Source organism: Beta vulgaris, chromosome 4, assembly GCF_026745355.1.
Source record: "Beta vulgaris subsp. vulgaris cultivar EL10 chromosome 4, EL10.2, whole genome shotgun sequence".
NCBI classification, from domain to species: Eukaryota; Viridiplantae; Streptophyta; class Magnoliopsida; order Caryophyllales; family Amaranthaceae; genus Beta; species Beta vulgaris.
In genome coordinates this window covers 25,472,410-25,544,498 of record NC_079205.1, presented here as the reverse complement: position 1 = coordinate 25,544,498, position 72,089 = coordinate 25,472,410, and the positions used below count along the sequence as shown (strand labels likewise).

Below are 72,089 nucleotides of genomic sequence, written 5' to 3'. Positions count from 1 at the left end.
CTGATGAACCGAGTATTTAAATCATACCTCGATAAGTTTGTGGTTGTATTCATCGATGATATCTTGGTGTTTTCAAGAAACTTGATTGAGCATGAAGAACATTTGAGGAAGGTGTTAGAAGTTTGAGAGAAAGGAAGTTGTATGCAAAGTTGAAGAAATGTGAGTTCTGGTTGAAAGAAGTTGCCTTTCTAGGGCACATCATTTCAGATACTGGAGTCTCGGTTGATCCACAAAAGATAAGAGCTATCATGGAATGGCCTAGACCCACTAATGTTCCTGAAGTTCGGAGTTTTATGGGTTTAGCTGGATATTATAGAAGATTTGTCCAAGATTTCTCCAAGATAGCCATGCCTATAACTCGATTGGTAAGAAGACGGTTAAGTTTGTATGGAGTGATGAATGTGAGGAAGCTTTTCAAGAGTTGAAGAAGCGTCTCACTACTGCTCCTGTTCTTACTCTCCCTTCTGGAACTGATGGATTTGTTGTGTATAGCGATGCCTCTAAGCATGGATTAGGTGTGTGTTGATGCAGAATGATAAAGTTATAGCATATGCTTCCCGTCAACTCAAGCCTCATGAACAAAACTACCCAACTCATGACCTTGAACTAGCCGCAGTTGTGTTTGCTCTCAAAATATGGAGACACTATCTCTATGGTGTTCCGTGTAAGATCTTCACCGACCACAAAAGCCTTAAATACATTTTCACCCAAAAGGAATTGAACTTGAGGCAACGTAGATGGCTTGAACTCCTAAAGGATTATGATGTCGAGATCCTATATCACCCAGGCAAAGCTAATGTTGTAGCTGATGCTCTAAGCCGCAAATCCTACCTAAACACAACCTTAACCTTGCCGAAAGAAATCAATGATGATTTGATGAAGATGAAAGTGGAGATCATGCAACCAAAAATAGAAGCACAGTTGTACGCATTGGAGTTGAGGCCGACTTTGTTGGAAGAAATAAAGAGGCGCAAGATGGAGATTTGGAGTTGCAAAAGATAAAGAGTGATGTGAAGAAGGGAAAATCACCGGATTTGTGATCCAAGATGATGGCACGTTGAGATTTCAGGGTAGAACATGTGTTCCAGATAAGGAGGCATTGAAAAAGAGAATTCTGGAAGAAGCTCATAACAGTCCTTTTTCTGTTCACCCTGGAGGAAACAAGTTGTACAAGGATTTAAAACAGACCTTCTGGTGGAGCAATATGAAGCAAGAAGTTGCAGAATTTGTGTCAAGATGTCTGACTTGTCAAAGGATAAAGATCGAACATCAGAGACCTGCAGGATTGTTGCAACCATTAGATGTTCCTGCATGGAAATGGGATTCAATTTCCATGGATTTTATCATGGGGTTGCCACCATCATTCGAGGAATGAACTCTATATGGGTCATTGTGGATAGACTGACAAAATCCGCACATTTCTTAGCCATTAGAAATAATTGGAGTTTGGATAAGCTAGCTGAGTTATATATGAGCACAATTGTCAGATTGCATGGAGTACCAAGTTCTATTGTGTCAGATCGTGATTCGAGATTCCAAGCAAAGTTTTGGAAGGAATTACAAAAGGCACTTGGTACGAGACTGGATTTTAGTACCGCTTTCCATCCAGCAACAGATGGTCAAACAGAAAGGACCATTCAGACTCTTGAAGATATGCTGAGAGCATGTATTCTGGATTTTCAAGGAAATTGGGAGAAATACTTGCCATTGGTTGAGTTTTCTTACAACAACAGCTACCAAGCTAGCATCCAAATGGCACCATATGAAGCACTGTATGGAAGAAGATGTAGAACACCCCTGTGTTGGAGTGACATCGATGAAGCTCGAATGATTGGACCTGACTTGATACAAGAAACAACGGAAAAAGTACGATTAATTCAAGCCAGGATGAAGGCTGCACAAAACCGACAAAAGAGTTATGCGGACCGTCGAAGGAGGCCATTGGAGTTCGAAGTGGGTGATCATGTTTTCTTGAAAATTTCGCCTACTAAGGGTATTATGAGATTTGGTCAAACTGGTAAGCTAAGTCCGAGGTACATTGGTCCATATGAGATTTTGGATCGAGTCAACGAAGTAGCTTATCGCTTGGCGTTGCCGACTGACTTGGATAAAGTTCATAATGTTTTCCACGTGTCGATATTGCAAAAGTATATACCAGACCCTAGTCATGTGATCAGACACGAGCCCTTGCAGTTAAGGAATGATTTGACTTATGAAGAGAAACCGATTGAAATTCTTGATCGTAGGGAAAAGCGACTTAGAAGCAAAGTAATTCCTATGGTTAAGATTTTATGGGCTAATCACACGTCATCCGAAGCCACTTGGGAAGTAGAAGATAAGATGAGAACAAAATACCCCCACTTGTTTGAATAGATGACTTTGATGTGTTTGATTATGTGCTTCTGAAATCTTATGTATGAATGTTCGAGTTTATGAATGCATGATTTTATCCTTTTGACAATGCTATGTAAGTTTCGAGGACGAAACTTTTTCTAAGGGGGTAAGGATGTAATATCCTTAAAATCTTAAACATATTTAAGTGAGTAATTAACGTAATAATGTAGTTAGAATATATTTTATTTTATTCGTTTCACTAATTAAGCAATATATAATAAAATGGTTATAGAATTTTAACATAAAAATTTACTAACTTAAATTATGACGATAATATATAATTTACGATTTTATGAGTTAAACAAGAAGGCTAATAAAGTTGATAATTCACTTAAAGTACAAAATGTTAACATTTCACCCAAAATGTCATCAAGCCACGTTTGAAGGTGTTAGTGTGGAAAACTTTCTGATTTTTGGTTGAAAACAAAAAGGGCAAAAGGAAAAGAGAAGCTATGGTCAATTCCCCCATTAATTTGCCTTCTTCCTCACCTTTTCATGGCCATTTGGCACCCATGCAATCATCACTCTCTTCTTCTTCTTCAGTCAAACCTATTACCAATCCTCACAATTGCTTCTTCAAGTAAACAAAATCAGATTACTTACTTCACCATCCTCTCCCAACCACTGATTTTAACTCCCAAATTTCCACTATAAATAGCCATGGAAGTTCAACATCAAGAACACAACAACAACCTTCATCATCTCTTCTCCCTCTAATCTGAAATTCAGTCAACAATCGCCGGAAAATTGTAACTAAAAGAAATCAAAGAAATCAAAAAAAAAAAAAAAAAGAGAAAACCCCCCAAATTCATTCTCTCACTCCTCTGTTTCGCCCCCCCCCCCCGACCACCGTCGGCCACCGCGCGCGCCAACTTCTCCGCGCCCAGTCCCGCCTCCACGCTGTCGTCACTCGTCGGTCACCAGCCCGCCGCCGGAGCTCCGCCCAAACCGCCAGCAGCTTCTTTCTCTCTCTCCTCCTCGCGCACTCTCTCCTCCTCGCGCTCCCCTCGTCGCGCCAGCTGCACGCGCACAGCACCATCCTCGCCGTCGCACTGCCGCCGTTCGCCGGAGACCGTCGCTGCTGCTCGCCGGCGTCCATCCTCAGGCGTGATTTCTTTCTTCCCTGCTCTTAGAAGCAGAGGTGATGTCTTATTCTCTTAAAATTCTGATTTCTTATAATCAAGCCCAAGTCAAAATTCTTTAGTATATTAGTTTTGGGCCAAGAATAGTTGCATTAGAACTTAAACTAAGTAACTTAAAACTGATTTTTCTAAGTACTTTAATGATAGTTCACTTGTACCCTTTGCTAGTTAGTTGGGCCTAAAAAAACTGATTTGCCTTAGTAAACCAACTCAATGCATGTGTTGCATGTTCTTTAGTTGGGTTCAAATCTGACTTTTATTATTTTGGCTAAACTACTTATTTTAGATGGGCCAAATTGAGTTAAACTAAAACTGATTTAGTATTTCATTAAGCTATGTTAGTTTAATTAATCAAGTTAAGTATAATGTTGGGCTTATAATCTGATTTACTTAGTTAAATCATTTAAGTTAATCTTGTTGCTTTAATATATTGAGCTTTAGTGGGCTGATTTAGTTAGTTTTACTAAACCACCTAACTTATTTACTAAAATCTATTATTGGGTTATAATTCATGATTCTAAACTAGTTGAGTTGTTTAAAACTAATTAAAAACTAATTCACTAAGCATGTTGTTTATAATTAAGCTTAAGTAGGAGTACTTCATTAATCCTTAAAGTTCATTTATAAAAAAACTAGTTACTTGACTTGTTAGTTTTAAATGACTAAATAATATTAAAATAATGTTAATCGATCTATTATAACTTTAAACTTGATTAATTTATTAATGGATAACTAATTAGTTATTAACTATGAACTAGAATAATGTTATGTTTTTGAAAGGTTATATAATATGTAACAATATAACTTTAATGTTTCGATAATTCTAAAAATATAGCTAAATGAGTTATTTTATTAATTAGTTGTTAAAGAGTCACCTTAGTTAAAAAGTTATTAACGATTAAGAAATAATGACCTTTAAGGAGACCTTTACGACGTTATAATAACCGTTATGACCTTAATAAGCGCTGACTAATATTTAGGCTTAAAAGCTAAATAACGAAACATTCATTAATAAAAACTATTCTTGAATAGATTAAGGAAGATAAAGGATATTACAAGCCTCCCCCGGCTATCAAGGTTATTAAGCAGGAATCCAGGTAACGTCTACTGCTAACACCCGCATTCCCCTTCAAAGTATGTTTTATGACCATGATTAATATTATGTTTTATATGGATTGCGGGAAATGAAATGTTTTATGATGGTTATTATAATATGATGCTATAATGATGATGATGATGTTATGATGAAATGAAAGAATATAATTATTCACGATGATGATGTTACTTAAAACCAATGAAACATGATAAATTCAAGTGAAAGACGGTTCTTGGCAGTATGATACGGGCACCGCAAGTGTCACCTATGTTGTGACCGCCTGATGGTTTAAATGATACGGGCACCGCAAGTGTCACCTATGATGTGACCGCCTGACTGTTTTATGATACGGGCACCGCAAGTGTCACCTATGTTGTGACCGCCTGATGGTTTAAATGATACGGGCACCGCAAGTGTCACCTATGATGTGACCGCCTGATGGTTATGTAGTGGGAACGTCCCCTATGTTATGATGTACTAGCCAAGTTACCAAAGTAAAAGATATATGATGATGAACATGATAAAGAAGATAATGTAACCTACTATGATATGTTTATGAAATGTTTTACTTATTCTCTCCTTCCTGTTTTTAACTAAAGATGTGAAATGAATTTACGATGTTAGAGTAGTATGTTACTGAGCCTCGGCTCACGACGTTTTGTTTTATGTTTTAGGTACCGATGGTGATAACGGGATGGCGTAGCAGTGAGGATTTAATTAATATCTAGATTATCTAGACTCTCATGGTTTTAATTTAAGTTTATGTCAAAACTCTGATTAGTAACTAAGTTTCTATTAATCAAGACTAATGTTGGATCTATATTATGCTTCATGTTATAAATGTTTAAGTTTATGATTTTATGTTGCCTTGTATTTTCCTTATGGAAAGTACGGCGGTAACGCGCCGACTATCTAGGTTCCGCTGCTAATAATCGATTACTTAACTTAACCACGATGATTAGAGGTCGGGGCGTTACAAAATGGCTATTATGAGAGAATGCAGGCACTGATACTTAATTAGTTAAACTCACTTAATTACTTAGTCAGACACACTTTGGAACTTATTTAGACTTCAATATTTATAGTGACAAACATATAGAACGTGGGAGTTAAAATCGAGTTCATATTAAATCCATTAACCCATGATGTTCCTTCCCTTAAGGAACACGTTCCTTATCATGTCCCATGATCCCATGATCTCTTTTTGGACGTGGATATGTTCTAGCCACTGCTCCTAAAGATTAGGAGTTTCTTGAGCTTTATCCGAAAATCAGTTAATTTTAAAACAGATTTAATATTAAAACTGAATTTTAATCTTTAAGAAAATATTATCTTTTAAATAAAATCTTATTAAAAACCGGATAAATATTTTCTTATCTTTTTCGAAAAACAAAATATTTTCCTTAAAAGATTTTCTATTACAACTGATTTTCACTTAGATAAAACTGGTTTCCTATTTATTAGGCATGACTTACTCAACTTCATAATTGTACCGTTATACTACTTCACGCCTAAGTCTAGTTCCTTTTATATATCATGTTGCTTTAACAGATTCGTTTAGTGCCATTTAGTTTGTTCCTTAGAAAGGAACAAACTCTCATTCTCAAATAAGATTACCAATATTCCTTACCATCCTTACTTGTTCCTTTTACAATGGAACTAGAAAATAAAACACCTTGCTTTTATTCTTCTTGATCCAATGCTGCTCCAGTATCAACTTCTAGAAACATCTTTACTTAGTCTTTGAAATCCTCTTTTGACTTCTTCCTTGACTTCGTATTCTCCTAGTTCCTTTCACTGATACCTTAAAAATCATACACTTAAATAACTCATTAGTTCACTACTTAGTTTGCATCTTTGTTTCTTTGTCATCATCAAAACTAGGGTTCAACAATAATTAAGGTAAAAGGTGGGATTTTATTGAGTTAATCGGAAGTTGAGATTGTTTTAAGCAGACCGTTCAAAGGTTGGATTATGCCCATCAATTTTTCCTCCTTCTTACTAAAATTGTTCACCGGTACAAGATCGGACCCGACTGTACCGGTGGATCGGATTTGTGCAATTTTGCAGACTAGGGATCAGACATGATGTTACACCCTAAAATCCATACACGTTTAAATTACGTCGCATCAACTTTGGGAGTGTTATCGTCGTGGTGAAACACAAGACTTATCAAAATGAAGACATTAACTTACTCCTTATCATGAAAATTAAATTGCAACGAAAATAATATGTTAACTGCAACTCGAGAATCACCATTGATCCATTTTCTTAAATCTATTAACTATGTATTATTATTTATAATAATTCTATAATTTCAACTAAAACATTTAAAAGTTTATAAACTAAAGAATATCCCTCGTATGCCCGAACTCGTGCAGCAACATCAGCATACCTAATCTGCTCTCGATACTTAACAAACCATCTATGCTGAGTACATACTTAAATAGTGAAATAATATACTAAGCATAATCAGAATAGTAATAACAATTCCTAAACATGATTATACAAAAACATCAAATTCTATTTTTACAATTTATTTGGCATCGAACGAGCACCATCATCTTTCGAGAATCATATGAGCTACTTAATCCTTAATAGACACTTGGTCTACTAGATGGAATCTAAATACGGTTTCGTTCCATCCCACATCTATCACCTTAGTATGCATACCCCCAAGATCGTACGGAACCTTCCGCCTACTTGAGTTATCAAAATTTATAAGGACACTACTATCGTCACAGTAAGCCTGCGTAGGAGCGTTGAACAACTCCCACACTCCCCCCATTGTTCATTACTTGTAGGGACTCCAACTACAAGTTTATCGCCAAATATCCTTCTTAGTGATATTCATTCATACAACATTAGCATATAAACATTTAATTTTCCTTCTTAGGTAAATTGCTCAATTCTTTAGTTTAAGCAACTTCTTGTAACATACTTGCCACAACAATAAATCATAGTATTCCAATCCAGTTTGTTTCATGTTTGTAATACGATATGATTACGCATTTCAATAATAATGCAATCAATTCACAAGTCATACAACGAGGAAATACATACAGATTTCTAATCGATTTCATGTTACCAAACAATCTCATCAATCGTAATATACAATTGTTCCATATCATGATTCTAGGTTCCAATGAAAGAATTCATAAAACATGATACTAACATGTCCAATTGAACTAGTACGCTTGCGTACCTTGTAACGAAGAATCTTTGCTGACTATTTAAACGTGCTTATGAAATTAGGACCTAATCGAAATGATAAAAGTATTTCAGTGTTAAGTCCTTGATATTATTAAAATAAAATCAGCTTGGCTAATTATGTAAATTTGGGTGTTCTGAAATATAATAAATAACCAATCTTCTTGTTTAAACTTTCCCTTTGTAAATTTCATTGAGCTAGCATCTTTAAGAACTAATAATAATATGCAATTCTGATTTTAGTTAGCTTATATTATACTTATTTATAATAACAAAACTTAACCCAATATACATAGGTATAACTATATCAGAATGGAGAAATAAAAATCATCATAAGAGTTATTAGTATAATTATAAATCTGATTTCTTTTATCTCTTACTATACTTTATTTATAATTACAACTTAATCCAAGATACATAAGAATAACAAACATCAAATTATATAAATTAATTTAAAGAATAAAAAGGAGAGAGAGTGACCACCGAAAAAACACCGGCGACCACTACACGCCTGAACCACACCACCAACGAGTCACGCTTCGCTTGACCCACACTCGCACAGCAGCACGTAAGCCCTCGCACACACACAACTAGGTTCGACAGCGACGACAAACCCACACTCGCACAGCATTGCGCAAGCCTTCGTGAAGCCTCGCGCACCCTCTCCTCGAGTCTCGCACTCACTTCACACACACACACACACACACAAACAACACCTTCGTCGACTACTCGCATGACCCAACGACAGCAGCGACAACTCGTCACACGACACACCCACGACAACAACGACTACACTCGACTTTCGCTCGACCGCACACACATGCAGCCTCGCTCGACCCGACAACAATCGAACATGCTTCGCACTCACACACCGCAACACCCTCGACTCGCTTCGACACACCCTCGCAAAACAACACACTCCTTGCACACTCTCGAAGATCTCGAACGCCACACACACAGCCCAACCCTCACTCAACATAGAGGGGATAAAGCGTAGGAGGATGAAGAAAAAGTGTAGGGGAGAAGAAGGAAAAGTGACGCGGGAGAAGAAAAGAGCAGAGAGAAAATTCTTTGGGCTAAAAATGACTAATAGGAAAAGTTAGGGTTTTGTAATTTTTTTTTTCTTTTTATTTATAGCATGAGTGTCCTAGGTTTAATAGGATTTGTTTCCAAATTAAATTTCGATTTATTATTTTATTTATTTGGATTATAAAATAAATCAAACTATAATATAATTAGATGCAAAAGTAGGTTGTATAGTGAAATTATAACTGTAGACTTACCCAAACTATATTTTTTCTGTAAATAATATGAAAGTACTTTCGCTTTATTCTTTATATTTTCTTATCTATACAAGAATAACTCTCAATAATACGGAGTATTACACATAATTTTTCTTGTCCGGTGACCTGGATCAAAAATCAGGCTTGGTCTCCGGTCTGGACTTGTGTTGGACCTGAATTTCGGAAAAGAAAGTTGGGCTTTCTAAATATTTTATTTAGACCTATTTCAGCAAATATTGGATCTATTTTGAACCTGTCCCATAAATATATCTCAAGCCATAAAACAAAGAAATAAATTTTTCATGCTACTGTAGACAACATAACAACTAATATATCTCATGCCATGCGTGAAACAATAGGATATTGATGTCCATCTCTACTCCACCAAGACAATGCATCAATTTCTTCTTCCTCTAACCCTAGTTGTTCATTTAAGTACCTCTCAAACTCACTCCTTACATTTCCAGTTGACCCCTTCAACCTTTTAGCTCGATCTCTAAGGTTTTTTCATGTAATCATGTCCATCTTGCTTTTAATCATCATCATTCGAGTCAAGTGACATATTGTCACAACTTTGTGCACTTTGAGGAGCAAAAGAAGCATACAATCTCCTACATTCATCAAATAAGAGTAAGCAAACTCTTTCACATCATTAGCAAGTATGGAGCCTCATTCTTTACCATAGATGTCACTAAGTGTCAATTCAACTACCGTGATCTTAGCATGCGGATCAAGTATTGCAGCAACATAATTAGCTTATTCATCTTCTCAACACCCCCAATACTTATCATACTTCTTTTTCATTGAAGAGGTCATATCTCTAAAATTTTCATCATCACTTTTCTCCCATTTGTTAAGCATATCATATAAAAGAGCAATCTCAAATAAGCCTTTATTACTAGTCACATAATGAGAACCACAAATATGACGAGTTAATAGGTAAAATTATTTCAAAAACACTACAAAACTCTCTACTTTTTTCCAATCATCAAGTTCGGGGGCTTTTCATTATCTTTCAAATTCACTCTATCAGGTAGAGATAACCCATTAAAGATGTTGAATTTCACAGCATTGTCCAACATTGTAATCCAACGGATGGTGACATCAAAAGACAAAGAAGATTTGCATTTTATGTTAGCTTTTAAAATAAGTTCCTTCAATCTTTGTATTCTTGTACGACAATTTTCCACATACTTAACGACATTTATAACTCTATAAATGCATACACAATGTACACTAATACTATCCCACACAATAAGATTGATTATATGAGCCATACATCTAATGTGCAAATATTTTCCAACACCAACACATCAAGTTCGTTCAACCATTCTCCTAAGGTGTGCACAAGCAAGATCATTAGAACTAACATTATAAACCATTACAGTGAAAAGTTTATCTTCAATACCCCAAGTTTCCAAACAAAGTTCAACCACTTTTTCAATAGCCTCACCTTTGTGACTAGAAATTGGACAAAAGTTAATGATCTTTTTATGCAATTTCCAATCATTATTAATGAAATGGGTAGTGAAACACATGTAATTAATTCGTTGTATTGATGTCCAAGTGTTAGTTGTCACACAATTTTCTTAAGACTTCTTAAGCATGTGTTTCAACTTCATTTTTTCACAATGATAAAGTTGTAGACAATCACGAGCAATGGTGATACGTGATGGAATGTGAAATCCAGGACAATCAACACCCATGAAACTCTTAAAGCCTAGTTTCTCAACATATTTAAAAGGAAGTTCATCACTAATAATCATAAAAACTAATGCTTCCCTAACTTCTTTAAAATTCATAGTTCCATACTTTAACTTTCTTTCATCATTCTCATTTTCCACATCTCTATCTACAGGTTGAAAGACCAACTCACTTTGTTTTCTTTTACCCTTCTCTTTGTTAGTCGGATTAGCAAGACGCTTATCAGCATGATTCTTAATATTTTTAGAACCATTTAAATTACCATCAGCAGTAAAAGTCTTATCACAAAACTTACATTTTGTGCGTAACTTTCCATGCATCTTCTAAGTACTCAATGTAGAAATTTCAATATAGTGCTTTTCTCTTACTTTTCCAAACGAGATATTTGCGTCCCTTCACTAGCTTCTTCTCTGGAGACAAGCACATGCATAACTCATCCAAATCTGTCCTACTAGCTGCATCCGAGAGTGTTTGAGAAGATTTAGATTGGGAGCTTTCCATCTACATGAAATTACATGATTAATATAAGTGTTATATTAACTAATTCATAAGTATGTGATATGAAAATTATAATGCACATAGTAATCAATTATTATACAACATATCTTACGTTGCAAGAAAAAGAATCCGTGGTGCCAAATCTTGTCTCAATTAAAAAATTGTTCCACAACTTCGCTCATTTGACGAGAATGTCAATCTAAGTTAAGAAAACGATTAAGGCTAAGTCTCATTAACAACTCACACTATAACTATACATTAAACACAAAACTTAAGGTCTAAATTATAAGTGTAAACAAAATCATCAACACTAACTTTGCTTCGAAACCTCCAAAAATAAAATCCCATGTGGTAAATTGAATTCCCAATAAAACCCATATCATAAAACAACCAATTGAGAAAAACCCAGAACTCTTCAGCACTTAGAAACTCACCAACTTTGAGATTAAACCCTCAAAATTGACAACCCACCAACTTTACAAGCATGCTCTAGTGCAAAGATGTAATGGAGACCATAATCAAATCTATTTATGGTGTGTATTCAACTATTCATCAAATTTTCATTAATTTTGAAATAGGTGATAATGGGTAATTGAGTCTCTTTTTATCTACTAACCACCTAATGAAAAGCTAATTTCAATACTAATAGGTTTTGGCTAACAAAGATGGTATTTCATAAAAATTCACATTCCCGCAGGTTGCTCGATGTGGAACACGTCAATCATTTTCTAAAACCCAACTTGATGCTAAAATAATCCTCGGCCTTTGAAGCTCAAAAATGTGCAGGTATTTCGTATTTATTTTAGAACTTGAATAAAAAAAACTGAAAACAGTAAGATAAACTAAAAACAAAAGGATAAACAAATGGAGAATCTCGGATTCACAAAACCAAAAACATAAATTATACAATTAAATAGAAAAACAAAAAAACAAATGAAAATGGAAGATAAAAGGGTGAAAATTCAATTCACAGACAAGAAAAAATCAAAAACCAAAAACAAAAAAAATCTAACTTACTGGTCTGCCAGTGGCTGCAAACCTGAGGTTGCTTGGTCCGCGTCAGCGTGAGTGGTGACTTGCGTGAGTCGTGACGGCCTGAGATGGTGATAGAGAAACAATAAGTATTTGAGTGATTTAGGGTTTCTTTAGAAATGAGAATTGAGAGATGGGAAATGAAAAATGTTTAGTCATTTAGTACGGGACAAAGGGCTGACAGTTTTTTTAAAAAAAAATATAAGATTCAGGGTTTTGGGTTTCGAACCAAAAACCCGAAATCACCATTTTCACGGACCGGGGATTGGACGGGGATCTCCGGACCGGTCTAGTCCAAATTCCGGTCCGACCCACTTCTATGAATAACCCTTCTTCTTAGTACGAGCGTAAATCAATGCACCAATAAACAAACAATGAAAGGTGGACATGTAAAATATGATTATTCAGTGATCATAGTAATACTATGATCAAGAAAGTTAACAAAAGTCAAGTGACCTTAAAATTACAAGTTCTGCTAACTAAGTCACCTTTTTTCTTTTTCATTCTTTTTGCTAAGATCAGAAATATTTTTGGTAAACACTTAAAATAAATTTGTAAATTCCAAAAAATTAATAAGAAAATCCTAAAAAATTAATACTTCATTTGTTTGGAAATTAATTATTTTGACCAAAAATAATTTACCGATCTTTTTTTCCCCTAAACCCTAATTTCATCCTTTTTCCTTCCCCACATTCTATCTCTACTCATCTCATCTTCTTCCTCGATCATTTTCGATCAATTAAATGCTCTTTTGTTACTGTACTCTTCACGCATAAGTGAATTTTCTTTACACAAACACCAATGGTGAAAGTGTGATTTTCGTGAAAGCTCGATTTCAGTCTTCTTTACTTATCTAGAATTTATTTTGGGGGAAAGTTCGATTTCAATTGTCTTCATTCGTTTGATTTAGGTCTATACTCCATTTCGCATGAAGAATACCATCATGTTCTTCAATCTCGATTTGCATTTAATCGATTTCGAAACTTTTTCAGTGCCTTTTTAAATTCAACAGGGCCTGACTGTTGGGGTTTTTCAATTTTTTTTTTTTGGGGGGGGGGGGGGTTTCTTGGATGATGACCCAACTATGTAGCTTTGGGCGATAACCTAACTATGGGACTTTGGGTGATGACCCAACTATGGAGATGATATGATTACTAAACCAAGAAAGCTTAATAGCCAATTACGAATGTGAATCTTGAATTTTATGAATCCAAGAATCGAAACACAATGAATCAATTACGAAACCAAGAAAGCTTAATTATCAATTATGAATGTAAATTTTGAATTTTATGAATCCAAGAATCGAAACACAATGAATAAATTTGAACAAGGGAATATTTCTTGAATCAAGATTACTCCTGAAACTTGAGAACAAGAATCTAAACACTCTTAATAACACTCCTGAAATTAAGATGTTTAACAATAGACACTTAACACTCCTGAAATGTCTTTAATGGTTTGATTAGTTTAGCTCATAAGCAAAACAATAATCAAGAAGTATTTGTTTAAACAAAACATAAATTTGATTTTTATTCAATTTAATAATATGCCTATATATAGGCTATAAGCTATACTAATGCACCTAGGAAAACAAAACCAAACAAGATAAGAATTAGGAAAAAATTAACATAAATCCTAACCACATCACACACCTACATCAATCCTACTTAAACTATAAAACCTAATAAGATAAGTAATCATAAATAACATAGCAAATCCTAACAGAACTAGGATTCTATGTAACAAGTAAGAACAAATCTTAACAGAATTAGGATTCCTTCTTTACTCCACGCCTTCCATGAGCCAAGTTACTACACATGCCAAAGCTTGGTTTCTTCCCTTTAAATAGAATCCTAGGTGCTCCATAACCAAGTCAATAGGCTCATGTAGAACAAGTGCCTTTGCATCCCCATCATTCCCCCCCCCCCTCTACAAAAGAATTTGTCCTCAAGTTCTCATCATCATAATAAGGAGACAAATCACCTATATTGAAGGTAGCACTTACATTCCCAATATCATCTGGTAAATCAATCTTGTAAGCACTATCCCCGATGACTCCAACCACTTCAAAAGGACCATCTGCTCGAGGCATGAGCTTATTCTTCCTTTTGCTAGGGAATCTTTCCTTCCTTAAATGTATCCACACAAGATCACCAACTTTGAACCTATATTGCTTGCGCCCTTTGTTAGCCCTTGTCTTGTATTTGAGGTTCATCTTTTCAATTTTGGCCTTCACTTGCTCACAAGTCTTAGTGAATGCTTTTAATCTTTTCTTTGCATCTGTATGAATATCATGTTTACGCATAGCAACAAAATCAATTGGAAGCAAAGGATTAATACCATATACTACCTCAAATGGAGAATGAGATGTGGTAGATGAGTGTGCCCTATTATAAGCAAACTCTGCATGAGCTGAATTGATGTCCCAATCCTTTTGTGTTTTACTCACCAAACCTCTCAACAAAGATCCTAAAATGCAATTTGTTACCTTTGTTTGGCCATCTGTTTGAGGGTAATGACCTTTACAAAAGAGTAATTTAGTGCCAACCATGCGCCAAAGACACCTCCAAAAATGACTTAGGAACTTAGAATCCCTATCAAAGACAATGCTCCTTGGAGTGCCATGTAACCTAATGATCTCCCGAAAGTATAAATCATCCACATGTGTTGCATCATCCATTTTGTGCATAGGAACAAAGTGAGCCATTTCAGAGAAACGATCCACAACCACCATTATGGCATCTTTTCCTCTTTGAGTACGAGGCCATCCTACAATAGAATCCATGCTCACACTGTCCCAAGGTTGATTAGGTACTAGTAAAGGTGTGTAAAGACCCTTATGGAACGTACTCTTAGCCTTTTGATAAGTTGCACAATGAGTAACCACTAAGTGAACATCTTTTACCATATGTGGCCAATAAATGTTCTCTTAAAGAGTATCAAAAGTCTTTTGCACTTCAAAATGTCCAGCCACGCCCACCTCCCTAACATGTAATCCCCTTACTCCACAGTTAGGCACAAACAATTTGTTTCCTTCAAACAAGAAACCCTCATGAACCACATAAATGCCCTCCAGATGAGCTAGCTTCTCCCCAAAATCAGCATCCTCCTTATATGACTCCTTCAAGTTCTCAAACCCTAACACTTGTGCATCTACTATTGTCAACAAGTAGGAACGCCTAAACAAAGCATCTATCACCACATTAGACTTACCTTCCTTGTAACTTGATGAAAATGTGAAAGACTGAAGGAACTCCACTCATTTAACATGTATGTGATTGAGTTTTTGTTGTCCATGGATGTACTTCAAGGCTTCATGATCAAAATGAAGGATGAAAGGTTTTGGTCTCAAGTGGTGTGACCAATGATTCAAGGCACGAACCATAGCATAGAATTCTCTATCATTGTTAGAGTAGTTGAGCTTAGCATCACTCAATTTCTCACTAAAGTAAGAAATGGAACGTGTTTCTTGCAAGAGAACCGCACCAATGCCTACAACACTTGCATCACATTCCACCTCAATCAACTTGTGGAAATATGGAAGTGCTAAAACAAGAGCACAACAAAGCTTACTTTTGACATCTTCAAATGCTTATTGTGCTAAGGATGTCCAGCTACACTATCCTTTCTTCAACAACTCTGTAGTGCCATGGTAGAGGAGAAGTTTCGAATAAACCTCCTATAGAACGAGGCTAATCCATGAAAACTACGACATTTTGAGACATTCTTGGGTGATATCCAAGAATAAATAGCCTTTACCTTATTAGGATCAACATGAACTCCTTCTCTGGAAACAATGTATCCCACAAACGTCACTCTTGTTACTAGAAACTCATATTTCTCTAACTTTCCATATAATTGTTTCTCTCTAAGCTTAGAAAACAAGCTATGCAAATGCAACAAATTATCTTCAAATTTTGACTGTAGGTAAGGATGTCATCTAAATAAACAACCACAAAAATTTATTGAGAAAAGGACGAAGTACCTCATTCATCAACTGCATGAACGAGGTTGGTGCATTACATAGTCCAAAGGGCATAAACATCCACTCATACAATCCTTGCTTGGTTTTGAATGTTGTCTTCCACTCATGACCTTCTCTAATCCTCATTTGATGATAGCCACTTCGAAGATCAATCTTAGAAAAGACTGAGGCGCCATGTAATCGTCCAACATGTCCTCCAACCTAAGCATATGGAACCTATATTTGACTGTTATGTTGTTCACTGCCCTACTATCGATGCACATCCTCCATGTACCATCTTTCTTAGGAACTAACAAAGCTGACACATCACATGGAATCATGCTTCATTTTACATGTCCCTCGTCGATCAAGTCTTCTATTTGGCATTGCAACTCCCTTGATGCCACTGGATCACACCTATGAGAAGGTTTTTTTGGCAATGGGGCGCCAGGTACAAGATCTATGACATGCTATATGCCTCTCAAGTGTGGTGATCCTTATGGTAGTTCCTCTAGAAAAACATCCCCAAACTCCTTCATCAAGGTTTCTAACTTCTCATTTCTAGCAGTCTTGACATTTGTAGCCACCTGTTTTATAATCAAAGCATAAGCACAACTTTCTTCTTCTACTTCTTTCTCGAACTCTCTTGATGAAAGGAAGAAACTTGATGCCTTAGGCCCTTATTTTGGTGCCACTGAGTGAGGAGATAGAGGGTGCATACGTACTCTTTTGGAACCAACCAACACATAATACACATTAGAGTCCCCTTCATGGATGACCTTTCTATCAAACTACCATAGTCGTCCAAGCAAGAGATGACATGCACTCATATGCAACACATCACACCACAATTCATCCTTTTAACCCCCTATGGAAAATGCAATCAAGGCTTGTTTCTTGACTCATGCCAATGCTATCATGCAACCAACTAAGCTTGTATGGTCCAGGGTGTGTTCTTGTGGCTAAATTAAGCTTTGATACTACTTTAGCAGCAATACATTAGTGCAAGAGACACTATCTATAATTACATTGCACGTATGTTCACCTACCTTGCATCTAATGTGGAAGATATTCTCTCTTTGCTCCATGCTATGTGTGTGGCCTACATGTAATGTGCGCCTTATGACACCAACTAGCTTCGAATCATCCTCTGCAAAGGCATCTTCTTCCTCCTCCTCTCCTAGGCTATGCTCTTCATCTGGAATGAACTCATACGTGTCCTCCTCATCTTACAATGCTAGGTATTATCTCATGGTAAGTGCTTTTTTGTTAGGACAATTGCTTGCTATGTGCCCCCTTTCTTTGACACTTAAAACATTTCCTCATTTCTTCAAACTTCTCCTTTGGAATGAGGACTTTGGTCTTTTCGGCCTTAGTGTCTTCTTTAGGCGGGGTGGTGTTCTTGGGCCCTTAATACCACTTTGAGTAGGAAGCTAGAACTTTAGCCTTTACACTACTATCAACCTTAGAATTATATGAATCTCTTAGGCTTCTCTTCCTTCTCATGCTCTTCAAACCTCCTAGCCAACTTTGTCACATTATTAAATGTGTGATATGTGGACACTTCTACTTTCTTGGCAATATGGCGGTTTAACCCTTGAATGTATCTTGCAATCTTCATAGGTTCTTTTTCTTCTAAGTCACACATACGGCATAGTTTGTCGAACTCCATGGTGTATTCATGGACACTAAGCGTATATTGGCTCAAAGTAGTGAACTTTAGATATTGCTTTTGTTCATAATCACTAGGCATGAACTTTTCTTTAAGCTTTTCTATAAATTTTTCCCAACTACAAAGCTTTTCTTGTCCTTCTTGGCTCATTTTGCCTTAAAGTTTTCAAGCCAAATACCAGCATATTTGGTTAACCTTATGGAGGCTATCTTAAATCTTTTCTTGTCATCAAAGCCTCTATAATCACATACCTTTTCAAGTTGGTGAATCTTCTCCAACAAATCTTCAAGGCTGTTATCTCCAGTATAATCATCCAACTTCAATCCACGATCACCATTGTAAGTGGTTTTGGATGGCCTTTCTTCACGTTCCTCACCTTCTTCATCCGAATTTGTGCCTATGAAGGTTGCACTATTTGGATCAAGCTTCTTTTGTAGGATTGTGGGAATAACATTCATTCTTGTTTCCAATCTATTCATGTTACTACTAATCCCATTGATGGTAGTAGTGTTTTCATTAAGTCGAATTTGTGAATCATATTGAAATTTGGAAAGGTCATTCATGGCCTTGGTGATCTTGTCTATTTCGGACTCCATTGCTATGTGAACTCCTTACACTTGCTTCTTCTTTCTTGCAGCTTTAAGATTCAAGCATGGTTATAAAAGATTGAGTCTTGGACGTAAAAGATTGAATCTTGGACGTAAAAGATTGAATCTTGGACGTGGAAACACTCCTAACCCTTGTTACTTCTTGCTTGCAATGTAAAGATTGGATCTTTGTAGTAAAAGATCAAGTCTTGGACGTGCAACAATGTTCGAATTATGCTAAACCTCGGATCTTTAACAAAGCGAAGAGAATCCTTTCTATTCTCTCTTCCCATGAAAACTTATATCACTTGATATGATTACTAAGCCAAGAAAGCTTAATAATCAATTATGAATGTGGATCTTGAATTTTATGAATCCAAGAATCGAAATACAATGAATCATTTCGAACAAGGGGATATTTCTTGAATCAAGATCACTCCTGAAACTTAAGAACACGAATGTAAACACTCTTAATAACCGTCCTGAAATTAAGATGTTTAACTCTAAACACTTAACCATCCTAAAAAGTCTTTAATGGTTTGATTAGTTTAGATCACAAGCAAAACAATAATCAAGAAGTATATGTTTAAACAAAACATAAATCTGATTTTTGTTCAATGTAATAATACGCCTATATATAGGCTACAAGCTATACTAATGCAACTAGGAAAACAAAACCTAACAAGATAAGAATTAGGACAACACAATATAAATCCTAACTACTTCAGACGCATACATCAATCCTAGTTAAACTATTAAACCTAATAAGATAAGTAATCATAACTAACACAACAAATCCTAACAGAACTAGGATTCTATGTAACAAGTATTAATAAATCCTAACAGAACTAGGATTCCTTCTTTACCCCACCCCTTCCATGCCCACTCCTTCTATAAGCCAAGTTACTACACATGCCAAAGCTTGGTTTCTTCCCTTTAGACCGAACCCTAGGTGCTCCATAACCAAGTCAATAGGCTCATGTAGAACAAGTGCCTTTGTATTCGCATCAGGAGATTCGGGTGATGATCCAACTATGGGAATTTGGGTGATGACCCAACTATATGGCTTTGGGTGATGACCCAAATATGGAGATTTGGTTGATGACCCAACTATTATGTTCCAATAACAAAAAAAACTTCAATCATCATGTTCATCCAGCCAACTTATTCTAGTAGATTGTAGTTTGTTATCTGGATTCAAATGAACAATGTATAGACCTAACTGTATAATCATATTTTAGAAAGTTAATTTAATTATCTGAATTAAAAATCAAGACAAAAATTAGATAAATATGCTAGTATTAATTTTGAAAAATTGTCATGTTTGGAATCAAAATATCATTAGTAATAATATATGTGATTAATAATGTTACATAGTACTTGACTCGTAAAATACTGCTATTCCCACAACAGGTTCTTCAATAGGAGACTTGTGCAACAATGCCCTGACCAAAATAACCCGAACCCGAGCTCCGTTTTCAGACCTGCAAAAAGGGACCCACCCTGGAGATTTGGGTGGTGTTATGGCTGAGTTTTTGCAGGATGACGTTGACATAATGACATGATGACACGACGACTGTGACGTGAAGACGCGGCAAAAAGACACGAGGGTACGGACAATCGAAGTACAAGTAACGGATTATCTGAAAATGGAAGGAGTTCAATAAGGCATCAAATCAGCCATCAGAGCCATTGATGAAAGTAAACTGCACAAAGGAGGGAAGGGGATCATGACGTTGGAGTTTAATTAGGAAAGATCTCCTATAATCAAGCTACCGTTACCATTGTAATAGATTTAGAATTTATTATTGTATTCGTTGGAAAAAAAACCAAAGGAAAAAAAGACATACAAGAGAAGAATAAGCATCATTAGAGAGGACTACGAAACTTTCTTGGTACTAGGCGAAAAGAAAAACACACTCTGTAACAATTGTCACTAGCTCATAGCGACAGTGAACCATAGTAGATTGGTGGATCTCCATCCACCTGCGGTTTGTACCCATCTTCATTGGGGTTTTCCGCGTCACCATCTTTGTGTGTTCATCCCCTTTGATCCCCATTGCATTCATTCATTGCATTGTCTTACACATAATCTGGTTGAATCGTCCCAAGCTTTAATTTCGTCGTAAGAGATAAATTTTAGCATAAATAATTTGGCGCCCACCGTGGGGCATAACCAGACCAACTACTGTTCAAAATCCATCAAATGGGAGAAACACCAAATCGCGATGAAATGCAGAGGCAATATGAAAAAATGAGAGCAAAAATTCTCGAAATGAAGCAAGCTAATGAGCGGCTAGCTACCGACTTCACGACATTGCAAGAAAGGATCCAGAAATTGCAAGAGGTGTTAGCATCGTCCAAAGATTTGAAGGTCCGACGTCGCACTAACTTGAACGACATCCCCTATATGAGGGACTTCTCTGAGTCAGACGAAGAAGAGACTGAAAATGACGAAGAGCCTGAGGGCGAAGAGCCCTTGAATAATGAAGAGAACGATCAAGGCGAAGGAGAAGCGAATCTTATGGCAAAGCGCATGGTCCAGATCGAAAAACAGAATAGGCGCTTAATGAAGCTCATGTCCCAGATCCCTGGGTCCCGACGCCAAGCATCGTGGAGCATCCAGACAGTTATGCAGAATCACCGTTCGTAGAGAAGATCGCGAGGGCTGTGCTCCCCAAAAAGCTCAACCTGCCAACCCTCGCTGCTAATAACGACGGTTCGACTGATCGAGGCGAGCATGTCGCCCAGTAAAAGCAGCGGATGTGGCAAGCGTCAATTCCTTGGCATCTGGTAGAAGCTTGTATGTGCAAGTCTTTTGGAGCCACGCTCACCGGCCCCGCTCTCAAATGGCTCGGATCCCTCAAGCCAGGAAGCATCGGCAATTTTTCCACCCTAGTCAACAGGTTCTTTGAGAAGTTTGAAGGCAGTCGTAGCCTGGAAAAGCAAACGAGCGACCTATATGGCGTCGTCTAAGGACCTAAAGAATCTGAAAGGACTAATTCTGCGATCGAAACTATACAACCGTCTTATGATCATGGCCATAAGACGGAGGAGTGCATTGCATTGCGACGTGAGGTCGCGTTCATGCTTAATAAAGGGCATCTCAAGGATCTCTTAAACGACAAAGCGAAAGCATCCTTCGAGAAGAATCCTGCGCAGTCCATCCCTCCTGCATCACCCACGCACGTAAAGGTAATTAACATTATTTCTGGTGGGTCTGATGTATGTGGACTAACGTACTCTGCAGCCAAAAGGCTAGCAAGAGAGGGCACCCCCCTGTCCGCCGTTTTTAAATCTTGCAGGTCAGCGGAAGAACGTAAGCTGGAAGCGATGGCAATTACCTTTGACGACGACGACGTCTGCGACGTAGAACATCATGATGGACTAGTCATATCTTTGATAGTAGTAATTGCTTGTTGAAGCGAGTGTTAGTCGATGGGAGCAGCTCAACCAATATCATATTCAAAAGTGCCATCGAAGGTATGGGATTGTGTGATAAAGATATTACTAAAAAATCTACTGTTTTGGTTGGATTCAGTGGAGAGGCCCAACACACTGTCGGAGAGATCACGTTGCCAACATTAGCCAAAAGTGTCAACTTGCCAACCAGATTCAACGTCGTGGATTCCCCGTCAGCATACAACATCATCCTTGGCACCCCGTGGATACATAAGATGAAGGTCGTCCCGTCGACTTATCATCAGACGCTGAAATTCCCAACCAAGTGGGGGGTTCAATGAAACCAAATGAAGAATCTTTAATGCAATCAAGGCACTTCACCAAAAATAAGCATAGAAGAAATCTCATGCGATAGATATGGAAAATATCCTTCGAAAAAAACATAAGGGAGGAAACAAAATCCTCTTGGGCAGTTATACCGGGCAACCCAAAGGTCTCAAAACGAAAAAGGTAGTTTTTTGTTTTTTAAATAGCCGTTTAATTCTAACCGTTAGCCCAATGTCATGATTGCCTTTGAAGGCATAAATATCGTGGGCGGTTAAGGATTTTATTTTCACCAAATCTTTCTCTCTCCTTAAGTAAGATAGTTTCCATAACTCCCATTATTCTCTCCGCCGGAAAATCGACCACTGATACCAGGTAATTTCATACTTTCCGTTCGTCAATTCCTTTAATTTGCACTGTTTTCTTCTCTTCCTCATTTGCACTTATGGCACCTAGTAGACGTAGCATTAGGACATTCGTGAAAAACCAAGAAAAATCGAGAGGTAAAGAAAAAGTCGTGGAACAGAGGAATGAAAATGAGGATGAACTGTCAACGATGTCAAAGGAAGACATGCTAAGGTTTTTAGACTTAGGGAATTTGCCCGAAAGTACTGTTATTAGGAATGCCGAATTTGATGAACCACCAGAAACATGTCCCCCCAAATGGGTGGTGCTTTATGAGTACCCCTTCAAAATAGGCCTGAGACTTCCCTTCATCCCCTAGCAAGAGACCTGAAGCAAATTTACCAGATCAAACTTGGGCAGATTATGCCTTAAGTCTGGCGGATTCTGAGCGATATCGACAGGGTGACAGCGTCATGGGAAGAAACCTTCATCCTTCACGACCTACTGTTGTATTATGAAATTAGGGTCAAAGCAAAAAATAGAATAGCCCTGCATGCAAAGGCGAGGTTAGAACCTCTGGTTGGGGGAGTTCAGTCGAATGACAGAGGTTGGAAAAACAGATTTGTGTTTGTGAAGAGGTCTTCGCTAGGGGAAGTTGGGAAGTCCCTGATTAGCGGCTGGAATACTGAAGGTGTATTTATTTTTAGTCTTTTTACATTCGCACCGCATCGTTAACACTACTCTTACATCGTTTCTACTGCAGGTCTTAACCCCAAGTTACTGTCGCATCGCGATGAGTCTCAGAGTCTCTGCGATAAATTTTTAAAAGTACCAGAAGAAGACAGGCAATTCAGAAGAATTCTATTCGCTTCTCAAGACAGTTGTTCATCTATGGCATCTGGTATGTTTACTTATTCTTCTTGTCTTAGGGTAAAACTTTTACCAGAAAAATTCACATTACTGACCAGACGCTATTGGACAGGTTCATCACAATCGCGCCCTAGGGGGAGTCTGGACAGCCAAGCACTGGCTGAGATGCTGCGCAAACGCAAGAGGGAATCCTCTGCTGACACTGTATCCTTGTCGACGTCGTCGACAAAGAAGGACACAATAATCGTCGTCCACTTGGACGACGAACAAGATGTCGCGTCTAAGACGCGTAAAACCGACTTTCTGGCCCCTCCAGACAAGAGTGGGCCTTCGTACACTGTGACTGTTCCCAACGACTTTATGTCGTTGGAGAGGTCCATATGGCCTGAGGCTGACAGGTTCGTTTTTCCTAGTGCTATGGAACGGATTAAGGAGCATACTCTTCCTCGCATGATGTCGGATGGGTTGGAGCTCCTATTCCAGGTATAGACGCTTAACTTACTTTGGGACGTTATGCTATTACGACAATAACTATAGCTGCTATATGACATACATTCTCCTCTCTTTATGCAGTCCTCTCAACATCTCCTTATGGCGAAGAGGGAGATCTCATCCCTGCTGAAGGGTCACTTGACCATGAAACAGAGGATGGAGAAGGCTGAATCGGACGCGAAGTCCAAAGGCATTGAAGTGGAGTCTTACAAGAAATCTATGGAGGACATGGAGGTAACTCTAAAGAAAAATGGAGAAGAGCTGGAGGAAATTAAGAAGAAGGCGACCAAGTTGGAAGAATCCTCGCGTCGGGAGATCGAGGCTCTCCAAGCGAGCATTGACGCACAGAAGAATGAACTGGACCTTCTTGAGCCTAAAGTGACGACCAGGGTCAGGGCTAATTAAACTAATGTACCAGTTCCTGATGAAGAAGACGGCGTTGTGGACGCCACAGAAGGATATTGACTTGTACCTTAAGTACATGGGGTCGATGAAGGATCTGATGGACGAAGAAGACTTGGCCGCGACGGCGGATTTTTCATCAAAAGTGGATGAGAATGCTCCGTCTTGCGCCGAGTTTATTGCGTCGGATGTGCCGCCTGCCCCGGAGACTGAGAAAGAAGTCGCAGCCGCTCTTCCGACAACTGCTGTGTCGCCAGAAAAAGAAGCAAACAAAGCCTCTGACGCTTAGTTTTTTTTTAAACCGTTCTATATTATGCACTCTTTCTCTGAAATTTTATCAAACTTTGTTCTGGGTCACTCAAGGGAGTGACTCTTTGTTCTGTACTTTTTGGGTCACCTACGGGGGTGACCATAACTTCTGACGTTTGTACTTTTGGGTCGCCCATGGGGGTGGCCGTGACTTTGACAATTATGCTTTGTGCTTTTTAATCTTATGCTTTTACTTTGTTCAACATGCGTGTGTTTCAGTCGTTATTCTGACGTTCCTAGGGCATAGTCAGGCGCTTAGTAAGCCTTCGTTGGTCGTTCAGACGTAACGTTTGGACTTAACAACTTTGAATACACATAGGAAGTACATAAATGCTTACATGCAATTGCCAGAAAAGTATATTGAATGTCGAAAACAGTTGTGGCTTTGAATAGTAGTGCCCCTGTCTTAACGTTTAGCTGGGGAAGATAAAGATCGAAAGACTTTGGATTGTGATGACCATCACTTCTTTATTGTATAATAAGATTCAAGTTTACTCGTCACGTCGTAAAGACCGCCGCAGCGTTATTGGAACAGGTGGGAATGACTTTCCTAAAAGTCAATAACACACAGTGAGAGAACACTAAGGTCGCTGGCAGTTAGCGACGCAGAAATAATATCATCTATTTCTTACACAGTGATGGGAAAACAAAATAAATTACTTAACTAGAAGAAGTATCGTTTGAGATGTGTAGCGTTCCAACTGCGTGGTATGGAGCTTCCGTCGCGTTGGACCAGTTGGTAGGCTCCATTGCCTACTACCTTACTAATTTGATACGGTCCTTCCCACTTAGGCCCTAACTTACCATCGTTAGCTTCTTGTGTGTTTTGAAATACTTTTCTTAGGACCCAATCACCTTCAACAAAGGATTTGACTTGGACGTTTTTATTGAAACTCCTTGCGACTACTTGCTGTTGAGCCGCCATGCGTACCAATGCTGTGTCGCGCAACTCTTCAATGGTGTCCAAGTCGTTCACGAGCTCGTCACAATTCTGCTGCTCCATCATTAGACCACTTCTCGCAGTCGGGACGTTCACTTCAGAAGGCAGGACAGCTTCACACCCATATACTAGTGAGAACGGTGTTTGTCCTGTTGCAGTGCGCGGTGTCGTGCGATTAGCCCATAAGATGGAAGGCAACGCCTCCGCCCATTTACCCTTCTTGGTTGTGAGTCGTTTCTTCAAAGTGTCAATGATCGTCTTATTACTAGACTCTGCCTGTCCGTTGGCTTGCGGATACCTTGGCGTTGACGTTAACAACGTCATGTTCCATTCGTCACAGAAACGTCTTCTCTTGTTGCTAATAAACTGCGACCCATTGTCGCATATTATTTCGGACGGGACACCAAACCTGCAGATAATGTTAGTATATATAAAAGAAATCACTTCCTTGTCACGTACCTGTTGGAAAGAACCTGCTTCTATCCACTTAGAAAAGTAATTAGTTAATGCCAACATAAAGACCTTCTGGCCTGGGGATGGAGGTAATTTGCCAACTATGTCCATGCCCCATTTCATGAAAGGCCAAGGTGTTAAAGTAGGGTGCAAAATTTCGCAAGGTTTATGCGTCATATCTGCGTGTCGTTGACAGCTATCGCACTTAGCAACATACCTTATCGCGTCTTTCTTCATTGTGGGCCAATAGTATCCCATGCGCAACGCTCTATTGGACAAGCTACGCCCTCGTGAGTGATTTCCACATGTCCCTTCATGCATGTCTTCTAAGACTTGCTCCCACTGATCTTTTTCGAAACAACGTAGATAGGGCCCTGCAGCAGATTTCTTGAATAGTACTCCTTGAATGAGCACGTACCGAGACGCTTTAAACCGAATTCTGCACGCCTCTGTCTTGTCTGCTGGAAGCACGTCATTAGTAAGATAATCATAAAGCGGTTTTTTCCAACTAACACTTACCTCCTCAGCGTCAGGGTCGCTCGTAGCCACGAGGTTACCGATGTTACCAACGACCTTTTGGGTGTCTTGAAGCTGTTCAGTCATTGCTGTGATGGTGTCTCCAACATTCTTAGCGACTGCGGGATTCGCCAGATGAACTATAGGTACGAAAGTAAACGAAATATCCCTTAAAGAGGATCCGAGATTGGCCAACGCATCCGCCTGTGTATTCTGGTCCCTTGGTATCTGCAAAATGTCAAACGGGTCAAACACTCTACTCTTTCGCTGAGCTATTTCTAAATACATAGCCATTTTAGAGTCTTTTGCCGCGAATTCGCCTTTGATTTGGTTAACTATCAGCAATGAGTCGATGAAGACTTTTAACGGTTTTGCTCCCATGTCTTCTGCTAACGTCATTCCTGCTATGAGCGCTTCGTACTCGGCTTCGTCATTTGTCGCTCTAAATTCACAACAGATAGCTCGTACTACCTTGCCCCCTTGTGACGACTTTAGCACAATACCAAGACCTGCACCACGAAAATTGGAAGATCCATCAACAAACAATACCCAAGACTCGTTGTTTACTTGGTTAATCTTTGCAACTTCATCATTTGCAAGCTTTTCTAATTCTGGGCTAAAGCCCGCCACAAAATCTGCTAAAGCTTGCGACTTAATAGCTGTTCTCGGATGGAACCGGATGTCGTACGCACTGAGTGCTATTGCCCACTTACTCATGCGTCCTGTTAATTCGGGGTGTCGCAAGACAGACTTGACAGGATAGTTAGTCATAACGATAACAATATGCATCTCAAAATAGTGCCTAAGTTTTTTAACAGCTACAACTATGGCTAAAATGAGTTTTTCCAATGAGGAATACCTGGTCTCTGCATCTAGCAGAGATTGGGAGCTGCTGACTTTCTGCTTCTCGTGTCAAGACGGCATTGACGGACACGTTACTTACCGCAAGATAAAGCTGCAGCGTCTCTCCGATTCGAATGACACGATCGGGGATGGATGGATCGAGCATCACTTCATCCACGTCCTGCTCACTGGGCGCGTCGGGCGCTGATCCATCCTTTAATTGCTAGATGGTTGCCTTTGGCGGCTTGAGCGACGAGCTGTAGCATTCTCTCGCGGATTTCTGCTCGCCCTTTATTTCTTTGATTTTTTAACAATTGTCTCATGGTTTTCGCGTAACCCCGATTCAACAATTGGGGACAAACTGTTATGGCTGAGTTTTTGCAGGATGACGTTGACATAATGACATGGTGACACGACGACCGTGACGTGACGCGATGAAAAGACACGAGGGTATGGACAATCGAAGTACAGGTACCGGATAATCTGAAAATGGAAGGAGTTCAATAAGGCATCAAATCAGCCATGAGAGCCATTGATGAAAGTAAACTGCACAAAGGAGGGCAGCGGATCATGACGTTGGAATTTAATTAGGAAAGATCTCCCATAATCAAGCTACCGTTACCATTGTAATAGATTTAGAATTTATTATTGTATTCGTTGGAAAAAAGCCAAAGGAAAAAAAGGCATACAAGAGAAGAATAAGCATCATTAGAGAGGCCTACGAAACTTTCTTGGTACTAGGGGAAAAGAAAAACACACTCTGTAACAATTGTCACTAGCTCATAGCGACAGTGAACCATAGTAGATTGGTGAATCTCCATCCACCCGCGGTTTTTACCCATCTTCATTGGAGTTTTCCGCGTCACCATCTTTGTGTGTTCATCCCCTTTGATCCCCATTGCATTCATTCATTGCATTGTCTTACACATAGACTAGTTGAATTGTCCCAAGCTTTAATTTCGTCGTAAGAGATAAATTTTAGCATAAACAGGTGGTATTTCCCCTTCTAAAGCTTAAGTCAAGTATCAGGAGTAGCAAAGGGAAACTTTTAGAGAGAGAATGTAAAGAAAGAGAGAATTATGACAGAGTAACAATATATTGCTTTGAAAAACGTGTCTTTCTCCAGGGAGCATATGATTGGCTAAGTAAGGAAATCATGGCACATGGTAGGCATTTATTGGAGAGCACACATCATCCGACTTTATGCAAATACCCTTTTGGGACTTTGGGCCCAAGTACAAACTAGGGCAGAGAGATGGGCTTGTACTTCTTCCAATTTGGGAATTGTACTTCAGTTGTCTTCCCTTTAGGCCCTGTACTTTCTTCAACAGGGAAGGGACACGTGTATGACTCAGATGAATCCACGTGTCCAGGTTAGAGCCGTTGATTTTTAGGCTACAACATTTGCCCCTAAAAGAGGCTTTTCACCGTTTAGGCGCCAAGACGGTTAAAAATCTCTTTTACATTAAGATAACTGCTTTACTTTTTCAAAAAATGAAGAAGGCACCATTTTACCGGTCTCAACCGGTCAATTCTCATGGGTTTTTTGATTGCAACGGTCATTTTCACCAGAAGGGGGGGTCATTTTTACCTCCCTATAAATATGACCTCTTTTCCTTTCTGAGATCATTTCACACCTGGAGAGAATTTTTCTAGAGAGAGAGACTCTGTCCATTTCTTTACTGGATTTCTAGAGAGAAAGTGCATTCGTCCAAGATCTTGAAAACCTTCAACACCCGTCCGAGTAACTCAATAGGTATCCCTTTCCTTCTTCTTGTTCTCAATTTTTTTACTTTTCTTTTCATTTTATAGAAAAATGGATTCTTCTTCTTCATCAAATAATTTTGACCGCTTAAGAGTTGGTCTTAACACTAGAATAGATAGCCTTCAATCTTCGGCATATTCTAGAGTTGGGCCTATTTTGGCTGGTCATGCATTTTGTTTTTATAGACATAGACGGCAAAGTCATACGACCCAAATTTTACCTGTGCAGGGTGATCTGGCGCGCGTTAAGTAGACTGCTCGTCTAAGATGTGGAGTAAACCTCCTGGCCTCCAGCTCTAAAATGGAGGCATCAACCGGTAGAATCCCTAAAGATGGGGAGCGCGAAGTACAGAGTGCTCGGCCAGCACCAGAATTCCTTCCATTGGAAGCGTCCAGGAAGAAGGACTTAATGAAAGGACTTATGAGGCCAGTCCGTCCGAAAGTGATATGGAAATGGATGAGACTAACGAGGCGGAGAACGTATCTCTGGTCCGTCCAATGATTCTGACGAGCCCTTCACAACTTCGTCAGAGATTAGACGACGCCTAGGCCCTCTCTCTGACCATAGATTTATTTTAGCTAAGAATGGCTGGTTAGGATGGGTAGACACCGAACTTAGGCACTTCTCCTCGATAATTCCCATGCCAGGGTATTCTTTTGTCCTGCCAAATAAGGAGGATACTATTGTTAGTTCCTCGTCCGGTCATTTTTCCATCTATCGGCTGGCTCTGGACGCGGGGTTGCGATTTCCCCTTCAACCTTTCATTATTCGTCTTTTACATCACTATAATATCGGCCATAACCAATTAGTCCCAAACTCCTGGCAAAACATCCTAAACTTTTTGGCCATTTGCGAGTTAAAGGGCGTTACTCCTTCATTTCCGGCCTTCACCTAGATACAATATGTATCTAAGGTTCCCAAGACGGTAGAGGGGGCCTGATCTAGTGTTTGCAACTGTCACCGTTTCTTGACGTCTTAGGACAAGACTTCTAATATGCATGCCTGGAAGGCAAAATTCTTATTCGTCCAAGCCCCTAATGAGGCAGTGGCTAGGAGATGCCGATATTTTAGCTGGGCTTCTACCAATACCAGACGAACCACTTCTTTCTTAGAGCTGGAGAGTGATTTAGCCGAGTAGATGGTGGCATACTTCAGGATATCGGAGTATTCTGCCCCAACTCATCCTTTAAGGGTCCGTTCAACTGGATCCCTTTTAAGGAAATGTTTTATGACGGTAATTTCCTGGTCGCTGCGGGCTTGTGGTAGGCCAAAGATTGAGGTATACCTTTTATTCCCTAAGTAAAATTCTTCGTCCAGGGACTTCGTCTTACTAACATTATGCTTCTCTTTTGCAGCTTCCACTAAGGCCGTCCTGAAGAAATCTTGGACGGGAGACATCAGCATGTCTAAATTTACCAGCTCTCTATGGAAAGAATACAACAAGTCCGATTCTGAAAAGAGGACAGATACTTTGGTAAATTTTTTTTGTGGGTGACCATGTTGGCCTCCTACTCCCTAGGGCCTCTCTCTTCTTAGGACGAGGCTTTCTCAGGAATGCAAGCCGGCCAGATCCTTCTGGTTGGCCTTCTATTTTAAGTAATACCCCTCCAGAAACCGAGGTTTGTTTAGTTTTTGGACGAGTCCTGTTCCAAGCGGAAAGGCGGTCAACCTTTTTGAGGTCAGTCTTCTTCTTTAGGTAACCTTTGTCTGGGAACCAATACTTCTATTGGATTCTGGATGAGCTACCCTCTCTGATGATCCTTGATCAACTGTTTTTGGCCGCTCTCATTCTTTGGGCAGGTTTCGTCCAGAACTGAATTTTTAATATTTTATGGACGTGCCTTCTTACTTTTGAAGTTTGATTTTTCTAACTTGACTCATCTTGTCTTTTAGAAAAATGCCCCAACGTCAAAGGCGTTGGCGGAGAAAGCGGCCACTAAGAAGACACTGACCACAATGAGAGACGCTCCTCCCCCCAAAAAATCCAAAGGCTTTACAGCCAAGAAGAAGAAATCTGAACGTCCTTCCTTGCCGAAGGTTGAATTGCCTCATAAAGTGGAAGGAGACGGCCATGGTTCCCTTCGTTGGGGAAGTTAACCTGACGCCTTCTACCGCGACCAAACGACTGGACGCAGTTGTTGTTCTGGAAAGCGTCGAGAAGGCTGTTGAACAGATCACCTAGCCGGACGCGGCTAAGGGCGGCTCGACCTTTTCCGGCCATGTTGCAGGGTTGGTATCTCAAATGCCCCCTGCATACAGATCTGCTTCGTTGTCTTCTGGTGAGTCCTACTACTCCAACATTGTTAAGACTCTGCGTGTTGGCGGGCGTCCAATGATTTCGTCCAACAGACTAGCAGTGGTCATTCCTGTTAGAAACACTGACGACTCTCCTCTTTCAGATAAAGGCAAAGGAGCAGCTGAAGTAGTTCCTAAGGCTTCACCTATATTATTGAACGACGAGTCCTCGGTCGCCTTCGCCCAGATGACCTCGACCGATCGTGAGAAGCTCAAGCAGGAGCTCTTCAAATGCTTCCCTAAGCCTTATATCAAAGGCTTAAGAGGTGCTTCCTCTTGGCATGTTGGCTACATGTCCCAGCTTGCTCCTAAGGTATGGAAATCATTTTTCTACTGTTCTACTTGGAGAAATAATTTGTTTTTTTTTTATGGGTGTCCGCCTATTTTACAATATCTTTCTCTTTCCAGCTCTTTGCTCGCAACATTCTGACGGAGGAATGGGTTAACGAGCTCATAAAAGAAAATAAACAACTCGTCCGGCAAGCTACTACAATTGGGGACAAGGCTATGCATGACATAGCGATGCAGGAAATCCTGCATCGCCAATCAAGGGAGGTATGAGAGAAACGGTCAGCCGAGATGGAGGCGGCCAACAAAAATTATCTCCTCAAAATCAACAAACTATTTACCGAGAAAGACGCATTGGAGTTGGCCTGGAAGGCTGAGAGAAACACTGCTCTCTTGGCCACGGTTCAACTTAAAAGGGAGAATTGCCTTCTAAGGGCGCAGAACCATCGTCTAAAGGAGGATGCGACTCAGGCCGTTGAGTCTGCCAAAGAAGCCCTGAATGAGGTCATTGATACCTCCAAGTCCTCGGCTTTGAAGGCCTTTGAGATGTTGGCCGAAGCGAACGACGGTCATCGCTATGAACGTCGTCTAATGTTCCAAGAAAGCCTTCACAAGGCCATGGTGGCCGGCGAGGAGCCTTCGGTCTTTCAAGAGTCGTGTAATGACGAATAAGAAGAGGAGGCGGCCGACACAGATCAGGTCGATGACACCAACCTCCCTCCGGAATAGAATTCATAGCCTTAACTCCCTTTGTTGTTGTATCTGGGTCGGAGGCCTTTATGTACTTAGCTTGTTTTGTTTTTTTATCTTCTAGGTTGTAATCTTTTGGACATGAGATTTAAAACAGAACTTCTTTTTCTATTCTTGTCTCTGCTTGCAATTTTACTTTTGTTGACTAAGTACCATAATGTTCTGTTTACATTATAAGAGCACAATTTATCCAATATGCTATCACTTATGGACAAATTGGATTTATATTTTTCTCTAACACTTATTCAATTTCTCAAGTGCTGGAGTTACTCATCCTTCCTTATAGAAATATTTCATCTAATACATGACTTCTGGTGATTATCCTGCCCACTTTATTTCTTGGATGATCTTGTTTTTATAATTTTACAACTGTTGACATTGATCGTCTGAGTAATGAGGACTGACAGGATAATCAGCATCAAGTCGTTTGTGGCCCAAGGTTATAGAATGACGGGTTCAACTAAATCACAATGTCTTGGCTCTCCCCCCTTCTTGGACAAAGTGAATTTCATGAATCCTATTTGTTCCAAGAAGGAGAACGACCATATTTATTAGTGATGTCTGAGAAGAAGCATTCAGGGGACCAGGAGTCCGTCCTGCTCTTTTTTGTAATAACTTGTTCCTTTACTAAGGTGGTCATTACTTGGATAGCCTTACGATTGAAAGTAAGATTCCTTTACTAAGATTTCTTAATCCTGGCCATCTTCTTTTAGGAGATTGATCTTACCCTTTCTAGGGTTTATCTACTGAGTACCATTCGTCATGTGACAAACCTTAGAGATCTGTAACATGTCTAGCCGATCTCCCACTAAAAACACTGTTCGTCCAGGAAATCGTCCTTATTTTTATTTTGTATGGTGGACGTTTAAATTTTGTTTACTTTGTTACTTAGTTAAAATTACTTACTTTAAAACACTATTTTGGCCGGTGGTAAGATGCCCCTAAGTAAAAAGTAAATAGGCAAACATAGAGCGAAAGTAGAATTCTATTATATGAATTTTGCTTGGCTGAGTGCCAAGGTACATGTATACATATTTACTTTTTCATTTTTGTGCTGCAACACTTTTTATTAGAGGCCAATAAACTTCCCTCATTACATCAAACATAATATTTTTTCAAGGTATCTTAGTTCTAAGTTCGAGGGATTAGACGACCATCCATGGCTTGAAGATGGAAGGTATCACTTTGCACTTCCTGGACGACTTTATAAGGTCCTTCCCGGTTTGGTGTTAGTTTGCAAAACTCTTTGGCTCTGCCGACCACTTCCATCTTCCTTAGGACCAGGTCACATACTTTGAGTGGTCGTCTGGCGACTGTTTTGTTAATCTCTCGAGCCATTTGGAGCTTATATAGTTGTATCCTTAACAAAGCGTTGCCCCTAATTTCTAGTACTTGGTCCAAGGCCGTGCGCAAAGCAACCTAGTTGGCCTCTTCTGGGTATATCATGATCCTCAAAGTGGGTTCCTATATTTCAATGGGCAAGACTGCTTCAGAACCATAAACGAGCATGTATGGAGTTTTCCAAGTTGAATTCTTGGTCGTTGTTATGATGGACAATAAGACCAATTAGATATCTTCTACCCATAAGCCTTTCGCATTATCCAGTTTCTTTTTTATACCGTTTGACAGGATCTGGTTGAACACTTCCACTTGCCCATTTGCCTGTGGGTGGGCAACGGCCGAAAGTGATGGATTTCTTGCTCGGCCAACCAGTCTTTGAGTTTAGGTGTCTCAAATTGCTGGCCATTGTCAAAGACAATAGACTGAGGCATGCCAAATCTTGTTATGATGTTTTTTCAAATGAAGCCTTTTACATCATTAGTAGTGATTTCCCTCATAGCTTCAGCTTCAACCCACTTGGTGAAGCAGTCCACTGCTACCAATACAAATTTTTTCTGGCCGACCGCTATAGGAAATGATCCCAATAATGTCCATGCCCCACTTGGAAAAGGGAAGTGGGAACAAGATTGGGGTCAGATAATTGGACGGCTTCTGGTGTACGTTACCATGCTTCTGACAGCTATCACATTTCTTAGCATAGGTAAGGGCGTATTCTTTTAAGGTGGGCCAGTATTACCCAGTCCTTAATGCTTTTCCCCCCAAAGCTCTTCCCCCTATATGAGAGGCGCATGCTCCTTAATGCAGCTCCTTCAAAACCTCCAATTCATCTTTCCTAGTGATACACTTGAGGAGAGGATGGTTAAATGCTTTTTTGTAAAGGGTTTCATCCCAAAGTTCAAACCGTTTGTCCCTAAGTTTGACATACTTAGCCTCTACAGGATCCGCAGGGAACCGACTTGTTTTCTTAAACTCGATAATGGGGTCCATCCAGACTTGCCCCCGGCTGAGAAACAATATTATTTGTTCCTGATCAATATTTTTCTTTGGTTTTAACTCCCAAAACACCATTCTTAGTGTATCACCTTCGGCCGAGCTGGCCAATTTTGATAGAGCATCGGCCTGGTGATTTTCTAATCTCGGCACTTGGTTGAGCACAAATCGCTTCAAAGTTTTGACTTCTTCTTGAATTAACTACATATATTTACTCATAGAGGTTTCTTTGCATTCAAAGTCTCCATTAACTTGACTGACGACCAACAGAGAATCTGAATTAGCCTCAATCTCTAAGGCCCCAGCCGCCTTGCACATTTTTATTCTTGCTGAAAGTGCTTCACATTCTTCTTCATTATTTGATGCTTGAAATTCAAACCTGAGTGCATATTCGAACTTGTAGATTTGGAGATTTGCTCAATCCCTTTGGAGATTCGCAAATTATTCCAGCCCCACAGCCATTGACGATAGAAGATCCATTTATCTTGAGCGTCCATTGCTTTCTTCCCTTAGCTAGATCTTTTACAGGCTCACAACAAGCCGGGTGAGTTCTACAATGAAATCGGCCAGAGCTTGTCCTTTGATTGATTTTCTAGGCTCAAACGCCAAGTTGAACATGTTCAATTCCACTGCTCATTTGAGTATTCGCCCAGAGGCATCCATCTCTAGTAGCACTTAATTTAAAGGTTGGTCAGTGTAGACTAGTATACTCTGGGCTAGAAAATACGGCCTCAACTTTCTACTGGCCATGAGGAGTGCGAGGCCAAACTTCTCCACCAATGAATATCGGCATTCTGCATCCTTGAGTAAATGGCTCACAAAATACACGGGGACCTGCACTGATTCTCTTTCAGCCAGAAGAACCGCACTCAGAGCTTTAGGCGACACAACCAAGTATACAAACAGTTTTTCCCCTCGGCTGGACTGACCAACCGAGGCAGTTGATGTAGGTGCTCTTTTACTTGCTGGAGTGCTTACTCTGCTTCTTCTATCCACTCAAATTTCGTCTTTTTCTCAATAGTCGGAAAGAAATGATGACATTTGTCCCCTAATTTAGAAGGAAATCGTCCTAGGGCTGCCAAGCACCCTGTCAGACGGTGAACTTCTTTGACCTTGGATGGTGATATCATGTTTAGTATTGCATGAATTTTCTTCAGGATTTGCTTCTATTCCCTTTTGGTCGACCAAGAAACCCAAGAAATTTCTTGCTACCACTCCGAACACACACTTCTGAGGATTCAACTTCAATTTGTATTTTCGAAGAGTATCAAAACTCTCTTGAAGATCACCAATGTGAATTTGTTCCTCCTGGCTTTTAACAATCATATCATCAATAATATAGGCTTCCATGTTACGCCCTAGCTGAGGCTGAAAAACAGTATTAATTAGCCACTGGAAGGTAGCCGGTGCATTACAGAGATTGAATGACATTCTTAGCCAACCATAAGCATCCATAAAGCTTAACAAAGCATGACCTGCCGTAGAATCGACTAAACGATTTATTTTCGGCAAGGAAAACATGTCCTTGGGATAAGCCTTACTTAGATCAGTATAGTCTATGCACATTCTCCAAGTGCCATTAGGCTTGGGCACCACAACAACATTCGCTATCCATTATGGGTTTGGACTTCAGCAGTTTCTGCACCTCCTGATTGACAACTTAATTCCTGGCCGGACCCAGGTGTCTTTCTTCTGACGAACTGGTTTTTGGTTTGGATCTATGTTCAATTTATGAACAACCACATTAAGGTCAATCCCTGGCATCTCTTCAACATTATATGCAAAAACATCTTCAAATTTATGAACAACCACATTAGGGTCAATCCCCGGCATCTCTTCAACATTATATGCAAAAACATCTTCAAAAACTTTCAACAAACCTACTAGCTCGTTCTTTAGTCTTGAATCTAGAACAAACCTAACCTTCAGCATTCTTTCTGGACGTTTATCATCCAAACAAATCTCCATTGGCACTTCTACAGGCTCTGGCCGTTCTAGTTCAACACCCATAATAGCCATCACTTCCTCTGACGAAGTTGCTTCTCCTTTAATGACCATGCACTTTCTTTTCTTGCTCGGCAAGAGGCTGGACGGTTTGCTTACTGGAGGGGCTTGCCTCTGAGGTCTATCAACCACTAACCTCAGAGCATCTACTTGGCCTTTCACAAACTCGGCCGCCTTGCCATCATCAGTCATCTTTGGCTGCTATGATTTTTCTCCTTTCCATGATGATGGTTTTACAGTGGTGAGATAACATTCTCTAGACGCCTGTTGGTCTCCATATAGAGATCCAATTTTTTCCAATCACACTCGAACTTCATCAGCATTAGATGGGTAATAATTATTGCTTTGATATGGTTCAAGATTGGTCGTCCGAGAATGACATTATAAGCCGTCAAGTCTCTGACAACCAAGAACTTAACAAACAATGTTCTGGACGCTTCCTTGTCCCTTACCCTGATAGGCAATGTAAATGTTCCTATAGGGTTGATGACTCCTCCACCAAACCCAACTATGGGATGATTAACTGGGAATAAGTCGCCCTTATTGAACTTCAGACTTGACAAACAGTCAGCGCTTACGATATCTGTTGAACTTCCAGTATCGATAAGAATCCTTCTTACTCTCAAGTTTGTTATCTTCATTTCTACAACCAAGGGTTCGTCATGAGGGGTTCTCAATTTTCCCCGATCCAGCTCACTGACGACTACTTTAGGGAAAGGATCAGTCTCTGATTGCTTGGTGAGCATGATCTAGCCGAGTTCCCTAAGGTAATTTTTATGTCCCCTGTTGGTTGGTCCGCCAGCTGCAAAACCTCCAGATATGACAAGTACCACATCTTTTTAAGTACTCTCACTTTCTTTCCTCTTGCTTTGACAATCATCTTTTTTCTGAAACTTTCTTCCCCCTTGGGGTAGATATGAATTCATCTTCCCTTTACGAGCCAAATCTTCCAAAGCTCTCTTCAGATTTTTACATTCATTTGTTTCATGGCCACCATCCTTATGGAAGTGACAATACTTACTCTTATCCCTATTTCTATAAGGAGTCTGCATCTCGGCCGGAGCCTTTAGTTCATGCTGATCCTTTATCTCCATAAGAATGGAGTATTGATCTTTACTGAACTCTATAGGTTCGGCCGAAGTTTCAGATCCTCTTCTTTTACTTCGCCTAGACGAAGTCGTCATAGAAATATGTTAGTCTTGGACGAACACTTAAACAACTACAAGAGGGGGGTGAATTGTAGTTGGAGAGTTTTCAAACTTTTTGCGGAAATAAAAGAATGATTGAATAAGAAAAAAATAATTCCATGAATAAGAAAGAACTAGGAACACGAGATTTTTACAAGGAAAACTTCCTAGGCCCAATAGGAAGAAAAACCTTGACCACGAGGGATTTTGACTCAATTCTCTTTAATAACTTTAGGCGAAAAGACTCTCTTTTGTACAACCTAAACTCGGATCAACTCTGTTCCACTAGGAACTGGTTCCCTGTCAGCTTGTTCCCCCTGAACAGTTGACTTTCTCCCTTGACTTCACTCGAAGTCTTTTCTCTTTCTCTTTCTCTTTTTCTCTCAAAATGATTATAGACTTAGATTCACTCATCCCAATCTATAATACATCAATTGCTAAGAAGAAGAAAACCGAATGTACTTTCACTAAAAATATTACATAGAAAATTCTGAAAGCGTCTTTAAAAAGATCGTTACAAACATCTATTTGTAAAGACCTATCTTCTCGAGTTCTTCTCCACGATCTTCTCCAAGATCTTCTCCATGATCACACGTAGCTTCAGCCACTTCTCACATAATACGTCCGTTATATTTTTACCGTTGGCAGTTGGTTAGTTAAGCTTCCACAATCTCAGCCACTAACATACGTGCACCTCCACGTTCACACGCCTTGTAAATAGGTTGGTTGTTGTGGTTCCTAAATGTAGGAACTACCTCAACGATCTATTTTGGGGCGCTTGCTTAGGTTAGTTTTTGGCGGCTCCTTGTTTATAGGAAAACAAAAAATGCTGCACACAAACTAACTAAACAGAATATTATGGAATCTTAATATATCAAATTTTTACCTCGATAATATTAACAGTTTGTTACAAATAAGGTTTAACAACTTAATCTTGATTAAACTCCTAATCAATTCTCCACAAGTTATTTAACATGTTATTTGTGAAGTCTAAAAATAAATAAACTAATTAAAACTGAAAGAATAAATCTAACAAAATAAAATAATCAAAACGAAAGAATAAATCTAAAACACTGAAATTAAATCTACATAATAAACTTAAAACGGACTAATAAAAGAAACTAAAATCAAATAAACTTTAATTATTTGTCATTGTCAAAATAATGAAATAACAATATTCCCCCTTTTTTATTATAACAAATAATTAACAAAAACTTTTTTTATGTTTTATGTTTTGAAAAAAATTTAAAGACTAAGACTATAACTCATAAAACAAATAAAATACACAAACTATACTTAAGTAAAGTCTACTAAGACTGGGAACAGGATCAGAGTTGACTGGGAACAGGGATGAGAAAAACATGCATAGGAACTAAGATAAAAAAATTTTAGACAATATATCTCTTCCCCCTTTGTCATTATCAAAACCAAGGAATGTACCTACAGCACTAGAGAGTCAACAGTCTAGGCAGCAAGCAAGTTGCTCAAACATAGATCTCATAATATTAGCCATCCAAACACACAAACAAAATAGGCATGCAGAAAGCAACATTATAGACAGCAGATATTACGCAATATGCAGAGTAAAGCAGAAGAAAGTAAAGAAAGTAAAGAGAAAATAAAAGTACTTCATGTGTCACAGAAGGACACAAGAAGAGAAATCCAAAAGAGATTGTTTAAGAATTACAGCAAAAAAAACAACTTGTGCAATTGTTCCAAAGTTAAGAGAAGTTAGGGTTTGGAGCGTTTGAAGAGAGAGGACACCACATAATCAATCTTGGAGAGCACACCATCCACCTTGTTTCTGATCCCAATATCAGCATTCTTGATGGCAATTAGTTGTTGTTGCTGCTGAGAGTCCAGAACATTGACAGTGGCTTCAATGGCATTGATCCTGGTGTGTAGAAGGGTCAAGGAGTCCTGAATTTCCCGGAGTAGCTTGTTGAGCCCAGTTGTAGACAGCAACGGAAAATCCACAACAGTAGAAGGAACTGGATCAGAATCTAGGTGAATAAACACTGTTTCACCTTGATCCTGCTCCTTCAGAGACTTGGACCCAGCCAACCTTTGACTCTTCCTCACAGACCCACTTGGAACCCCCTCTTCATACAACTTCCTCTTGCTACCCACCTCAACCTTTATCGGAGTTTCTTCTCTCTCAAAATCTATCTTCCCATTTACCAACCTCAAACTTAGCCTGATCAGAGTTTCCTTTGTAAGATAATTTTCTGGCTCAAGAGAAAAGGAGGGACTGGCAGGCAGTTTAACTTTGCAGTGGTTGAAAACAGAGGAAAGAAGATTTCCATAACCCACTTTGGTGTTATGGGTAATGCAGTGAGAGAGATGTGAAATAATCAAGGAGGGAAGGTTGATTTTTATGTTTTCGGCAAGGCAGTACATAATGGAAAGATCCATTAGACTTGCTGGGTTCTTTTGAGGAACGGGGTAAAATGAATCGCCAAACCAATTGGAATAACAACTTATGAAATGGAGATAATTCTTTTTGATCTAAAGATAAAGCATGTGAATTGCCATTAAAGAAAGCAAGAATTTAAGCATTTGAAACTCCATTTATGTTCAGCTTAGCCCTACCCTTAATGTAATCCTTGTAACCCTCATTCGGAACATCAAACCATTCCCCCAGTTTCTTCTCAGTTATAGTAACCACAGACCCATTACTATTGACACACAAACACCCTCGGTTATGGTAAACCCAGAACAAAATGCTTTCATTTCTTTTTCATAAAGACCCTCATCCACACTAACAATTTTCAACCATTTCTGAAATTTTAAAAATTTCAATAACTCATTCCACTTAGACTTTTTGCACCATGCAACATCGACGCAAAAGCCCACAAGAAATTGTGAAGATTTTGTTTTCTTACCTCGCTTTGTAGGTACTGTAATCTCTTGTTCTTGATCGCTTTCAACCTCGTTTTCACCATCTTCTTTTTTCGGAGAGAGAGAAACGGAGCAGAGGATGCCGACTTTGACCCGGTAGAATCTGCTTCACTCTTGGATGATTCTTGAGCACTGATTTCATCATGGGATGGTGTTTTCTCTCTTGGGAAATTTTCATGATCATCGGAATTTTGGGTTTTGGAAGATATGGTGAAAGTGTTTTGGAGTGAGGTTGAAGATGAGAAAGAAGAGAGAGAGAGAGATGAGTTTATGTGAGAGGGAAATTATGAGGGGTCATGATGATGATGGGTTGGGTTATAAAGTAATCATGATTCCGTGTGAAATAGAAATGGAGAGTTAGGTTTAATGAAAGTTTTATGGGTTTTGGAAGGCATTTAATGAATTTCTTCATTTAACTTAGATTAATTGAACGGTAATAGTGGCTATAATTCAGATTACTGTTTTTAATTTTTGGACGAAAAGGTGTGAAAAGAAAGAGAACAGGAAATTTGGAGGAAAATAGAAATAAAGAAAATCAAAAAATTTACTCTTGCATATGATAAAATGTGTCCATAATGTACAAACTACATACGTACCAAATATGTGCAAGGCACTAAGGGTAATATTCAAAGACATATGTGAGTCCTTATACTTGACCCTAGGTGTATGAATTTTAATTCATGAAGTTGCAGGACATACTTAGTAAGAAACAATTGGGGGAATCAACATCATGTTACATTTAAACAATTTTTATCATTCCTAGTTCCAAGCGTATCTTTTCAAACCTGTCCCTAGATAGAGGTTTAGTCAATATGTCAGCTATTTGATTTTCAGTTGGACAAAAATCAACTTTGACTAATCCCTTCTCTACATTGTCTTTTAGGAAATGATGCTAATGTGAATATGCTTGACCTAGAGTGATGAACTGGATCCTTGGAAATGCAATATGCACTAGTTTATCACAGATATAGGAACACACTTAAATTTTATGCCAAAGTCACGTACCTGTTGCTTGATCCATAATACCTGAGGCAGCAGCAGCAGCTGCCACGTATTCAGCTTCGCTGTGGAAAGAGCAACAGTGTTTGTTTCTTTGAGCTCCAAGAAACCAAGCTTGATCCTAGGAACTGGATAATACCCGAGTGCTTTTGCGATTCACCAAGTCCCAGCATAGTCAGCATCAGAATAGCTTACTAGATCAAAGATGTCACTTCGAGGATAGAACAAACAAAGATCATCACTTCCTTTCAAATATCTAAGAATCCTTTTGACAACTATCAAATGAGATTCCTTAGGATTTGATTGGAATCAGCACATAAACCAACACTAAAGGATATATCAGGCCTACTAGCAGTTAGATAAAGTAAGGAACCAATCATACCTCTATAGAGTTTCTGATCTACGGACTTACCACTTTGATCCTCATCTAACCTTGTACCTGTTCCTATAGGAGTATGGTTTGATTTTGCTTGATCCAGTCCATATTTTTTCAATAACCTTTTACGTATTTTTGTTGATGGATCATTGTTCCTTTTTCAGTTTGCTTGATTTCCAAACCGAGAAAGAAGTTTAACTCTCCCATCCACTACGCATTAACTCAGCAAATTCTTTACAAAGAGATTCGTTAGTTGCACCAAAAATTATATCATCCACATAAATCTGAACCACTAGGATGTCTGTTCCTTTGGATCGAAGGAACAGGGTCCTATCAACTTTTCCTCGTATAAAGTCATTAGAAAGTAAGAATTTTGAAAGTCTTTCATACCATGATCTAGGAGCTTGCTTAACCCATAAAGAGCTTTATCTAGCTTATAGACATGATTCGGAAGATTCAGCTTTTCAAAACCAGGAGGTTGTTCCACATAGACGTCTTCAATCAAATATCCATTTAAAAAGGCACATTTGACGTCCATTTGGTACAACCTAAAACCCATGAATGCTGCAAAGGCAATCAAAATTCTTATTGCTTCTATTCTAGCTACAGGAGCAAAGGTTTCATCAAAGTCAATACCTTCTTGTTGATTATACCCTTTGGCTACGAGTCTGGCTTTGTTTCTTATGACTGTTCCATGTTCTCTAGCTTGTTCCTGAAGACCCATTTTAGTCCAATCACCTTTTGGTTTTTAGGCTTGGTCTCAAGATGCCAGACCTTGTTCCTCTGGAACTCATTCAGTTCCTCTTGCATGGCATTTATCCAGTCAGACTCCATTAGGGCATCATTGTGATCTCGTGGTTCTGTCATAGAAGAAAGGCATGGAAAGCACGAAATTTTTCAGTTGGGATCTCGTTTGAGTTCCCTTTTCAATATCACTTACTATTAAATCCAATGGATGGGATTTCAGGTGTTTCCAAGGTCTTGGTTCAAATCTCCTTGTCTCTGCTCCTCCAGCTTGAGGAGCTTCATTGTCTCGTCTACTGATGAATTTCTGGTGCCTGTTCCTCCTGTATAACAGGATCAGGAACACTATCTCTTCTTCAGAATATGCTTTTTGTCGGTTCCTGCAGGTGTTAGTTCCTCATCAATGTTTACTGACTCCTCAATACGAGTCAGTCCTATTTCAAAGTCATTTTCATGACTTAGTTCCTGCAGAGAGTTAGTTCATGGACACTTTCCTCAACACACATTGTTCGTTTGTTGTAAACTCTATATGCCTTACTACTTAAAGCATATCCAATAAAAACAACCTCATCGCTTCTAGCATCAAACTTTCCTAAATTGTCTTTACCATTGTTATGTACAAAGCATTTAAGCCAAAGATTCTAAAGTACGAGATATTGGGTTTTCTTCCTTTGAGATGCTCATAAGGGGTCTTAAGACAATAGGTCTTAGCATGACTCTATTGATTATGTAGCATGCCGTATTCACTGCTTCACCAGAAATTCTTCGGAAGATTGCTTGCTATGATCATTGTTCTTGCCATGTCCTCCAAAGTGCGATTCTTCCATTCTACCACGCCATTTTGTTGTGGAGTTCTAGGAGCTGAGAAGTTGTGATCAAGACCTTCGTTTATGCAAAACTCATCAAATTTGGAGTTTTCAAACTCCTTACCATGATCAGAACGCAAGTGCTTAATTTTAAAACCACTTATTCTTTGAGTTCTTTTTCCAAAGTTAACAAATTCATCAAATGTCTCATCTTTGCTATGGAGATAAACAACCTAAGTGTATCTTGAAAAACCATCAACTATAACAAGCACATATCTCTTACCAGATCGACTTTGGATTCGAACAGGGCCACACAAGTCCATATGAATCAATTCAAGAGGACTTTGTATACTTACCGTTTTCTTTGATTTGAACGAGGATCTAACTTGTTTACCTTTTGCACATGGTCCACAAATCATGATTTGAGACTTTGATAGTTGGTAATCCAACCACCAAGTTCTTACCACTTAGCCTCTGGAGCAATGCCATACTTGCGTGACCACATCTTTTATGCCAAAGAAGTGGTTCATTGTCGACGGCACTTAAACAAGTTAGATTGTTAAAAATGAAAAAAAAATTTGTTGCACTTGCTTAGCTCGTGGGCGTTGCACTAGCCAAGAATGTTTCATAATTAACCACTAACAAAGCCGTTGCAAAAGATAGTTGACCTAAGGCAACGACACGTTTAGCCGTTGCAATAGGGCTAAAAGTCGTTGCAGTAGACCCATTGCAACGCCAACAAATGCGACGGTACAAAACCGTTGCAGTAGGCCTATTGCAACGACTTTTAGCCCTATTGCAACGATTTTGGTGTGTTGCCTTTGCCTTTTAATGTAGTAGTGAAATGGAACTACTCACTACTCAATATAAACAACATAGCACACATAGAAACATGAATTACCAACATGCAAGTAGAAATCGAGTAGAGAAATTGAATAAACTAAAGAAAATCAAACATGCAACTACTTGGATTGAAATCAAGTGCAAAAAGTACAAACTTACTGATTACAAGAATGAGTTTAAAGCTTAAAATCCACTATGAGTGCATAAATTAATGGAGATCCTCAAGAGTTTGAAGTTGTCATCCCTTCTCTCTCTTGTTTCTCTCTCCTTTTAAAGCTAAGAACTAAAAACTAAAAAGTAGAATCCCTCCTCTTTATATTCTCCCCCCTTTTTCTTTTACATGACACTCAAAATAAAATATTAAATCGTGGCGGAGAAAGCAAAGTTATCGCCAGAGAACAGGGGAGCGCCCGCTCCTTCATGGAGTGCCCGCTCCTTCATGGAGCGCTCGCTCTAGGGGGATTGGGGAGCGCTTGCTCCGGCGTGAAGCACTCGCTCCTGAGGTTATGCAATCCATCAACAACATATCGCCATGTTGAGCGGTAGCTCTAGTGAGGAGCGGTAGCTCCCGAGTTTGAAGCAGCGAAATCAGCTCCACTATGGTGATTGCACCCCAACCAAAGCCATGAGCCATCGCGGGAGCCTGTGAAACAACACAGACAACACCAAAACACAACGACAAACTACTCTAGGACACCAAAAAGACTCAAAGACACAAAAATTACATAAAATGAACTAAAAACTAACGAAAATGACTCGATCAAAGCTTAAAAGGAGCTTAAAAGACGACCTTGAATGAGCACAAAAGCTCATTCATCAACTATAGAGAATAATCAGTCCATATCAAAATTCTTGCACCCCGGATAGATCTATTCATGATAATATTCTTATAGCAAAGGAAATTTTAAACACATTTCATAAAGCACAAAATAAATAAGACAGGGTGGGAGGCTCTCAAGCTTAATATAGAAAAGTCGTACGACCGTATCGAATGGGATTTCCTTTGAGCAACTCTTAAAGCTTTTGATTTTCCCCCACGTTGGATAGAATGGATTAAAGAGTGTGTCACGAACGTTTCTTACTACATCAAAATAAAGGATTTTTTAACTACAATAATACAAACTTTTTCCCGTTCTCTCGCAATAATACAAACTTTTGATTATTTTTTAATAATACAAACTTTACATCAAAATTTCTCCAGTAGGTCAAGTTGACTTATAACCGGAAAAAGAGGTCAAAAAATTACAAAATGATCTTTTTTCTTTCTCCCTCCTCCCCGACTCCCCACCCACCTGAACCACCTCAACTTGTTACCTCCTACAACAAGTTAACAACCGGTATGGCCCTATTGGAGGAATTTTGATCAAAAGTTTGTATTATTAAAACATAATCAAAAGTTTGTATTATTGGGAGAAACGGGCAAAAGTTTGTATTATTCTTGTTAAAATATCAAAATAAATGGGAATCCAACTCCATGGTTCAAGCCCTCCGGGGGGCTAAGATAAGGTAACACTCTATTGCCTCAACTTTTTATTCTGTGTATGGAAGTCTTTATATCCATTCTTAGAATTCATTCACAGATGATCGATTCAAGAGTCGGCTTTAAACTTCGCTCTATATCTCCTCATTTATACCTTATTTGATGTTTGCAGATGATAGTCTTCTGTTTCGTAAAGCTACAATTATGGCTTGTGCAAATCTAAAATCAACTATTAATACATTATGTAATTTATCAAGACAATTGGTCAATTTCCATAATTATCATGTCTAAAAGAGTAACACTAGCAAAAAAAAAAAAAAAAAAAACATTAGCTAGTAAACTCAATATGTTACCCAATTCAAACTAGGCCGCTATCTAGGCATCTATTTCAGCACCTCAATCCAACAACAACAGACTTCAAACATATTATTCAAAAGGATGAACAACGCATATATAATTGGGAGACATGATTGATCTCTAAAGCTGACAGACACATCCTTATTCAAAGTACATTAGAAGCCCTTCTAGCCTACTTTTGCTCTTCCTCTTTGCTCCCTTACTCCACTTCCCATTCTATTGATAGTATGCATAGGAAATCTTTTGGAGACACAAAAGGATAAAAATTCTATTCCACTAATTTCACTGGAAAAGATTTGTAAGCCAGAATCTAAAGGTGGTCGAGGTCTCAAAAAGACTATGGCCCTCAACAAAGCATTCATATCTAAGTTTAGTTGGAAAATCTTAACTGATAATGATTAACTATGGGTAAAACTAATGAGACAAAAATACTTATCTAATACCACATTCTTCCCATGCAAACCAAAAACTACTAATTCCCAAATCTAGAAACATATTCTTGCTCGAAGATGTTGTTCTAGTATGAACACTATATTAACTACAAGATGGGGGATGAATTGTAGTCGAGGGGAAATTTTCGAATTTATAATGCGGAATAGAAATAACTATAACACTTAATTAAGATAAAAGACACACGAATTTTTACAAGGAAAACTTCCTAGGCCCAATAGGAAGAAAAACCTTGACCTTAAGGGATTCTAATCTCAACTTTCTTTAATGAATTAGGCCAAAAGAATGTCTCTTTACAACCTAACAAGGACCTTCTTTTTTCCTCTAGGAACTTGTTCCCAGCCACTCAGTTCCCCCTGAACTGATGACACTCACTTTGACTTCTCTAAAAGTCTTCTCTTTTCTCTCGTTTTTTTTCTTCTTTTTTTTATCTCAAGGATATTCTCTGAATTTTCTCTCACCCAAACACTTAGAATATTACAAGGAATAGTGAAGAAGAAAATTATAGAAAAACTTTCTAAGTAATAATCAACTTTAAGAGCAAGAAAGTTATATTTTTTATTCGACAATTCTTCTTCTTTTATAGTTGTTGAAGTCGACCGTTTTCTTCCTGAATCTTACTCCTCCATGATCTCCTAAATGTGTGCTTGTAAGATCGTGTAAGTTATGTCCCTAAATTAGTTGCGCATAATCTATGAGTGTAGCAACGGTCATGGCAGGTCCCACTATCCGTTAGTGGAGCGAAAAACTAGTCGTAATTACTTTGTTCTTGGCCGATTAGTTATGAAGCTTGGAGAACTAATAGGAAGTAGTTCTACTTTTGCACGCCACTTCAGCCAACAAGATCATTGAGGACCGATATACTCCCACGCATGTTTTAACTGCATTTTAATAAAAACAACAACAATATCTAATAACTAAGAATGTTTAATAGAATATTCTAAGTTACTAGAACATTGTATATATCTCATACTATCAAGTGAACAAAAGTAATATCTTGACTTAGACTTATAAAATCTTTTCCCTTCAAGATATGTAAAATAAATATGATAATATTTTGGTGTTTTATATTTTCCGAAAATAACATTATATTTAACCTAAGTATTTGCCATCATCAAAACGTGGAATACAACAGAAGAGATATTATCAGGTTCGGTGGAAATTTGGAAATCCATATCTTTTTGGTTTGATAACTAAATCACCCACTATCCTCTAATAGAGATCCTCAATACTCCACTTCATCAGATTTAAGAGGACTTCAAGGTTAGTTATTTCATGAAAAATTCTTACGAATAGGACATTCACAAACTCAGACAATTGTTACCGGAAAATATTGTTAATATTATTAAAGGTATTACATTACCCTCTTTTCCGAATATAGCTCAAACCATCTGGGGATGCACCTCATTCGGGGTTTTCTTAGTCAAATCAGTAACTTGGCTAGCTCATAATCTAGACTATGCTGAGTAGAAAGGAAATACAATTGGATATGAAAACTCGATATACCGCCTAAACTCTTAATTTTTCTGTGGCAAATTTGTCATAATAGCTTAGGAGTTAGAAATATTTTGTACACACAGAAAATGATTCCTTTAAAGGAAGGTCTCTTTATCATTCTCACCCCGAAAGTATTGACTACCTATTTAATAATTGTACTATCTCCAGATCAATATGTGACTTACAACAAACTTTAGTTTGGATCAATTATCATCATAGGGAAACATCCTTACTGAACACTATTTAGTCTCTTAGAAACAGGAAATCTAGCTTAACCAAATTTATCTTTCTTCCATGGTTTATTTGGAAAGAGTAGAATGATACATTTTCAATAATGCTTCATTCAATAAATTCAATATCATTCATGAAGCCAAATTCCTTTTTCAGGTGTGGTCTATTCGCACATAACTTGATTCTTGTCAACTCGCAGGTACACCTTTATCTTGCTCCTTCACTCATTCCTATTCGACCTAACAATCTTCTTCAATCTTGGTTGCCTGGTCTCCACCACCTTCATCCACTTTCAAGCTCAATTTTGATGGTTCTGTTTCAAAGAATTCAACCATAGTAGGAATCATTAGCCACAACAACCGCGAAGTCCTCATTCATGCTGCAACCTTCAATTTAGGCACGACACTAGTTTTCGTTGCTGAAACAACAACTCTTCACAAAGGACTAATCCTAGCTCTACATAACTAAATTGAGGATCTACACATCGAGGGCGACAACTTATTTGTAATAAATACAGTCAAGAATATCTAGCAAGCTCCTTGGCAAATACGTCTCATTATTGAAGACAAAAAAGCACTCATACTTCAATTTAAGTCCTACACTATTAATTACATTTATCATGAAGCAAACAAAGCAGCAGACTGAATAGCCAATGTCGGACACTTCATTCTGATTTCTATATTAGTCAAGTATCTTCTTCGGCCTTAAATACAATCCTTGTAAACGATTATTTAGGAGTTCTCCTTGTGAAGAGGGTTTCCTAAACCTCTTTTCATCTTACCTTTATAAAAAAAAAATTAGCAACCCAGTGTTCTTATCATATAAGTAAGGTTGACAATCCCTGACACGACACGAACCCGACCTAAAGTTACTGAGAGAAACACGAATCCGACACGAACACGAATGACATGAAGCCAACCTGCGGATTAGTTACAGTTATCATATTATGCAACTATTCTACTTTTTCATATCAATTATAATACATTTGAAGGCCAATTCGAAATCGACACGAAACTAAACACGAACAAGACTCGCTGGCATGATTTTATATTTTTTTATAGGTAAGGAGAATTCCCTTGCAAGAAAGGGGGAGAAATTGAGGATCGTTCTTGCAAGGCGTGAGAATCAAACCCCTATCTCAGAAGTGAAGGAGAACCATACAACCACTAGGCCAATCTTGATTCTCGATTCACTGACACGAATTATCAACCCTACATATAAGTAAGAAAGTCAGACGTATGAGATTTTGTTATTTTCTTGAACGGTACTCATAAAATTGTCGTGGGCCTACGGCCTACCCCTTCATGTAGCACGGTATGAAGTGGTTGTATACTTGTATCAAATCATCGCATATTCATTTTTATTCGCAATAGAATTTACTAAAAAGAAAAAGTGTAATCGGAAGGTTGGATAAAATGGCTATGGAGAAAGCCAAGCAGATCGTCTCATCAAATTCTGTCGTTGTATTCAGGTTATTTTATTCTTCCTAGATCTTTATTTTTTTCTTCTGTCGTAGTTTCTGAGTGTTAATTAATTTTCTGGTGGATTGTAATTTCCTGCAGCAAGTCGTACTGTCCATTTTGTGTGGATGTGAAGAAGCTGTTCTCTGGCTTAGGCGTGTCTTTCAACGCCATTGAATTGGACACTGAAAGTTAGTTTGTTTACTTCTCTCATGATCTATGCCCAGTTTTAGGAACCCCTTTTATATGTTTCTGTACTTGATATTCCCTTTATTTCAGATTTAGTTGGTTAAATAAAGCATCTGAAGCATCAGCTAACAACCCTAAGATAAATCATGTCCAGTTTTTCTTGAAGATATTACGATTTACGAGGGAAAGTAGACGAACAGAAAAATATGGGGAAATCGGATTTTTATGGGTTGGTTGTGAGATTCTAGTCATTCAGGATGAGGGAGGTCTGGTACATCACTGAGATTGGCAAATTCGCCGATCAAGTAGCATTTTCTTAAGTAAAATGTATAAACTCTACTACTAGATATTATCAACATTTTAGGGGCGTTTGGTTCGTAGGTTGGTATGGGTTTGGAATCAGGAATCAAATAAGAGTGGTATGGGGTCGGAACTTGATTCCTAATACCATGTGTTTGGTTCAGTTCTGGAATCAAAATTATCCCCATACCTAGTGTTTGGTTTAAAATGTCTATGGAATCAGGAATGAAATTAATATTATTTTATTTTGTCTTATGTCTTGTTTTGAATAATTCAACCGTGATACTATAAAGCAATTCTAATGTTTTTCTGTTTTTAGACTTCTTTAATTATCCGAAATCATTATTGTAAAATTTTAAAATACTAGAAGATTAGAGCATATAATCCGAATAAAATTATTTCATTTTAAAAACAAACTTTCAAACTACAAATGTTCACAACTACAAGACAAATCATTAGGCAAGATTGTCCTCTTATTTCCAAAATCCTAACAAAGGTCCACTAATAATATATTTGTAGAACAAAAAAACAACTACCTAATATGATTCTACAAAAATTAGGCATTACGGCTTAATAAGTCAAGTACCACTTCTTTCTTCCAATCATCATTATGACTTGAAAAGAAAACATCCATTTGGCTTGGATTTAATGTAAACAAACTCGCAGCTCTAATTGCTTCAACTTGAGTAATACCACGTAAACTAGCTATCTCTGAAAGCAACCTCTTCTTTTGTTCAACCACTTCTATTTCACGTTCTTGGGTTGTACTCATGGCATTGGCTATAGTTGCTAAGTGACTACTCATATCCTTCATAAATCCCGTGAATCCAGTAGCCATCTGATCTACAGAAGTTAAATCTATAAATTGAGAAGATCTTCTTTTCTCATTGCTTTTTGGAGTCTTTTCTTTTTTCATTTTCTTAGCAGGAGGAGGTTGTGATGAAGTATCATTTAAAGAGGGGGATTGAGATATATCAAAGCTATCATCATCACTGTTATCATCATTAAGATTAACAGTCTCCTTTTTAAGGTTGGTGATAGAATCTTCTTGCAACTCAGATGCAAGGCCGTTTGCTTTGTCAATACCGTAGATATCATCTAACTTCTCAAGATAAGGGAGAGGAGTTTTCCATAATCCTCCAACTTTAGGATGAGTCTAAAAAATTAATTATGTACATTAGTAAAAACAAAACTATAAACTTTTAAATATAATATTTAGTTTAATCAATTGTTTACCTTGCAGAAGTCATCATAAGCTTGTCTCTCACATTTTATCGTTTTAGTTTGATCATCCCATTGAAAACCTGATGTTTTGTTCAACATTTCAAAGACAACTGCATACTTGTCTTTGAACCACTTGGACTTTGATTCAATATGAGGAACAACTTTCAGACCAGAACCAGGAAACTTGGTATTTAACATTAGCTCCAACTGATTAAGGTAACCATTCTTAAAACCTCCTTCTCCTTTCCATTGTTGGTCACCTCTCGATCCCACCAAACAATCAATTAAAGCTTCTTTTACCTCTTTTTTTAAAGAGACACTTATTATTTCCCCTTCTACCAATCAAACCTTGATTATTTGCATCCATCCTAAACAATATTAAAAGAAAATATACATAACTAAACAAAATGATAATTAAATAAGTATATGATGCAAAAGAATTTATTATAAAATTAATAACATAATGGAACAATGTCATTTCTTGAAGTCCTATAATTCAACATTATTAAATATCAAGAACATTAAACAAAAACCAAATATTCTAAGAATTACAAAGAAAAATAAAACACAAACACCATGTCTGTCTATCTAGGCTAATCTAGCTCTCCATGAGTTAAACAAAGTTTGTGCTAAGTTGTTCCTAAATGTAGTCCAAGTATTTGATGATTGAAGTTGAGTGATATAATCAACTTCATCATCACTTTCATCACTCTCGGAACTTTCACTCTCGGAACTATCCTCGACAACCTCAAAATCTGTGGGCATGCATTTTCGAATCAAATTATGTAATAAAGCACATGCATTAACTATACGACCTTGGGTGCGGATTGGAAAAAAGGAAGGACTTCTTAGAATTCCCCATCTTCCTTTTAACAAGCCAAAACTTCTCTCAATTACATTTCTTGCTTTTGAATGTTTCATATTGAAGTACTCCTCTGCACTTACTGGTTGTCGATCCCCCCATTCTTTCAAGTGATAGCGATGTCCTCGATAGGTGCAAGAAATCCCTCACAATTAGTGTATCCGGCATCTACTAAATAGTAACAACCTTAAAATACAAAAAAAAAGGGTTTTATTACTAACTTTAATATAGTTAGTTGAGGAGATCATTATTAAATAATAATATTATTCTTATAATTTTTACCTTGAGGCACTTTTAAACCATTAGGTCTAGATATTGCATCTCGTAGAACACGACCATCATGTGCAGAACCTTCCCAACCAGGCAAGACAAACACAAATTCCATATTTGGTGTGCATACACCTAAGACATTCATTGCAAGGTTACCTTTTCTGTTCGATATCGTCCCCTCTCCTCATTTGCTACATGGACTCTAACAAATGTACCATCGAGGGCTCCTAAGCAATTCTACAATAGACAATTTTTAGAGGTTTGTATTACTTATATGCCCAACAATGTTATTTATTAAAAAATTAAAAAAATATTTTTTTATTATAAAATGTACCTTGAAATCTTTCCATCTGTTGTTTTCGCAATCCTCTGGTATTGGGGTAGGTTTTTTGTATAAATGATGATGTAACTTTAGATTGGCAAGGAGACAAAGATTGAATTGTCTACTAACACTTTCTCCACTTCTAAGGGAATAGGTTGCTAATGACCTATTTTTTTTATGATGGGCCAACGTATACAAGAACATAGCTACTATCTCTTCTAAGCTCATATTTCGAGTAGCTCGTAATCCACCAATATCCCTAACCATCTCACAAAGTACACTAAATGTGTGTCTATTCATTCGCAATTCACTCCTACAAGCAACATCACTAAACCCTGATCAATGCATTCAAATTATCTAATCTACCACGTTTTTTATCAATATTTAGGTGCATTTTACGTAGATTTACCCTCTATACTGCGTAGCAGTAGATACATGATAATTGCAATGTTAATAATAACTAATAAAGTTACAAGTAACTCCTTTTGTCTCCTCCTCCTTCTCAAGAACAATCCACATTCCTCCATTATTTCTGTACTTCATCACATAAATACATAATTATAAGTAGTTGTAAGTATTAACTTTAATGAATTAACGAGGATAAGAATAAATTTGAAATTCTACAAGACTAATAGTCATATATTACTAAATCATCTACTTAGAATTGCCACATAATATATATGCACTTATTATTCTGTCAAAAAAACATAACACTATTATCACCAACAAATAATATAGAGCACTTATTATTCTGTCAAAAAAAAAAAACATAGCACTATTACCACCAACAAATAATATAGATCACTTACTATTCTGTAAAAAAAAAAATAACACCAATATTAAGAACCTAACACACAAGAATTTCAGTATAGTGTGGAGTAATCCACGCAAACTTTCTTCAGATAGAAGCTCATGATTAATCTAGCAGGAGAATCAATGAGCATACAAAAAATACGGAACAAGATGCTAAAGGGCTAAAAGGAAAATTTATTGACAAAAACATGCACACAACACACTATGACAAAATTAACAAACGTCAGAGCGAATATCTTGTTGTATCAAAATTAATGAAGAAGGAAGTATCGATATGTTTAGGGTGGGTTAAAACAAATATCTTGGTGTAATTGACACACAAGCAAATTAAGAACTAAAAGACAAAAAAAAATTGCAGTAGAAGAAAGTAGAGAAAAACATGGAGTACCTGGCTTCGGCAGGCAGCAGTATCACAAGGAAGAAGATGAGCGTTTTTTATTTTTTGTGCAACAAGATGTTTTATCTTAAATAATTTGATACCTAGGGTTGGAATGAGCCAAACCCACCTCCCCCCATTGGTTTTTCAACCCCATACCTCATGGGTTTAAGGTATTGGTTTTAAAATTAAAATTTTACTAACCAAACACTAGGTATGGGTTTAGCCCATTCCAACCCCATACCTCATACCTATATTTTGTGAACCAAACGCCCCCTTATTTACGAACATTCCACTCGATTTGCAGTATAACTGGTAATTTCACTTTCAGGATCCAAGATTGGAATAGTGGTATATGTTCTCCAGTTCCAAAAGTGCCTCTTCATCTGCTAATAGGTGTAGTATATTGATTGAATACACTTGTTAACACACTACTTTGACCATCAGTATCTTTAACTAAATAGGGGGGGAGGGGGAGTAGAGAAAGATTTCACTTTGTTTTGGGAGTACTGCCAGGCCACTCAAATTTTTGCGTGGGATTGCTATAACCTACTAAGATTTTGTCAATATCTCTCTTTCTCTCTGTTTTCATATTATTATATTTATCTTCTTGCCAATTTTTTGTTTCTTTTTCTGAACGGGATCTTCTTTCTGTTAATTGCTCAGAATTACTCTTTATTGCAGAGTTCTCTGACAAAAAAAATAACCATCATAATGCCGAAGCCTTAATCAAAACAAGATGTGTCGGCTGCATGAGTTTAGATTTTATCTCGTTAGACGTCTACATAGATCATTTGCCTCCATTTTCTTCTCTTAATCTCTGTGCCACATGATGAGGAAGGAGGACATTGCTGTAAATCTATTTACTAATGCCCTACTTCGTTAAATGATGTTGCAGAGTTACAGTTTTTTTCTTGGAGCATTTTAGATTCAAATTGCATAAAGACAGGATTAGATTCTAGACATTACTCCCAAAGTTCCCCTCATCCCCCTTAGGCAGCCATCTAACCATTTAAGGCTTAGTTTTGTTTTATCATTACTTCATGGCACCATTAACTCTTAATCGATCCTTTATGTAACCAATATTCTAAAATATTTTCCAACTAAATTAAGTTTTTATTGAGCTCACTGTTAAGCTTATTACAGTTTTGTTAGGCATGAATCGTAGCTATCTCCATTAAAATGTTAAGCATCTGTAGTTCTGGGAGGCATAGGTTTGGCACTATCAAAGGAGTGAAAGGTTTTAAGGCTCTGCACTATATTCATTTTGTCTACCTAGCTGGTATAAATATGTAAATGTAAGAGAGCCAACTATTCCGATAAGATCCTGTTATTTTGTATGCTTTAACTTCCAATACCATTGTTTGTCAAAAAAAAAAAAAACTTCCCAATACCATTGTGCTATACAACTCCAATGGATACGAGAATGCCTCTTGGAAGTTTGTAAACAAGTCTTATTTACCGACTCATATTTACAAGTCTGTTATGGGTTAATTGTAAACTGCTGAAGAGGAATATATTATGTCAAGTTGATCAATGTTGGACATTCTTTGCGTCGTATCTCTTTTCCAACAAAATGGAATATATATAGCCTGAGTTTCATATCATGTTTGTATATCCTTATCTTTAATTTAGGGGTTGGGAATGGAGTATAATGCACAATGCAGTTTTAGGCTTATGAATTGATGACATGCTGTGTGGTGAAGGTGACGGAAATGACATACAAGCAGCACTTGCAGAGTGGACTGGACAAAGGACTGTGCCAAATGTGTTCATTGGCGGGCAGCACATTGGTGGCTGTGATGGTACATTCTAACTTGCATTATGTTATATGTCAAATAATTTTACTACTAGATGCAATCTGTGCTGATATGTTTATTTTTTGGTTCACAGCAACTATGGCCATGCACAATGGAGGAAAGCTCGTGCCTCTGCTGACTCAAGCAGGAGCTCTCAGCAGCAGTGCTTAGTACAGCTGAATAAACAGCAATAAAGGCATTCGTTAATGTGTCGATAGTATTCTGTACTAGAAAATTGAAAGTTGTGTTTCTGAACAAGAAGAGAGATCATGATTTGGACAAGATCATTTCAAAAACCAGCCACTTCATCTCTGTTTCTTTTAACCTTTTATCATTTTATGTATTTAGTTTGTTGATGTGGTTGTATATCCCCAACGTTTTAAGCTTACAAAGTAGATCAACACTATCGCAGCCTAACTAATAAAATTAAAAGAATAAAATTTGATACCTAAAACACTTTCTATGACTTTTAAGGTAGTAATTAAACGAGATATGAGTCATCTATTTGATGGGTACTAATTTAGTTTCATCTATAAATAGTACTTACAAAAAGAAAGGAAAAATCTATTCAAATTCAAATTAAATTGTGCCATAACTAATGCAAAGTCGTTGTTAGATAATGCTATCAAACTGTGCTCTTTTGTTCAATTAAAAAAGAATACAAAGATTAGGGAGGAACATGCAAGAATTTGCTTTAACCACTTTTTTGTGATTAAAAACTTGAATTAAGGATTAATATAAAATCGAAAAATGCCAAATAAATTGTTACGTCTTTTATAGTTAAGTTAGTAACAACAACAATGGACAGTAATAAGAAGCAAATTTGATTTTATGTTAACAATTTTTGCTCCGTCTCCTCACTTCTCTCCCTAAAATACTAGAGCGTCTCTCACTAAAAATGGGTTCCTTAGCAATCGTCTTGTCACTTCTCATCCACATTGACTACTGTAGCATGCATTATTGTAGCATGCGAATCTTCTGTACCCTAGATCTTTAGAGAACATTCACCAGTTTTTTCGCAACAACCCCCAATCAGTTTCCTTTCGTGTATACACTACCTCCATCCTTAACTAGAGTTATAGATCCCTTTTTCACCACCTGGCGTTCATGCACCAGACACATAGCATCATTGGAAATTGAGCGTTTCCTCTTCAATATTTATTCTGCTTCCCACTGTAAGTTTTAACTATCTATCTTCCCTCTTTTCTTCTATTCTTAGCACTTCTCAAAAACGTTTTTTAAAGTGCATTTAATTTCATCAACCACCATGCCACCCCAAAATAGTAACTCCAACTTTAGAATGGGTGTCTTAATCCCCCCCTCCCCTTAGTTTTAAATCAGTTTACCAACATTCGTTGGAATTATCCTGTTTTAGGAGTTTTCTTTGGCCCAAATCACCTTCCAGTGCATTTAGTTCAAGGTATAGTCAACTCACAATGGGAAAAAAAGAATGCAACTTATGTTCATAAAATCGGGTGTTACCACATCTTTGAATGCTTCAATCATTGTAACACCTCGATAATTCTCTCTTTTCCAAAAAATACTTTTCAAATATAAAACTTAGAGAATCATCAAAGCATTATCACTCGTGTGATAACGTATCAACTTATTTAGAATTTTGCAGCGGAAAACATATAATTAAACTTTAAAATTGAAATACAATAAATAACGAAGTAACTTTAAAACCAAACAACATTGTTAACTTTAACTTCAAACCAAACTTAAATGTAAATATATCTACTAAAACAATAGATGTATCAATATGCTACACAACCTCTCCATTTCGGAAACCCCTTGATGCATCATCTGCACACCTGTAGATGTCAATGCACTAGAATCTGCTCATCAAGAATAGGTCATCACATGATCAATAAGGCAAAGCCATGATCAACACATACAGACAAAGCATGTAGTCAGCAAAACTGAGTTCTACATAATAATAAATAAACATTTCTAACATGATACTAATAAATATTAAGCATGAATAAATAACAACATAACAATCTGCAAATAACTTTTGTTGAACTAAACTTGAACAACCTTTTTATTACTTTAACGGAATAGTCATTGGACCGAGTTGTCTAACTAAAAACCAACCTTCACCTAGGAAGACGAAATAAGGGTGTGACTCCATATTTCATAATGACCTATGATATCGAGGAACTTTTTTAAAAAAAGGTTGGTGGTTTCAAGGCGGAAATCTTTTTCGCCATTGCAGCTTGCGGATCACTCCATGGTGGTTGTTGTTGAGCTGGTTTTGAATAACTAAGCCAAAGCTTTGAGCTAGTTGCTCGAGAGTCCAAAGTCGCGCTGCAACTTGTTCCAGAGTTTCAGCCATTTGGTTTTCTTGTCGCCTTACTCTAGATCGTGTATAAACGTATTGCATAAGCTACCTGCATTATTCACATTGGTGTTCCCACCATTCACATTGATCTTTAAATAAGGCGTAATTCACATAAATACATAATCAAAGCTCATTCGATTCATTCACTTTTCCACACAGCATATTCAGGTCATATACCAAAATTTCGTCAGTTCATTTACTCAAAGAGTACCATGCACATTGCATTCATCACATAAGAGTCATCTTAGTTTTCATAACTATGAAATATTAGCATCACAAAGAAAATAAGCTAACACTAACGTTAAGAAGTCTACTACAAATTTACTTGGATTCCTAGTGGTTAAGGCTAGCAAGGGTTGAAGGTTTCACTCTTCATACTTGGACGGGTCTTCTTCCTCATCTTCGTTTTCATTTTCACCATGGTTTTCAACGGGTGGGGCAGGGCTTCTTTCTATTTCTTCATTGTCACTGTAGTTGGGTTCATCGTTGTCGGAGGTTGTGTAGCCATTAAGCCACTTGGCTCTGGCATCGAGCATTCTTTTCTCCAGGTAACTCAACATGAGATACCACTTCCCTTTCCATGTGTAGCGCTCATAGTTTGGCCTTCCATTTTTCAGAATATCCGAGTATTCGTTCTTGAGTCCGGCATAAGGGCCATCGTTGCAAAGACTGTGAATTAAAACATCGGCCTGTTTAGGTGGTGTGAGGTAATCTGAATACCCGTGACCTTCATTGAGGTGATAACACTTCATGGTTAATCGTAACCTATAGATGTAAGCTGAAATCGACTCTCCTACCCTCATTCTTAGAAGGTAAGGTCCTTGGCATGGAGTTCTGATGCATTTCCTGGCTGTCATACGTGTCCTAGCCATCTAATAAAATATAAATAATTGATAATTACCTTACGAGTACTTTCACACATGCACACATAATAGATCCTTAAGTCATATTTTAATCCTAATTTCATTTCTCCTAAATATTTTATTATCTTGACTTCCTAAATTAATTTGAAGTTTAACCTATTAGATTCATTTTCCTTAATTTCTAGATTTTAACAATTTTAATCTTTCCCTAGTTAATCTAAACTCCGCTTTGTACCATTATGTAACACCCCCGCCGACCCGAACCCTTCTTTAGTCGATAAAACTCGGGTTTTGGGGGAAAATAAATCCATGAGGGTTCGACTCGATGGGTGGAACTACCGCCGCACTTATCTCCTTGGAAATAAATGCAAGGCTAAGTTAAAAACAAACTAAATTCAAACTCATTAATCCTTACAACCAAGTGATTCGTTCATTAAACATTACTAATTAATTAAGTATTTCAGAGTTCCAGCGGAAGCTAATCATATGGTAAGTGGATATACTTTGTAAAGTAGTAGATTAATAGTTTTGGAACTCATATCACATATACACACATATATATACTGAATAATCATCATTAATTCAATTAATCCAGTTATTCAAGGAGAGGAAAGAGAACGCCAGTAAGCCGGGGTCAATCCCCTGTAACCACTTACTTCAACATTGTAGGCCGGAGCGAACCCCTGTAACCACCTACTTGTAGGCCGGGGAGAACCCTTGTAACCACCTACGAATATCATAATGGCCATAATAACAGAGTCCCTAGTGTGCACACCCCTTCTACTTGGATCACAACAAGATAGAAGAAAGACAGTAACAGAATAATCAGCATAATAACCAAAGAACCTGTAGGGGCCGCTGAACCACTCATACAGGGCAACCTGTTCATCATTTCCCTCCAATATTTCACTTTACGTGATTAACATCTTTTAATTCACGTCATCTGATAAGTGTGTTTCAAACGTACTTTATGGACTCCTTTTAGCTCATTTTGATCCTCTCTCTCCCCTTTCTTCCCTCTTTATTCTCCCTTTCCCCTTCTATTTCATTCACTTGATCATACTTGATCATAGTGATATTTTGCTAGATTTTTAGTCATTTTTGACCGAATTTCTAGTATTTGCTTTCACATTGTTTTGCCATGTTCTTGATATAGGTGAAACTACTAAGATGGCTACGATTTGTAAACTTGGAAAAGGTAGCAATGAAAACAAAGTACACATTGATAAATGGTGCGTTTGCACCATTCCCCATGTCCGCTCGCACAAAGGAGCACATTGCACAATGAAATCTTGAACAGAAAACTTCAAATGGACATAACTTTCAAAGCATAAATCGTATGAAGGTAATTCCAGTTGGAGGTGAAAGCTCGTTTCGATATATTTCCAACGACTGGTCATAAGCTTGATTTTGATATAAAACGAAGAAGTTATGCTCGTTTTAAGTTGAACTGTCCAGTTTGAGGCAGAAGGTTAGGTGCGCCCGCACCTCTGTTAGGTGCGCCCGCACCTCATATTGGTGCGCCCGCACCAGTCGTTTCCGGAAAATGGAGCTCGTGGCTTCATTAAACAAGTTTTTGTTTTATTTCGAAGACTTCCTTTATTCTAGTTTTCACACAAATTTTAGGGTTTTGTATTAGAGAGAAAACACTTGAGTTTTCATTGGTAATTGAGATTGAGATCATAGTTTGCGATTCGATTTACATTCAAGGTACTTTTCATTCAATTCAATTCAAAGTTTTAGTTTTTATTTCATTCTCTTGGTGTTGTTTATGTTCTCATATTATTTAAGATCTTCATTCTCTTAGTTTATGAATTGCGATTTCATTAGTTTAATCATTACTTAATCATGTTTAACCTTAGATTAGTCATAGATTTTGTTTATTGCTTAAACTCCATGATTAGTGAGTATTTCATATCTAGGGTTAGGGTGAAAGTATGAATTAGGGTTTTAAATATGTTGTTGATGTGATTGTGATGAATGGAGAAGTTTATGCATTGATCTTGGTGTTTTGAGACCTTAGATAGATATTGATCACATTTATACTTTGGTATTTTGATTTCAAATGTTCTTAAATCGGATTTTGAACTCTTTTATCATCCCCAAGAATCAACTTAATTTCTATACCAAGATATTGGATGGAAATTAAGGGGATCCTTCATTAGGGGTTTTCCAAACTTATTGAATCTCTTAATCAATTAACTAAAGACCATTCGAGAGAGGATTTAGTTGATGATTAAGTGATTACTCTTGAGGACCATTCGAGAGAGGACTCAAGTAATTTAGAGGAAACTAAACCTTGCATAACGTCTTTGTTGCTTCACAATCGCATTAACAATCATCATCCGTTCTTATTCATACTAGTAACCTTAACTCTAGTGTCTTTTATTTGATATTTAAACTCGTGATTATTGCTTGTTCTAGCTGTTAGATAGTCTTAATTGTTACCAAAACATCTTTCAAACCCCAAATACCTTTCAATTAGGTAGTCTAGACTGATAGACTTTAATCAATCCCTTTCCCTGTGGATCGACCCTTGACTTGCCCTTACTATTCTCTTATTATTGCTTGTTAGGACTATAAATATTGTTTGGAAAGCGGTTCTTAGTGCCTTAACGACACACTAAAAACCTCTTATCAAAATGGCGCCGTTGCCGGGGAAATATGCTATTGATTGAAGTTTTCTTAAGTTTGAAATTGCTTAATTGATTTTTTTTTTTTTTTTTTTTTTACTTTCTTTATTGGTTTTTTTTTCTTTTTTTTTTTATGTGGTAAGTGCTGTTTATATGAGTCTAGGGTTTTGTACATAATTTTTTTTAATTTTTTTAAGAGAATTCCAAAAAATGACGAACTTCTTTTTTCCTCAATATGAGGATGAACCATTTTGGAATTATTATCAGAGATTTGAGAACACTCTTCTAACTAAGTATAGACTTGAGATTTGGGAGATGTGTGAGGTATATATATGATGGTTTGAATATGCATACAAGAGAAATTGTGGAGTCTATGTTTAATGGTGAATTTCGATTCCAACACTTTGATGAAGCATGGAGTTTCTTTGGGTGGTTGTCTAGAGATACTTATGAGTGGGACCATGGAAATACCACTTTCTCAAATTTAGAAGATTTCTCTAGCTGTGAACGCCATGTTTATTCTGAAATTCTTAATTCATTGAAGAAAATATGGCATTGTTAAAGAGATGTGATTCTATGATGGACAACATTGTCGAATCTAGCAAAATATCAATTGAAACATTGGGTCAAATTATCAATAATCAAAATCACTCTTGTATGACCATAACTAATGAAGATGATGAGTGGGATATGGATGAGAATCCAGAGTAGAGGAATCATTTGTTGAGAAAGCTTACACTATAAAGTCTAATGATGTTGAAAAAGTAGTTGATGAGACTTTTGTTTCTACTCGTTCTCTTCATATTCCTTTTTCAAGGAAAATCGACTTAGTTCCTTCCTTTCCCATCTTATTCCCTCGCCTCAAAGTTTCACCATTGGAAGAGCCTTTGACCTCTTTAAACCTTCACAAGACCCAAATGAAAGTCATCGAGGATATGACCGAGCTTAAAATTTGCAAGGATCATCAAAAGGAGAACTCATTGTTTTCTTCTTTTTATTTGAATCTTAATGTTGTTGTTCTTCATACTTTCCAGGATTCTCTTGGAAATTTCATTATTTCCGGCTCAACTGGTCATACAGGAGCATATAGACGCATTGAAATTTGTGCATGCTCTTTATCTATATCATACCTATTTGATCCATTGTGAAATGTGTGCTAATGCTTATGACAAACTATTGAGATCTTTGTCAAATTATTTAGTGATAAGGTCTAGCTAATTATCCTAAAAGAGCTCTTTTTGCCAGGTATGTTGAGACCCTTCTCCTTATCTTACTTGGTTAGGATTTTTGCTTGTTTTTTGCCGTTACCTCATCCCTTACTTTCTCTTTGCTTGTACACTCCGAGGACGGAGTTTGTATTAAGCTTGTGGGAGTTAGTTAGCATGTGTTCTCTCCATCTCAACATTTTTTTCTCCCTTTTGCATTTAGGTTCTTTTTAGTGCTTTTGCATGTTAGGTTTGCAAAAAAAAAAAACACAAAAATATTTTTTTTTCCTGCATTTAGGATAGCTTGGTTGCATGCATGATTTGTGGCCAAAAGTGTTCATAACTTGATTGGAAGACCTTCCCTACATTAGACTTGATGGTTTTGGAAGCCCTGTTGTGACTTTAAGTGACTCTTGAGAACGATAACTTTTGGTAGAGTCTCTTTGAAATTAGGCGAGTTGGATGAATGGATTGCCTTGCCCCTTGTGCGACGAATCCCGAAGGAGGGCCAAGAACCTCGTAAGACTCATTCCCAACCCTCACCATTGATCGCCTAACTTGTGACTTGCATTTTAGCTCCCCAAGATTGCATAAGACCGAGCCTTTAGAAGAATGATTTAGGGCGTTTCTTTTTGCTAGAAATAGGAGCTACAAAGCCAAAAGCTTGTTATACCGGATAATTATCCGCTTCTCAACCCATCTGAGCCTTTCTATCCTTTTTTGCTTAACCCTCATAATAAGTCATGGCCAAACTTTCCCCAAAGTGGAGTGCATGTCTAGTTTGTGTTGAGTTGAGTTGTTTTGATATTGAGTCTTGGTTGAAAGTTAGTTAATATGCAAGTATTTGCAAAAGCTAACAAAAATTTCAAAAGAAATAAAAGAAAGAAAGAAAACTCTTAGTGTTTCATTTGAATTTCTATTGAAAGAAAAGAAAGAAAGAGCAATTTGATGAGAAAAATGAAAAATATTCAAAAAGTGAAAGAGTTCAAAAGGTGAAAGAGTCAAAGTGAAAATCAAGGTTATGTGTGAGTTCTTGAATTGAGATTGGTGTTAGGACTAGCTTGGGGAGTATTTACCCCTAGTTTGTACTCCACTTACCCTTTTTGCACCACATTCCGAAACTATCATCCACACCTTAACCTAGCCCCGTTAACCTTAACAAAGTCCCTTTTGACTTCTAGATTGGACTTGGTCGATTTAGTAGTGGCGGGCGAGATTTTGTGCAAGTCATGATAAGGGTCATCAAAATGTGGTAGAGGCGAGCAATTATGGTTGAGCATCCCTAGGGAGGAGTCAAACTTGGGACTTGGAAGTGGAGAAGAGTGAGAAATCACTCTTGGAAAGCCTTCTTTCAAAAAGACTCGGTTGATCGGTGGATTGAGCCTGTAGAGTCACTCTTGTGCTTCCTAATCATCATCCCTCTTGTGTTTGGTTGGTCTCCTAAATCTTGCTATGAACTCATTTAGCTTGCATGTCATGTTTGTAACCTTGCATTTAGAGCATATAGGTTAGTTTGTTGCATGTTTCCCTTTTCTTTTTATTCTCTTTTTCTTCTTCTTTCCTTCATTCTCACTCTTGGTTTACTTGAGGACAAGCAAAACGCTAAGCTTGGGGGAGTTTGATAAGTGTGTTTCAAACGTACTTTATGGACTCCTTTTAGCTCATTTTGATCCTCTTTCTCCCCTTTCTTCCCTCTTTATTCTCCTTTCCCCTTCTATTTCATTCACTTGATCATACTTGATCATAGTGATATTTTGCTAGATTTTTAGTCATTTTTGACCGAATTTCTAGTACATTTGCTTTCACCTTGTTTTGCCATGTTCTTGATATAGGTGAAACTACTAAGATGGCAACGATTTGTAAACATGGAAAAGGTAGCAATGAAAACAAAGTACACATTGATAAATGGTGCGTTTGCACCATTCCCCATGTCCGCTCGCACAAAGGAGCACATTGCACAATGAAATCTTGAACAGTAGAAAACTTCAAATGGACATAACTTTCAAACCATAAATCGTATGAAGATAATTCCAGTTGGAGGTGAAAGCTCGTTTTGATATCTTTCCAACGACTGGTCATAAGCTTGATTTGGATATAAAACGAAGAAGTTATGCTCGTTTTAAGTTGAACTGTCCAGTTTGAGGCAGAAGGTTAGGTGCGCCCGCACCTGTTTTGGGTGCGCCCGCACCTCTGTTAGGTGCGCCCGCACCTCATATTGGTGCGCCCGCACCAGTCGTTTCCGGAAAATGGAGCTCGTGGCTTCATTAAACAAGTTTTTGTTTTATTTCGAAGACTTACGCTTTATTCTAGTTTTCACACAATATTTTAGGGTTTTGTATTAGAGAGAAAACACTTGAGTTTTCATTGGTAATTGAGATTAGAGATCATAGTTTGCGATTTGATTTATATTCAAGGTACTTTTCATTCAATTCAATTCAAAGTTTTAGTTTTTATTTCATTCTCTTGGTGTTTGTTTATGTTCTCATATTATTTAAGATCTTCATTCTCTTAGTTTATGAATTGCGATTTTCATTAGTTTAATCATTACTTAATCATGTTTAACCTTAGATTAGTCATAGATTTTATGTTTGATTGCTTAAACTCCATGATTAGTGAGTAATTTCATATCTAGGGTTAGGGTGAAAGTATGAATTAGGGTTTTAAATATGTTGTTGATGTGATTGTGATGAATGGAGAAGTTTATGCATTGATCTTGGTGTTTTGAGACCTTAGGATAGATATTGATCACATTTATGCTTTGGTATTTTGATTTCAAATGTTCTTAAATCGGATTTTGAACTCTTTTATCATCCCCAAGAATCAACTTAATTTCTATACCAAGATATTGGATGGAAATTAAGAGGATCCTTCATTAGGGGTTTTCCAAACTTATTGAATCTCTTAATCAATTAACTAAAGACCATTCGAGAGAGGATTTAGTTGATAGATTAAGTGATTACTCTTGAGGACCATTCGAGAGAGGACTCAAGTAATTTAGAGGGAAACTAAACCTTGCATAACCGTCTTTGTTGCTTCGCAATCGCATTAACAATCATCATCCGTTCTTATTCATACTAGTAACCTTAACTCTAGTGTCTTTTATTTGATATTTAAACTCGTGATATTTGCTTGTTCTAGCTGTTAGATAGTCTTAATTGTTACCAAACATCTTTCAAACCCCAAATACCTTTCAATTGGGTAGTCTAGACTAGAATAGACTCTAATCAATCCCATTTTCCTTGTGGATCGACCCTTGACTTGCCCTTACTATTCTCTTAGTGATTGCTTGTTAGGACTATAAATATTGTTTGGAAAGCGGTTCTTAGTGTCTTAACGACACACTAAAAACCTCTTATCATCATCACATAAATCACTTACACATTTACGTCATTTTGTTCAATCCAGTGTGAACATATTCAATCCATCATAAAATCAATCCGTTCATAGCGATTTCAATAACTCATTTCATATTCACAATCATCACTTGAGTTCGTTCATCACTTCAGATTCATAATCATTTCATTATCACAAGTTCTTACCAATTCCAACTTTCATGAAGTCTCAGTATTAATAACCATAATAATATTCATGATAATCATAATGATATATAGTAATAATAATAATAACAATAATAATAATAATAATAATAATAATAATAATAATAATAATAATAATAATAATAATAATAACAATAATAACAATAATAATGATAATAATGATCATAATAATATAATAATCATAACATTATTAAATGATATTAACCGATTTTAATAACGTTATAATAAACATCTTCGTCATATCGTATATCGTCTAAGGTCATGATCCATAATCGAAATCCATAGTCGTTCTCCATTTTGTCATTCGTATTCATAATCCGCATTAAGTCGATAATCCATAATTATAGTCCATACTTATAAATTTTATAAGCACATAATAATCACGTAATCAATTCGTTTTATGCTAACGGGATCTATGTTTAGATGGACATCGGAGATTACCTCGTGACACGTGCCCAAAAGTTAAGTTCACGAACATATTAGCGCTCCTGGTATTCCTCGTCTACGAAATCGGAGTCTACAATAGATGTTAACGAGATCTAAGTTAGTTACTAAATAACCCCTTTTTATATACGCATATAAAATAAACGATTTAAATAATTCAAAGGGATTCTTTATTATTTTAAGAGAGTTTATGAATCAAAGTTATGGTTTTTAAATCATTTTTGAAATCATTTTAAGTACTCACAAATTATTTCAACTTAACTTTCATTAACTTAAACAATTATTTTAAACATGAAAAACTAACTTTATTTTACTTCTTATTTTATTTTAGAAGGTCAATGAACATTTTCAAGTTATAAAGGATTAAGTGAAACTAAAACATACTAACTTAATAAGATAGGCTAATTTAGGAAGGTTATGGGTTTTGGTTTTAAAAATATAAAAATAAAAGTAAACTAAATAAAACTAATAAAACTCAAATAACTACAAGGAAAAGGGAAAGGGGATTTAAAAGAGGGGCTCAGTTTCTCAAACTGAGAAACGACGCAAGGAGGGACGAGAGAAGGAAGAACAGGGGAGGCGAAATAGGGGAGGCACTGAAGGATTTATGTCCTCGACTTAAATGCAATTACTAATATATAATGGATCGTATTATAGAGATAATAAGTTCGTTATATTGGGTCGTCTATACGTCTTGCTAGAGAAAGCTATAGAACTTCGGATTAGTAAATAAATAAACCCGAAGCCCAATGTAACGGATCCTACAAGGTCACACATTAAACTTGGATCAACAAAAGAAACCTAGAGCCCAAGAGGGCCCTAGGGTGGCCGGCCAAGAGAGGAGAAAAGGAGAGAATCTGACCTAAATACTTTTATATATTTGGGTTAGGCAGAAAAGAAAACAGTCAGTTTATTCTTTTATTATTTTCTCTCTCCTATTCTCTCTCTTCAAAAGTCACGTTATACTCCAAGAAAACAAAGAAGAAGTTTCTTCCTTTCCAACTAGCATTGGTGGAGTGTTGATCCGGGTTGGTGGACTAAGTAGAGGAATCACATCTGAGATTCTCAATCCGGGTTATTCAAGCTTTGTGGAAATCACGCTACAAAGGTTATTTCTAAACTTGTATGTGATCCTTAATTGTATATGCATGTGATCCTGATTTAAGTGCTTATGAATTTGATTCATGAAATTCCGCTTTATAGTACTTATATATTCCTACAGTGGTATCAGTTTTAGCCTCTTGCATATATAATTTTGGTCATAAAGTTTAGTTTATGTATGATTAATTTTAATTTGATTAAGGGGAGGAATTAAATTATGGATTGAATAATTAATTGAAATTTGTTAAAAAGAGTTTTAATTACTTTCTTTCTCAATATTTAATAGCCAATTTTTTTTTAACCTCCTAAACCCTAATTTTCGAAATTTATAAAATTCTGATTTTAGATCTCTAAATTTCGAAAATAAATTCATATTATTAATAAAATTTTCATGCTTAAAATCGTTTATGTATGAAGATAAATTCATATAAAAGGTGTTTTGTATGAATTAGTGATTAATTATATGAATAATCTGAAAATTAATTAAAATAGAGATTTTAAATTTAATTTTCTGTATTAAGCATAAAGAGTTATGTTTAATTTAAACAAGATCACTAAATTAATTTTACAATAGGTTGTAAATTTAATTTTCTTCAATAAAAAAAAAAATTGAAGGAGGAAGAGGAGCAGCCATCGTGGCTACTCCGGTGGTCGGCCGGCAAGAAGCCGGGGGAGGGGTCGCAAACTGCCGGCGAGCAGTCGACGTCGGCGTGCAGTCGACGTCGGCGCGCAGTCGACGTCGGCGCGCAGTCGACGTCGGCGCGCAGTCGACGTCGGCGACTGAAACTTTGACAGCAACCACGCGTGTATCGTGGGGCTGCGGTTCGGCGTTGTGGGCTGGCGCTGGTGGCTCTGCTGCCGGTGTCGGCTTACGGGTAATGAAACCGGCGAGTTGCCGGCGAGATCACCTGAAAAGGTGGCCGTTTTCTGGGTTGCGTGAAGGCTGGCAGCTTGCTGTTGGTCTTCACGTTTTCCAAAACAAAAAAAAAAAAAAAAAAAATCCTTTTAAGAAACGTGCCTAAAAACTGGCAGCAGCAGTTTTTTTGTTTTGTTTTTTTTGGAAGTTTTATTTTGAAAATCAGAATATTGAGAAAGATAAATTTCAATTATGTTAATTATTGACTTGGTCATAAATTTCAATCCATAATCTGATTTTTTTAATCTAATTAAAATTAATTAGGCTAGTTTTAAGGGATAGAATCTTTAGGTGATTAGTTATTACTTAAAATTTTATCTTCTTGCTTTAATTAAGAATATTTGATATTTTAATTGATTGGCAAGTATAATATGTGATATTATTATGTGGCTTTTATATATATGATATATTTGCTATGTATGACTAGTATGGCCCAAATTAAGATAGAAAATACGATCTGCGTATCGTGATGTATTCTTGTAATTTTAAATACGATCTGCGTATCGTTAAGTATTTTTGTAATTTATTTAATTTAGTTATTATGTAAATTATTTTTGATACTTATGTAATCCAAAGAAGAGTCCATCAAGAGAAGGCCCATGGAAAAGGTGGATGGAGATCCATGAAGAGTCCAAGAAGGAGCCATTGATCTTAGTTCTTAGGATTAGGGGCCATACTAGATCATTTTATTTTCGCATTTTATTATTCTTTAAAATGCTTATAAGTTTATTGTATGTTGGTTTTGATGCGCTAGAGTTCACTAATTCATACAACATAATAAACTTAGGCCCCGTAAATATTAAGGTTTGCTTTTCCAAACATAAAGTACTTATAAAACCCTTAATTAATAGTAATAGGTCATGCCTCCGCAGGGTGTTATCATTAATTTTGGGATAATAAGGTAAAATTGCGAATTTTACAACTTAGTTTGGTTGTCCTTAACAAAATTATCAAAAGCGTTTTGAATTTTGAAGCAAGAGATAGTTAAACATGCGATGTTTATCCATCTAAACAAGAGTTATAAAGTGTTATAATTAGTAAAAGAGTTTACTTACCTTGATAATGTAACGTTATGATAAGGCCTCCGTCTGCTTAGTGTTACATGTTGATAGGATCTTGTAAAACACTTATTCATAGGGGACTTTAATTTTGAATAGGTGGTCAACCTAGAAACCTTTACATGTTTTAGGTTGCTTTATAAACATAAAATTGAACTTTGCCTTATTTTTTCTGTCTGTAGATATCATGTCTAATAACAACAACAACAACTCCGGTTTCAACATTCGTCCTTTTCTGGAAAAGGACAGACTGAATGGTGAAAATTTCCTTAATTGGGAAAGGACCTTAAGACTCGTTCTGAGGTTTGAGGGTCGAGAGGACGTCTTAGATACCCCGCTTCCTGTAATAACTGATGAATCAACTGACGCTGAAAAAGTCGTGCAAAACAGGCTAGTGATAAGTCTATACCAATCACTTGTTTGATGGTAGCAGCCATGGAGCCGAACCTCCAAAAGAGGTTCGAAACCAAGGATGCCTACACGATCATGCAAGAGCTGCGGGCCATGTTTAAACTCAGGCCCGAGTTGAGCGGTATGAGACTAACAGGGAGATCCTTGAATGTCACTTGAAGCCGGGTCAAGCTGTTGGCCCCCATGTGTTCGAAATGATGGGTCTTTTTTGAAAACATGGAAAGACTTGGGTTCCCTTATAGGCTCGAGTTGGCTACTGACATCATTCTCCCACTACCTGAAAGTTTTAATCAGTTCAGAATGACCTACAATATGAATGAGTCTGAAAAGACTTTGCAAGAGCTGCATGGATTGTTGGTCAATGCTGAAAGGAACATCCCTAAGGTTGAACCAAAGAAAGAGGTTCTGTTGGTTCAAAAGGGAAAGGGTTTCAAAAAGAAATGGGCAGGAAAGAAGGACAAAGGCAAGCAAGTTGCCACTGTCGCTGAAAAACCTAAGCCAACCGCCAAGCCCAAGGTTGCTGCGGAAAGCAAGTGCTTCCACTGTCACAAGATTGGACACTGGAAGAGGAACTGCCCGATATACTTGGAGGAAATAAAGAAGTCTGGGGCTTCATTCAGGTATATGTATATGAAATCAATTTGACTTCTACTTCTTTATGGGTATTTGATACCGGTTGTGGTTCTCACATAGTTAATGATGTGCAGGGACTAAAAAGAAGTAGGAAGTTGGCAAAAGGCGAGGTAGAGCTACGCGTTGGAAATGGAGCACGTTGCTGCACTTGCCGTCGGGAGCTATAGTCTACACTTGCCATCTGGGCTTATTTTAGAATTAAATAATTGTTATTTCGTTCCTACAATAACTAAGAACATAATTTCGGTTTCAGTTTTGGATTCTGAAGGTTTTTGCTTTGAAATAAAGAACAAATGTTGTTCCATTTCTTACAATAATATGTTCTATGCCAGAGCTAATTTGATAAATGGTTTATATGTGCTTGATAAATCATTACAAGTCTATAACATAGATAGCAAGAAAAGAATCAAATGATTCTAACCTAACCTATATTTGGCATTGCCGAATGGGTCATATAAACCAAAACGCATTCACAAGTTACAAAAGGACGGTATAATTCCATCATTTGATTTCGAATCATTTGATGT

General features: G+C 37.5%; 1 protein-coding gene across 1 annotated transcript; it reads left to right on the top strand.

The window, feature by feature from the left end:
- The first annotated feature begins 50,068 nt into the window (after positions 1–50,068).
- Positions 50,069–56,753, top strand: LOC104883874 (glutaredoxin). The gene is made up of 4 exons (XM_010668442.4): positions 50,069–50,253; positions 50,345–50,433; positions 56,305–56,403; positions 56,492–56,753. The coding sequence occupies exons 1-4, from the start codon at positions 50,198–50,200 to the stop codon at positions 56,566–56,568; spliced, it is 321 nt and encodes a 106-aa protein (XP_010666744.1). The 5' UTR covers positions 50,069–50,197; the 3' UTR covers positions 56,569–56,753.
- Positions 56,754–72,089: the final 15,336 nt, after the last annotated feature.

Excerpts from the sequence above, each read along its gene's own strand:
- LOC104883874 (XM_010668442.4), top strand. The coding sequence starts at position 50,198 with ATGGCTATGGAGAAAGCCAAGCAGATCGTCTCATCAAATTCTGTCGTT. Across the intron at positions 50,434-56,304 it reads CATTGAATTGGACACTGAAA|GTGACGGAAATGACATACAA; the intron begins GTTAGTTTGTTT and ends TGTGTGGTGAAG. Across the intron at positions 56,404-56,491 it reads GCACATTGGTGGCTGTGATG|CAACTATGGCCATGCACAAT; the intron begins GTACATTCTAAC and ends TTTGGTTCACAG.